Source organism: Phragmites australis, chromosome 2 (assembly GCF_958298935.1).
Source record: "Phragmites australis chromosome 2, lpPhrAust1.1, whole genome shotgun sequence".
Lineage (NCBI taxonomy): Eukaryota > Viridiplantae > Streptophyta > Magnoliopsida > Poales > Poaceae > Phragmites > Phragmites australis.
The window spans coordinates 25,395,145-25,466,715 of NC_084922.1; the positions used below are offsets into that span (position 1 = coordinate 25,395,145).

A 71,571-nucleotide genomic window follows, 5' to 3' on the forward strand; every position below is an offset into this window, starting at 1 on the left:
TAAGAACATGCATTCAAGCAATGTGGTAAGGCTTTGTGCTCTTTATGATTTGTATTATTTATTATTTGCCACTTAATTTGGTTTTTTTAGGTAATGGGCAGCACCCTTTTCATTCATTCATAAGCTTGTTCATTACAGATAATTGTCCTGATCTCATTAGGAGACTCATTAAACGAACAGGACCTAACATCATGTTCTGCTGATTTAGCAAGAACATGAGCTGCCTCATTACATGAACGAAACACATGCATAAAGAAACAAGATACAAACTTTGTAGCCCAACACTTAATTTCATGAACTATGTCTCCAGTAGGAGATCTATCCAAAGCTGAATCCTTCACCTTGTTAATCAGTGATAAACAGTCTGAAGCCACAATAATCTTCTGCGCACCTACACCTTGGGCGAGGATTAAGGCCTGACGGAATGCAAGGGCTTCTGCAATTTCAGGACATTGAACTCGGTCCAAGAGACCACGGCTTGCCACTTGCACTCTCCCCTGGTGATCACGAATCACCACACCAAACCTTGCTCTTTCAGATTGGGTAAAGATCGCTGCATCAATATTTACAATCATTGACCCCTCCGGTGGCGAAGACCATCTTTGAGTTGAGCTCAAGGTCTCACGTCTGGTGGAGTTAGTCAAACTGAAAAGGTGCAGATTGATAAACTCAATATAAGCCTTAATCTTTCCCACAACACGAAAAGGGTGGGACATAACCTCACCATTGCGGCAGCCATTTTTGTTTTCCCATATGTGCCAAATAGCAATTGCCAGGACCATGGAATGAAAATATGAAGCTTCTGCTATCCAGCCCAAGAGCCATTGCCTGATGTGAGTAAAGCCTTTTAAATTCAGGCAAATTCCATAATAATTTTTCAACTCCTTCTAGATTTCCTTCACATATTAACAAAGGAGAAAAAAATGTTCAATATTTTCCTCCCTATTACAAAAGTAGCAGTCATACCTTGTGGGGATTGATCTCACTTGAAGTTGAGTTCCTATAGGAAGGCAATCATGAGCCATTCTCCATAATATCACCTTCATTTTATTAGGACATTGTATTGCTCACAGTTTCTTCCAAATATTCTCCATGCATTTCTGTTCTGATGTAGCTCCTTTGCCTGTAGAACTACGGTCCCTCAAGAACAAATGTGTTCTTGCAAGATTATATGCTGATCTGACTGTATAAACACCTTTGTTGTGTGAGGCCATGAAGCAAAGTCCCTACAGCCTTCAGAACTTAAAGGAATGCTCAGTATTTTGTCCGCTATGTCTTCCTTGAAAAGGTTTTTGATTGCATCTTCATTCCATTGTTGCTCATTTTCTATCATTAAGGAACTCACTTTTTGGTGATTATCACCAAGAGAAGAAGAGAGTAGTGTTCCAGGAGAAACTACAGGAATCCAGTTGTCTCCATATATGTGTATTTGCTTGCCATCTCCTACTCTCCACAAAAGACCTCTCTGCAATAATTGCTTTCCATACATCAAGCTGCGCCATGTGTAAGATGAAGACCTTGGACTTCTTGCTATCCAAAATTCCCCATCTGGGAAATAACTGCCTTTTAGAATACGAGCACATAGAGAATAAGGATCAGTTAAGGAGTGCCAACATTGTTTCCCCAACATGGCTTGATTGAAAATTGTCATGTCTCTAAAGCCCATACCACCTAAATATTTTGGTGAGGATAGCCAGTTCCATGATCTCCAATGTAGTTTCCTTCTACCATCTTCTACCCCCCACCAGAAATTGGAAATGGGTCTCCTCATCTTTTCATACACAATAATAGGTAGTTGAAAACAACTCATCACATATGTAGGGATCGCTTGTACAACTGACTTTAACAGGACTTCTTTCCTTGCTCTTGATAAAGGTATGTCACTCCAACCATTGATTTGCTTCCACAGTCGGTCAGTGAGAAAGTTAAAGCAAGTTGGCGGAGCTCGTCCCACCAAGTTCGGCATGCCAAGGTAAGTAGCCTGTAAAGTATCATCATGGACCCCCAATCTTTTGTTTCACCATTTCCTTTATTTGCTCATCACAATGTGGACCAAAGAAAATAGATGATTTCCGGATATTGATTTTCTGTCCAGATCCATCACAATAGGTTTGAAGAGCAGATTTAACAGTGTCAATGCTCCTGTCATCTCCTCTAGCAAAGAAAACACTATCATCTGCAAATAGAAGATGGGAGATGGAGGGGCCTTTTCTGCCATTTCGAATTCCTTTTAGATCACCAGATGCTTCTTTTTTCTGCAATAAGCAAGACAAGCGTTCAGCACACAATAAAAATAGATAAGGACTTAATGGGTCCCCTGCCGAATACCTCTAGTGGGTTTAAAAGGCTCTGTTAAGTCATCATTGACTTTGACAACATATTTCACCAAAGTAACACATCTCATGATCATATCCACCCAGCTATTATTGAAACCCAATTTCAATAAGACACCTTTGAGATAAAGCCACTCCACCCTATCATAAGCCTTTGTCATGTCAATTTTAAGAGAAAAGAAAGGGTGTTTAGCTTTTTGTTTCCTCATTGTGTGAAGGCATTCATAAGCTATGAGAACATTATTAGTGATTAACCTCCCAGGGACAAAGGCACTCTGCTGTTCAGAGATTACTTCCGGCAAAAAAAAGTTTGAGGCGATTGGCTATAACTTTGGAAGCACTTTTATATATAACATTACAAAGACTTATTAGCCAAAAATTGGAAAAGCATATCAGGAGAGTTTACTTTTGGGATTAAGACGATTACCAAATCACTAAAGCCTTCTGGAATTTTCAATCCCAAGAGAAATCCCTTCACTGCAGCACAAACATCCTCCTCTAATAACTCCCAATGTTTCTGATAAAATAACGTAGGGAAGCCATCAGGTCCAGGGGCCTTGGTGGGACCCATCTGGAATAGTGCAGCTTTGATTTCATCATTTGTATACTCCCGGCAAAGAGTTTCATTCATTTCCTCAGTTACATTAACTGGGATTGCTTCCAAGACTGCATCCATTGATACACAAGATTCATAAGTGAAAAGTTTAACATAAAAATCAAGGACCATCCTTCTAATTCCCACTTGATCTTCACACATTGAGCCATCAGCCTTTCTTAAGTGTTTTATTCTGTTTGTTCTCCTTTTGGCAGATGCTCGGGCATGAAAAAATGAGGTGTTGCGGTTCCCTTCTCGGAGCCACTCAACCCTTGATCGTTAGCGAGCCATGATTTCTTCCCTTTCAAACAGCTCACACAACCTTCTTTCAATTTGTTTTTCCTCCCCCAAACTATTTGCTACTCCTCCATTTCTTCTTAGGTTCGCTAGACACTTTTCAAGTTTTCCAATTTCTTTTTTGACAGATCTAAAGGAAAACTTGCTCCAAGTCTGGATGGAACTAGCAAGTTTGTTCAGCGCAGGCCATGTATTACTCAAAGAGGTAGCACCATCTCTGTGACTCTTCCAATTTTCTTCAATCATTTGGCTATAATCCGGTGCTCTCATCCAAGCTGCTTCGAATTTGAAAGAATGCTGGACTGGGTAACTAACATTCTGTTCTCTTCCTCTTGCTATTGTTACCAAGATTGCAAAGTGATATGAGGAGGTAGTAATGATATTATCAACTGAGCAATCATCAAAACTCTGCATAAATTCCCCATTTGCTACTGCCCGGTCTAGTCTAACTCTGATATTCATACCATCCTCTTATCGGTTAGACCATGTATATTTGGGGCCAAAATACCCCAAGTCCATAAGCCCACAATCATCTAAGCAAGCTCTGAATAGAGACATTTAATTTTCATCCCTGTCCCTAAAACCAATGTGCTCATCTCCAACTAAGGCATCGTTAAAGTTCCCAGCACAGATCCATGGTCCCTTCCAATGAGCTTTCAAAAAATGGAGCCTATCCCAGAAAATGTGCCTTAATTCTCTCCTTGGTTCCTCATACATCAATGTTGTGCGCCACTCAGCCCCATCTTCTGATTTCGTCGTGATGTCAATAAACTGAGTGAAAAAAGCTCTCAAGATAACTGACAGAGAGGAGGACCAAAACAGGGCTAGCCCACCACTCAAACCCTCACTACTCACCGCAAAAGCACCTGAGTAACCCAAAGACCACATGAAATTTCGGGCTCTTGATTCCCTCATCTTCGTCTTGGATAGGAAGAGGAGGGAGGGACGGTATTTACTGACGAGACATTTTAGCTTGCCTACTGTTGCGTCTGTCCCCAGACCACAATAGTTCCAACATAAGAAACTCATTGCATGTGGCGGGGCTGCCCTTTCGCAACCACTGCCTGATTTGCTGATCTTGTAGGTGAGTTGCTAGACTCCTTCTGTTTTTTGTGAGATTCGAAAAGTCCCTCATCTCCAATTAGCATTGGAATCGAAGGTGGGTGGCTTGCACTAGGGTTCTGTCCTCCAATGACGAGAGCAAGATTATCAGTTCCCTGCAACATTTTCTTATTAGGAATCATAACTTGGCTCCTGGGCCTGTAAACTTTCGTTTGCCTCCTCTTCTGTCCAACCACTCGAGCAGTGCTGGGTTGTAGAGAAAAGAGCTCTTTGCTTACATCACTATAATATGCTTTTCCTTTCTGCTTATAGATCCGTCCCTCCTTTTTCAATGGAGAAGTGCCTTCATCCTGCATCTGTATCATATCTAAATCCTTCTCCCCCGTTTTAATCTTTGGAGGTTGCTGAAAATCGCTGTTCTTCTCTCCAAAATGAGAACTTCCGCCACTGGACTGTGAGCTTTGCCCTAACTTTGAAGCAGAAATTTTTTTCTTTCTCTCATCCCTCACACACAGCCTATCAGCATTGTAAGGTAATTTACCATCTTCATCTCGCTCTCCCGGAGTTGGACATTCCATAGAAGAATGACCGATGATGCCGCACGGAAAATAGTAGTGTGGGAGCCTTTCATATTGAACTTCATACCTCTCAAAAGCCTTGTGTTTCTTTGAGTAAGCAATGACCCATCTCATCAGTGGTTTTGTAATTTCCACTGAAACTCATACATGCAAGCAATCACCCAACGCTCTGCCTTGGCCATCAACATCAACCTTCTCCACTTTTCCAATTTTACCTCCCAACAATTCCCCCCAAAACTTACTCATCAACTCAAACCGGGGATCCTTAATTCGTGCCCACACAGAGATTCTATCTAAGGTGACTTTAGAAGGCTTCAAATTTGGGTCAAAGTTCTTGAACAGAACCGCATGTTTCCCTATTGTCCATGGAGCCCCTGCTACCACTCTATCCATGTCTTTCTTTTTTGCAAATTCCACAATAAAGGTGTTATCCCCCACAGATTTTGCTGATAGTCCTCTCGGGTTCCCCCATGCCAGTCTCAAAGCTGCCGTAATAGTTTGGATATGGAGGATATTTGGAGACAATACCTTGCTAATCAATGCCCAGTCTAGGCTCACCAGATGTTCATCATTTTCATCCTCCAGAATCACCACTGAGGCTTCCTCTGAAGTAAGATTGAGGCATCCCAAAAGCTCAGCCACCTTGTCTTTTGTTTCAACTTGGACGTTACCAGACCCGTCCGCCTTCTTTTCCTTCCAATCCGCCGCCCCCATTGCCAGATCGGAGCTAGCATTGCCTGCCTTCATCGCCTTCGTGCCTCCGTTCCTCGGATCCGCCATACGCGCCCCCATTTCAACCGCCAAACACATAGCCAAGGGTGGGTGGCAAAGCCAAGTTTGCCCCTTAGTCACCCTGAACTACAGTTGGAGATCGATCTCGGAGAGCAGGGGGTGTGGTTAGATTTGAGGGGATGGATCTTTGAGCAGGAAGCACACTGAGATGAATTCACAAGGGATCGAATCCACCGAAAGAGAAGCCCCACCTAAGAATCGCCCATCGCCAGAGGAGACAAGAAAGTTCTTTAGTAGGCAACGATGACTCTGCATATCCCACTTGCTTTGGTTGTATTTCCATCAATTACCAAAAAAGGGGAGATTGTAGCGAAAATGATCCTATTAGGTCATGATTATGATTTTGGTGATTAATAATAATATAGTCATTGGGACTAACATGTTTATCAAGAATATATGTTAGTAGGTCTCATGAATGTAATATATCAAGAAGCCACCACAACCGGGATAAAGTTGGAGTGAATTAGAAAAGTCTCAGGAGAATTGACCTCACCGAAAGGTCCATAGTAGAAGAGTTTGCACTCACCGGACCATTGTGCATAGAGATTGACAGCCTCACTGGATAGTCCAGTGCAGAGAAGTTTACACTCACTGGAGCTTTGAGTTTAGAGACTGTTAGCCTCACTAGAAAGTTTGGTACTCTGTGTGAACTCACCGGAGCATTCTTGACAAAGGGGAGAAGGCTAAGGACCACACCGGATAATCCGGTGATCTACACAGGGTAACACCAGAACATTTCTTACAGAGAAGAATGCAAGTGCAGAAGACTAAAGATCAACCCACCGTAAGGTCTAGTGCTTGGCTTGTGTAAATCGGAGTATGATCACAGAGATGAATGCATCAAAGCATTTTACACAGAGAAGAAGTGGCATGGTTTGGCTCAAGATAACTCACTGGAAGGTCCGGTAATGGGTTTGGAGGCACATCAAAATATCCGGTGTCCACAACAGCTTTAAGTGAAGTTCTAACTACTAGTTTTTGAGTTTGTACTCACCGGATGATCCGGTATTAGTACTACTATTCTCACGGGATCCTCCGGTGTTAACAGCTTTTCTGAGCCATTAGAAAAATGGCTAGTTGGTGGGTTTGAGACTATAAATACCTCTCCACTCAGTCATTTGATGTGTGGTATGCTGCTGGAGTCTAGAGGAAGCTCATATAATACACTTGACAAGATATACATTCCATCAAAGTGCTTAAAGTGATCATCCAAGGTAATTAAGCATAAGATTAGAGAGTGTTTAGTGCTTATAATCCTAGAGTGAGTTGTAGTTAGGTGCTGCAACTTGAAGAAGGGATTAAGGAGTGATCCTAGCTTGTACCGAGTGGTATGTCGACGCCTTAAAGTTTTTGTGACTCGTCGGCTTCTTGGGCCTTAGTGGCTCAAGCTTGTTGACTCTCAGACTTGGTGTGGAGCGGTAGCAAGACACATGTACGGGGACATGGAGACCCTTACTTTGGTGGCTCAAGCTCTGAAGTGATCACGATGGCATGTGACCGGAAGAAAGGCTAGTGGTAAGAACTTATCTTGGTGGTTTGGTGGCTCATCTTGCTTGAGACCTTATCTTGGTGACTTGGTAGCTCAAGAGCCGTGACAGGAAGAGACTTGGCGACTGGGAGCATATCCTTTATGGAGCTCCAACATGGACTAGGGGTTGCATTCATGCCATCGATACCATGGGATAAGAATCTCTTGTGCCGAGTTTATCTCTCTACCTTACTTACGTTTCCGCATTCACTTACTTGTAATTTACCTTACTAGAGTAGTTTGCAATCCTCTTAAATGGTAGAGTAGATGCACTAGATTAACCCAGAGCACATTTAAATAGAAATTGAGATATGTTTATCTTGTGAAGTTTTTAAAACCGAATAGTTTCTAAGTGTCCTAATTCACCCCCTCTTAGAACGTCACCGTTCCTCACACACATCCACCCACGAATCGTAATCAGACACAACAACTTTTGGAATGTGGGTCCCTCGACTTGACCCAAGTACCCAAAGGAGATGGGCCCTCAAATAGGGACCAATCAAGATGTGAGGTAGTTCAATGAATTTGTTCAAGATTTTAAAACGTTTAATGATTATAAGATATGGATGTACAATGATCGAGGGCTAGAGTTCTTTTTTGGCGTTGAGGTTTTTTTGAGGGCTGCTGCGGCGTACAAGAAGCTAAAAAGAAACCGTGCCAATCACTATATATGTTATCCATGTGTTGACTGCAAGAATGAGAAGCAGTTTCCAAACATAGAGCAGATCTGTGCACGCTTGATTCGCAGGGGTTTCAAGGATAGCTATACCCGTTGGATTGAGCACTGTGAACTTGAAGATGTTGGGCATGAAGGGAAATCAACAGTCAAAGAAGATAGAGGTAACGATATGACGGCTAACGAAGACTTTGATATATCGATATTTGAAGATACTTTTGTTGAGAATGATGGAGAGGACACTTTTATTAGCAATAATAAAGACACCATAGAACAAATATTACGTCATGGGGAGGGGGACTTCACCAGTGAAAGGCAATATCAAAAGTTCTAGCACATGGTAGAGGACTCTAAAACACCAGTTTACTCGAACTGTAAATATGAGCACAACAAGTTGTATGTGGTGTTGACACTAATGCAAATGAAGGCTAGTAATGGTAGGGCCAATGAGGGCTTCAGTGAATTGTTAGAATTCTTGAGGGAATTGCTTCCAAAGGGATACGTGTTGTCTGAAAACATGTACCATGTCAAGCAGGTTGTCTTTCCGTTGGGATTGGAAGTAGAGAAAATACATATATGTGAAAATGATTGCATGTTGTTCGCAGCGAGGATGTAGACTTGGAAGCGTGTCGCATTTGCAATGCGCCATGGTACAAGCACAACATTGATGATATCGAGAGAGATGGCATGAGGGTGAAGAGAAAGAAGAAAATACCCCTATTAAGGTGGTTTGGTATTTCCCTATAATCCTCCATTTAAAGCGATTGTTTATTAACAGAGCGAATGCCGAGTTAATGCGATGGCACGTCGAACAACACAAGAATGATAAAATACTTAGACACCCTGCTGATGGCATGCATGTATCAGTGCCGATTAGTAAATAAAACAGGTACTGATGCTTCTGCTATATATATATATATATATATATATATCCAACACTTATCCGCTCTCCTCATTTGCTCCATTCAGCCTGACACCACTCCTCCTCCCGACGGGCTGCATCCTCCCTAACCACTGCCTCCTCCCCAACGGTCCTGATCCTCCTCGGCCGCCGCCTCCTCTCCGACGACCGCATCCTCCTCGGCCACCGCTTTCTCCCCGACCACACCTCGACATGCCGGATCCTCCCCGGCCACCGCCTCCTCCCCAACAGCACCTTGATGCGCCGCCTCCTCCCTGGCCACGGCCTCCTCTGGACTTGATCTTGATGCGCTGGTATGTTAGGTTTAAGATAAGAACTTATTGGAGCAATTTAGAAGCTAAAAAATATTCATATCCAGTTGTATTCCCTCTGCAATGATGATGCTCACGCTCATATAAAAATTCTCCTCCTAATTCTTCATTACTTCTAGAACACAATTGTTCATTACCATTGTCACCTATACACAAAACTACCCTTCCATTTCTGCTAGAAGACTTATGAGTTTCTTGACCTGCCTATAGTTCATCATGACTGTTGTAACTAACAACAAAAGAGCTCGTTTTGTGGTTACTCCTTTTGGGCATCCAACGATTACATGAGACAACCAACCATACATCAGAGGTTTTTGCATGTCTAAGTGCGTCCAATCTCTTTGCGGAAACTGAAGCCATCGTTTCTGACTCCTTAGGTTCCTCTGGAGGCATTGCTGGACATTTACTACTTGTTGCCCCATCGCTACTACCTTTGCCAGTTAAGTATTGTATATTTTTTAATTCCTTATCCACATTAAAATTCTTAAGAGATGAACAATACAACTTGTCACCCACAACCTTCGAATTGACAGCAAAAAATCGCTTTTCACATTGCATGGTGTTCCTTCCATCAATTTCATTGAAGTTTTTGGCAAAAGCCGACTTACCCACAAGCTTTCAGCAAAACCACATTTATTTCTCGTTACAACATTCGAATAGCTGGTAGGACACTCATTTTGTTTTCCTTCCAGAGATTCACAATAATCCTTACTAGAGTTGGGCACTTTCAGATTTCTTTCTACTCTCATTGGCAAGACATCGATTTGATTATGGAAAGTTTCCCTACTGCCACCAGAAACCATATGAAGGCTGTGAGAAGCCAAAGTATCAGTAGCAACATGAGGAGTTTCCCTACTCCTTATTCAACCATTTAGAAGCTAAAAAATCATTGAGTTGTGTGGTGCGAATATATAGTCTTGTTTAAACTGTGATACATAGCATATTTGTTAGAAATATGTTTCCATGCACTTCTATTATTTAGTAAAAGGGTCAAGACTTAGATGGAGGATGTAGCAAAAGGGGCAGCAATGCGTGACTTGTAGTTAGGATGTGCACTTCACAGTTAATTTGTTGTTCTTGTTGTATAATTAGAGCAAATGATGTCTTTGGACCCACACTAGCTTACAATCTCATCATAAATTACTCAGATGCAGATGTTTATTGTTCTGAACTTTTAGTTTGAGCCTAGATGTGATTTTAGTATTATATGCTTTAATCAATTAAAACAATTGTTTGGTTTTGCTTATACCAACCACTCTTTTGTTAGGCCTTGGAAGTGAAAAGTGAATCAACAACATTTTCAGAATCAATGGTCATCTCAGAAGTGTGGTAGCACTATGGACACTTTGGGTACAAAGATTAATAGGTAGCAGACTAGTAGCTATAATTTTTTGAAAATCATAAGTCGGTCATGATTCATTTGTGGGTTTCATGGTTTGTGCGTTGTAAGGGTTCACTAGTCAATTTTGTAATATTATTGGTTATGTATTGGTTATGGATAAAAGTATTGGTTATGTAGCCAGAATATACACTACAATTAAATTTTTTTGCATGGATCTTGTATGTGTGAAATACATGCAATGGGCGTATTTGAACTAGTAGTAGCACCAGGTATTGTTTTGTAGGTTACTGAATTGTCCTTTTTATTTACACGTTCTTCTCATAACAGCTTCATTTGAGTCAAATTGGAACACTCGGGTAGTGTGACTGGAAGCTTCAGTTCAAACAGACTAGGCTGCATGCTGGAGTGAGGCACTTGATGAATCAATAGACTCTGAGATGATGAAAACTTAGCAGAAGTAACTTTTATTCATGGCCATTCGAATGTGAGTAGGAGTAGGACTCTGTCAGAGGATTAATCAGTAGGTGCAACATCATATTGATAGCAAACACACCAAATGAGTAGATGCTTATAAAGTTTCTATCTTTTAAGTTTGACAGTAAATATGGAATGAGCCATACACATAGATACATTACCAGCATAATGTAACTTCTATATTCAGAAGGCTATTTGATTTCATATCAAGGATCTTTTATCTGCTTGTCTTATTTCAAATCATGCATGGATGTATCATAACTTGTATTTCAGTTAAGATGATTATGAGAATTTCATGTTTTTAGAATTTTTATCTAGGAATCACATACAAAATCCAATCGTTGTGCATGGCCCCGTCCTATCCCCCTTCGATACAAGGCCCCTCAGATCCAAGTCCAGCCTCAGTACAAGATGAGCCTACAAACACGAAGCCAGACCAGATGGGAGGCGGTAGCCCGAGTGCGTACCTATCAATTTGAGTTGGAGATAGCCGTTGATGCTGTGTAGGGCACAACCAAAGATGATTCTTCGGATGGTCAGGATGATCCTGTTCAGAAAAGAGAGGAGTGGACGAGGTCCCAGTAGGATGCCCGATAGACGTTTCATCATCACCGAGGTCAATTCAGTCGGGGAGCCCACGAGACCATTTTGGAATGATTTCATAGAGCACAGTCTGTCAGAGGAAGCATAACAGCTAAGTGAGGCAAATAAGGTCAAATCCCACAAGATCCTATACCCCACAGAACTGGCTCGCATGGATACGTGAGGAAATACAATGAGTGAGAAAAGATGGAAGAACAAGTAACTCGTAGTGGTGCCATACCTGTGATGACCAACTGGATTGAACGAGCGAAGCACTATATGTACGTGAGAGGGGTGACTTTGTCGGTAGAGGGTAACCTAATCTTCAAAAGTGACAGAGAACATGAAGTGACTCAAAAAATTGCTAATGCCTATGCCCAGTCTTCTAAAGGCTCTTTCAGGCCAAAACGGGAGAAAGACCAGCTAACCTTAGCACTAGGAACCAAGGAGCACCCAGGTCACACCAGAGGCAAGGGTGTGATGCCTTGGAAAGAGGGATTACCAGAAGCCATTGAAAGTTACATGAGTCGAAAGAGAAGGAGAGAAGAATTGGAAGAATTATTGGCTTTAGTACGATAAGAACTTGTACAAGAGTAACAGATGATAGACGCCAAAATCAAAGAAGTATTTCATCAAGGAAACATGCAATAGAAAGCCAAAGATAATGTTGTGAGCCCTGGTGGTCGTCGGAGTAGCTGCGCGTCCACGGGGTTTGCAGAAGAACAATTGGCCTGTTACCTTGTGGACGACATCACATAAAGCAAAGTGTGCAAGCTCTTCATGCCTACCTTGAACATTACCACCACAATGGCTACGTGGTAGGTCGACCAATACGTGGAATGGGCTCTCTTCAATGATCTTGCGATACCGTAGGGATACGCTAAGGTCCATATGGATTCTATGCGAAGGCCATACCATAAGATTGACATGGATTACTCCGAAGAGACGGGTTCCAAGAGGCTCAGATCAAATGTAGGTGGTTTTGTTCTATGGCACAAGCACTATATAGTGTTTGAAGAAGAGACAGACAAGTCATCTGATATGAAGTCGGACCCACCACACAGAAGATCTCCAACTCCTCCATGGTCACCACCACCGCCACTGTCACCAAGAAGATCTCCAACTCCTCCCTCATGCAAGTCACCACCAAGAGAGCCAACTTGTCCCCCTCTGAAGTCAGCACCACTGTCACCAAGAAAATCAACTCCTCCCCCTCCGAAGTTAGTACCATTGCCACCAAGAGAGCCAACTCCTCCCTCTCCAAAGTTGACAACACGTTCACAACCTAAGAATTTGAGTTCATCTCAGAAGTCATGTCATCCTAGAAGCAAAGGCCACCTAAGAAGGTGACAACAACTGAGAAATTGCCTTATGAACAAACTGAAGAGGAAGCCAGAGCGATAGTGAACTCCAGTTTCAAGAAATGGATGCAAAAACTAGAGCCTGAGAAGAAACTACCAATCCATACAAAAACACAGAAGTTTTTCTTAAAGATGGCCACAACTGATCAGTCTAAGCGTAAATCAGACTACGCGCGCATCAAAAGCAAGAAATATTTGAAGAAGTCTTCTATTGAATAGGAAATACAAGAACAGAATTTAGAAAGATTCCTTAAAGATGCCAAAATGATAAGAGAGCAATTTCTAGACGAGTCCTTAGCACCAAAAGCAACTGAGATATGGCAATTTAAGCTGGGCGAACTGTTGGTCGCGCTAGACGTGTGGGACAAACTGACATATCAACTTCAAAAATTCCATACGTGGTACATGAAGGAGTCGATGGAGGGTAGATAAATGTTCGAGGCTAGATACAAGGATCGAGATTTCCTCCATAGAGACAATACTATTTATATATTATTTAAGAAAATGTATCAAGTGTACCAACAAGATGCCCTTGACGTGTCTATCTTGAGGTGTTGAACTCTATAAGTGTCATATACATATAATTCACAGGATATATTTCTATACCATTGGATTGAATATCTTAACTTATTCCTTATGTAGAATGGAGGTACAAAGATGCAGGACGGAGGGCATCCAACATGTGGGATTCATCGACCCACATTATGTAAACCCAACAATGATCGAATCTGATCCAAAACAAACTGAGGATTATGCATTGAAGTGTATTCTGGTGCTACACTTGAAGAAATATATACTTTACCCTACCACTTTGTGTATGTATTTCCCTCCATGAATGTTCTACTTTTTTTGAATAATACATCGTTAGACATTAGGACCAACTAACCTATGGTGACCTATGTGCAGTTATGACTGGATCCTCCTTGTCTTCCAACCAGATATTAGCAAGATCATTGTCTTTGACGCACAAAATAGTCCAAAAGAAACCTACCAACCCATCATTAACTTGCTACAAAGGTAAAACCCGGCCATTTCGTTATATCTCTTGTAATATTTGTTTTGATTGAATATAAGTACTTACGGTAATAATCACATACATGCAGAGTGTACCCACGATATATCAAGAAGAGTGTTAGACACCGGCCATTCATGAAAGAATAGATAATCCGACATGACTTTCCTTGTAGGAAGCATGACCCGAACAATAATTTATGTGCTTTCTATGTAATGGAATTCATGCACGGATTCAACGGAGACATGTCGCTCCAAGTGGCCGATGCTGAGGTAGGGTACATATTGATGACTAATTTTCAGGTCCGATACGTGTTTATAAAGATTGATTTCTTCAATTCTTAAAATTGCAGCTCTTCAAGCTATCCAGAGATCATCTCATGCCTATTGAAATCAACGTACTTCAAGAATAACTTGTCGGGTTCATCAATGATCAAATCATCAGTCCAACCAGTGAGTTCCATGAAATTGGATTGTCTCTCTCATTACCCTCATCCAACAAGAAAAGACAGAGTTGAGACCCTTCGATTAACAAGAAATCTTAAACTCCTTATCCTTGCTGTAATAAAACGTGGCATGTATGCGGTATATGTCTACTGTGATGAGTTCATACATGATGTTCTATGATTTAAAATTTTGTGCTGTGTATATATGCTGCGATCAAACTTGACGTCTCGTGAATTAAATTTATATATGCGTGTATAAATATACCGTACAATATTAGCGGCAACGGCAAAAATTTGAAAATGATCACGGTATTGGCGGCAACCGTCAGATTTTAAAAAATGCGGGAAACACCTATCAGTACTGGTTAGTTAAACAAACCGGCACTGATACTCCACATATCAGTACCGGTTGGTGTGTGCTATTAGTGCCGGTTAGATCCATGAACCGGAATTGATACCGATTTTCAATACCGGTTTCATAATGACTATCAGTACCGAGTGATCAATGACGGTTTAAAACTTATCACTGATAATGATTTTAAATCGCCATTAATAAAGGTTTTTGCTGTAGTGCCAACTTGCAGTAGGCTAGCCTCTGCATATATGAGCTGCTCCGGTGATGATGAGCAGTGTTGAAATAAATAATTTCCAAACCTGTTTATAGAATTACTGTCTTAGTACTGTTGTTAGTTATTTGTTAATATCCATAGTTAGATCCCACGACTTGATTTCACATGCTAATCCCTATAACAAATCACTTAAACATGCATGCCGGTTGCTTAGTAGGGTAGCACTCTCTTGCTATTGCTAAGGCGTCCTCGCAACTCACCGCCCGAACAATTTATCGTAAACTCCTAAACTTTAATCCTAAATAGGAGCTTTTTTAGATAACGGAATATTCAAGGTCCTGGAGAACTTAATCCATTCTGTCTAAATGGATGAAGAAGAAGAAGGGGCCACACAATCTTCTCCGGTCCAACATTCATAGAATTTCTTCTTCGTTCAGCTCGTTCTTCCAGGACAGCAAAAATTTGCAGTAATCGCCATGAGGAGGAGGAATCTGATGGCAGTGCTCATTCACCATGGCGCCCCGCTCAGACCCCGGCGGCCGGCGCAAGAGCAGCAGTAAATGCTAGCGCTTCGCCATGCCGTTGTCAGTCCTGCAGTCGAGGGAGGGCGGTGGACCGGATGAAGCTCGGGCGTGCCGAATCTGCTCACGTGTGTGTGGTGTCGGCCGCCGCCTATCTGCCTACAGGAGAGGTTAGGACGTCGTCCTCCTTCCGCCAACACGTGAACCAATGCAAGAACCCGGCCTGCCACGCGGGCGTGCTCGGGAGCGGATCGGAGCAGTGACGACGCGGCAGAACGGATTGCAGTGGGTGAGGATGGATCGTGCTTGCGTGTTCGTGCGGTGGCAGCGCACGGCAGCCAGGCAGAGAACGAGCGGCGCTATGCGTGCGTCACCCACAGTCACGAGCTGCTGATCGATATTCCATGCTCAAAATTCTCGTACTAATTTATTCTATGCTATTATATTCTGTGCTATCTCATGCAAATTATTTGAGCATTTTTTTCTAAGCTTTATCTGGTCTTCCGTGCTCAAATATTGATAATACCTTATCAGTTTTTATTTGGACGGTTGACCATGCCCAACAATATCCATTATGTCTTCATGAGACAATGTTATTATGTCACCACTGACTCAAGCCAGAAAAATATTAGGAATAAATTATTATATCAAACCAGCAGCCAAAGACTATATATATTAAAAAAATATAAGAAATCAAGAAGCATGAAATCAGTGGTGACCTCACCCCGGGTGCATATAAAGGAAGAAGATATTTCGAAAAATCCTACATATAAAGATTGCCTTATGAAAGAGTTGAATCCTTTAGATGGATCTTATATTGACCGGAAGGTAAATGAAAATTTTGAAGAAATAGCTAATGCATAGAAGAGATTACTTTACAGAGTTTCTTATAGGAGCTAATTCACAAAGCTTCTCATACCATATATTTTAGAAGTGGGACCCTACACACACTAAGGTGGAAAGGACTCTCGGAAGTTGGCTGAAAATTGGATTGCTCTCGCTTTGCTCTCTTGCTTCTCAGTGCCTCTTCCTTCTGGCTATCCTCCTTTTATACCAAAGTCAATAATTTAAACTTTTTGCTGATACTATTTATAGTTATTGTTCACAATTACAGTTCATTATTATTATTGTTATTATTCAGGACCCTTGCTGGTTGGCGTAAGCAACAAATCAGCTGGTTGCTCAATAGTCGTAATAATCATACTCGGTACTTACATATTTCTCTTTAGTTTGTTTCAGAAGTAGCTAAGCTTTTCCTAGAATCCCTTAGCCATGGTTATATAGGGTAAGTTCTTATTGTCTCCCCGGGTAGTTTCACCCGAAGGGAACACTTAACCTTAGGGTACAAGTTTCTCTCAATGCCAGATGCCGGGTTAATCTAAGTACCACCAAGCCAAGACGGTTTCTCCTATAGGGTCCCTAGCTTAAAAACTCGTCTTATATAAACAGACTAAGAAGACTGAGGTTTTCCGTTTCGGGAACTACAGATAGAGAGATTACTTTACAGAGTTCCTTATAGGAGCTAATTCACAAAGCTTCTCATAGTACCAAATATTTTAGAAGTGGGACACTACACACACTAAGGTGGAAAGGGCTCTCGGAAGTAGGCTGAAAATTGGATTGCTCTCGCTTTGCTCTCTTGCTTCTCAATGCCTCTTCCTTCTAGCTATCCTCCTTTTATAGCTAAAGGAGAACATTTATTTATTAGCCTTATAAGCATCATACGACTTCACAGACATCTTTGTAGCTTCACATGCATCATGTTTCCTTACATGCATCTTGTAGTCTCACATGCATGCACGAAGATTCGTTATGTGTGAAGCATCTAGGCCCCTAATTCGTGTTTTGGTAATTAATGACAATATGTCTTTTGTGGACTAACATGTTTAAATGAGTTATGAAAATGTTAGTCACAAAGATGTTACGGAGTTAGAAGATGCATGAGTGAAAAATATGAAGAATGGTTAGCTCAAGGCAAAGGTATAATTGTAGGAGTTTTTTTTTTACCGGTCAATGGAGATTAGAGAAGAGAAATTGACCGGATTGATAGGATAAGTGCCGTACTATAAAGAAGAGTTGATGTGCGTCTACTTGAGGTATCTATAGTGTCAAAATTACTCAAACTTGTATTTCATATAGAGTGAAAAATTTAGTTTGAGAGAACCCATAAAAAACTCATCTTTGGGGTGTTTCTGTGTTCTGGTGGTCTGACCGCCGGAGAGGTCGGTCTGACCGTTGTATAAAGCCTCATTGATGTTGAGCAGAACCCAGTCATGGTTTGACCATCAGAGAGGCCGGTTTGACCATTGTATAAAATCTCATCGATGCTGGGTAGAACCCAGTCCCGGTCTGACCGAAGGATGTGTCGGTCTGACCGCCAATCATATAGAGAGTTTTAGGTCCTCTGGTCTGGCTGGCGGTCTGACCGCTGGCTTGGCCGGTCTGACTGCCCCGGGAACAGAGAGTTTTGGCATTCTGTTCTCTGCTCGTGGTCTGACCGTGAGTGGTCGCTGTTAGATTGCCGGTGTGTGTCAGGGTCATCATGACACTTTCTGTAGCCGTTATAAAAGCGGCGGTCCGACCGACATGTGACCTGCGGTCAGACCGCTAAAGTCGCAGAGCTGTCTTATCAACAGCAACGGCCACATTTTGGAGTGTGAGCTATAAATAGAGACTTGGTTGGTTCAAGGAAGCAAGCAAGCATTTCATTACAACCCATTTGAACTCTTGCCTTCCTTCTCTCACTCTCTTGGATTAGTGATTGCATTCTTGAGAGTGTGAGAGCATCTAGTGCATAACTTTGAAAAGTTTGAGCATTAAGGCACTAGTGATCCTTCAAGCAAGCATCATCGACTTGTTACTCTTGGAGATTGTTGCCTCCTAGACTGCTTGGAGGTTGTTGCACTGTTGAGCCCTTCAAGGAAGATTGTGAAGGAGCCACGTCAGTGATTGTGAGGGTCTCGAGCACGCATTGATTTGGATACTTGAGGTATCGAGTAGTCCTTGTTCTATTCCGGTTTAAGATCAAGTTGTTCATTGTGATCCCTTTCTCTTGTGAGATTTGGATACTTGATATAGAAGCAGTTAGAAGCTTGAACTCACCTCAACGTGGATTAGGAGTGATCGGCAAATCACCAATACCACGGGATAAATTTCTTATGTCATACTTGAGTAATTTATTTTGAACAAATTTACTTTATGCAATTTATCTTTCTAGAATATAATTTGTTTCTTGTCATCTTAGGATTGCAAACCTTGACTTAGCTTTTAGTTGCTTTCATATTGCTCTAGTAATCTTTAATTTATTTCCGCAAGCTTTCTTGATCTATTAGCAATTAGGCTTTTAAACCACCTATTTACCCTCCTCTAGTCAGTATCCTAGATCCTACAATGTGGCCTTTGATTGGCCATCAATAATGATGGTTCCTAGATATTCCCTATTGAATATTCTCATATGAATTTATTCTGTGCTATTATATAGAGAAAATTTCTTATTTGTAATCAGAAGATAAGGTAATTTTCTATTTGTCATCTCACAAAATAAACTTTCTTATTTGCTACTACTTCTAATTTTCATTCCTTCCTCGCCACTATCGTCCATTTGATCCGTAGAAAAGGCACATTTGCCCATGGAAAAGAGGACGACGACTTTGGGCGCGGTCGTCAACGGCTATTCAAAGTTTATTTCTCTTTAGAGGCCGAATCTTAGAATGTGATGTACTAGAAAGTTATAGAAAATTTCTTTATGCTTCCATAGGGTTTTTGAACGCTGAATTTGGATCAATAGATCAGAAGATATGAATTTCTGAATTCGTGTTGTTTGCTGACCATTAGGGGAGCTACATTGTTACATTCGTGACTATGATTATACATAAAAAAGCCAGTATTAATTTTTGTGGTGACCACCAAAGTTGTAGAAATTCTGTGTAGGTAATTTTAGTGTGTTTATTTGTTGTGTTTCTTGTTGTAAAAAAATGGATAGAAAAATAACAAGGTGAGTGGATTGTAGTGGATACTTCCTCCCCAAAAGCAAATATGTTTTTTTATGGGTGAAATAGATGGCAATGGCGAGGAATGAATGATAATTATAAGAGTGAATTGCACAATACCATAAGTACTGTGCCATTTCTAACATAAAACTATAAGCATTGTGCCTAGTAACACAAAACTACAAGTATTGTGCATTAATTTCACACAAAACACGATTTTAATTAGATTTGTCTAAAAAATGGTCTTATATTACTTTAAAACTCCTAAACTTTTTGTATGTGTTTCGTAATCCATATGCAACCCATTTTAATTGGATTCACCCAAAAAAACTTGTGAATTTAAACTAAAATTCTCTAAAAAGGCAACTTTTATAACTCCTAATAATTGTTAGGGCTACAAATAAATCCCAAAAATATGGAAAAATTCACTAATATTTTTCTTATACGATGAAAAATTGAGTTCCTTTGTATTTTTGGATAAATCTAATTAAAATCGAGTTTTGTGTGAAATTAGTGTACAATACTTGCAGTTTTATGTTACTATTCATAATACTTATAATTTTATGTTACAAATACCACAATACTTATAGTTTTGTACAATTAACTCACTCAAATTAGAAGCGGTGACAAATAAACAAAAATTATTTCATGAAATAGTAAATAGATAATCACCTTACCTTTTGATAGCAAATAAGGAATTTTCTGTATTACATGCTTGACTCAATATTCTCAAGTAAATTATTTGAGCGATTTATTATATATATATATAAATATATATATATCGTCCGTCCACTCCAGCCCATGCCGTGCATGCGGTCAGATCACGCAACAGGGCCTGTGTACGTACGTATAGCCTTTGTCATTCCCGAGGCGTGGTAGTGGGATAGTGGGATAGTACAAGTTCTTAACTTGCTCTTCAAATCAAGGATAGCTTGGGTACGAACGGAGACGTGGTAGCGTTTACATGACAAATGATAGATAATCATTCACACCGACAGCCGATATTGATTGCTGAGCAGTGCTACCTTGGATTTTTCAGATATCCCACACGTGATTTGTATAGTTTTGTTTTTATTTCCAAGTTCTGCCACGTCCCATCAACCGAGCACTGCATGCGCACCAACTACGTACCCTCCATGCACTGCATCTGCATGCATCCGTATCCCGTACGTGATCACATCCTAATCTGAGCTTTGTCTATTCTTCTATGAAGGCGTTTGGAATCTGGAAACCAACCCTCGATCACCTGGCAGCAAACCGCGCATGTGGCCTTGGTCTGAATGCCCCCATGTATTCCATGGAAATCGAGAGAAAATTTGGACGCTTTCGATAACGTCAGACAATAAATAAAACAGCACTGTATTCTAAGACTATTTTACTGTTTAGCACGTTACCACAGGACTCAGTAATTTACGGCGAAACAGCACTGTACAAATAACTTGTGCCTCATGCCGTCAAAAAGAGGAAAAAAACACCATTGTTTGCATATGATATTGTTTTCTTCTCCAGCCCTGCGGGAGACCCAGGGGGAAAACGCCAGAAGTCTGAGTCACATAACATTGGGGAGCAATCCAGACACAAAGATAACAGAGCTTAATTGATGTTTCGAATATAGTGACCGGAGGCCCCAATAATTCGACCAATCTCCCGTCCATGGCGCACTCATGCAGCGAGGAAATTCTCGTTCCATGCATGCATCTGCACCTCGCTACTGAATTCTGTCATTGGGACCTTTTGCCACAAATAATTTAATTCAGTAATTCACAGACACCAAACAACACGATACATGTCAGCTCTGGACTCTATCGTCACCGAGATGACATTCCACTCATTGTTCTCCTAGACTACACACGTCTTACAAGATGGAGACAGCGTCAGCTAAATCTAAACAAGTGTACTAGCAAGCTGTCATTTCATTTCACAGAAAGAATTCAAAGAACCAAGCAACTATGACTAACTCTTAAGCCCAACATTATATTAGTAGCGCTTTCCAGAATTCAGCAAAGCTATCGAACCGTTGCATGTACCATGGTGTGTATCTGTTGTTTTCTTTTCATGCTCAGGGTTATACCGACGAAAGATCTGCAGAACGTGATAATTTTAGCGATGCGCACAGGAGAGTCCCAATGGACAACAAAATTGGACAAGTATTTGATGGAAAGAAAATTTTGGATTAGAGTTAGAAAGAGAAGCGTACGAGTCACCTGCAGATGTCTCAGCGGAACTCGTCATGGAAGTATTCTTCGTCATCACTAAGGTAAACACTACCATAGAATGCGTAGGGGTGCTCTATCATCTCTTCCAAAGTTAGCCTCCCATCATGATCTTTGTCTGCCTGCATTTTTTGGATAAAGCAAACATCCATGTCATGTCATCTCCTGGGAAAAGAGGCCACAACATGAATTGAATGCTCATAAAAAGAAGTTGCTAGAATACAATTGTCCTTTTGCCTGACCATATTAGAAGTGCCGAAAGGAAAATCAAATAGCAGCAATTGCTAAAGAAGATAAACAGAATAAAAGAATCAACCATTGGACCGTGCAGTGACAGAGAATCTTATTTCTATACTTATTTTGGAACCATCAGGTCTCATACGAAGCATACGCACACTCTAGTATACTACATTCAGTTATTCATTATCTGGGGGTTTTCTATTATACAGATTTGGGAGAATTTAACCATAAACCTGTTGTGGACAAATTGGAGGAAAAAGCACCAACAGGTAAATCCAACTGGACATTTGGACGATAAACGTTGTACAACTATTGGATCTCCGGAACAAGCCAATGCCTTCTATTGAAGCCCTGAAGGTTTGTAATCTTCTACTTGACTGAAATTCGACCATCATATGGACTATAAAACGCTTCAACAGTACTTCCAAGAAAGATTGAACCACATCCACATCGTGCAAACAGGAACCACATACACAATTTACCAATTATCTATGATTTTTCATATGCACAATCTATAATTGCTGAAGTGGAGATGTAATCAGGGAGAAATGATTTCACAGCTAGGTACGAAGTGGATAGTCTATACCTATTTTGTCTTCTTGTTTGCAAACATATCAAACTTTTTTAATAATCACATCATTTCCATGCAATATTAGGCTTTTGGCAGGACTAGCTCAGGATAAGAAATTAAACTGTTAGCAATGATAAGCGCATGCACTGCTTTGCTTGAAACAGGAAAATTAATTAGGAGTGAATCAACTACGGAAAACTTTTGTTGTATTTGCAGACATGTTTCAGAAGAAAAAAAAAACTCTCATATATGAGCAGGCGGCTCATATTCAGTGATAAAAAAAAAATCGGCCGATTAATCGGTGATCGGCGGTGGACCGTGCAGATTAGGTGGAAAACGGGTTATTAATCGGCAGACCGATTAATCCCAGGGGGGGGGGGGTCCTAAAAAGTTATCCTCTTGCGCTTGCGTTCCCCATCCACCAGACTCCCGAGCCAGCCGCACCTTTCCCCATCCTCCTCTTGCACACCCGCCGCCGCCCCACCTCCCCACTGCCCCCCTCACGACGCCACCGCCCCACCTCCCCACCGCCCGCCTCGGTGATTCCCCACACGACGCCGCCGCCCCACCTGCCCACCACCCCCCTCCAGGCCCGCCGCCGTCGCTGCTTTGTTGTCCTAGTTAACTACAACATCAAGCCATCAAGGTAACACTTTGTTCTAGTTATTTCTTAGCATCTTATACATGTTTACATAAGTACTTTATGCCAACTGATTAATTATTGACCGATTAATTCAGTTAATCCCCGATTAACCGATTAGTCCCTACTCCCCGACCGGTCGATCGGCTACCGACAAACAATTTTTTAACATTGCTCATATTCATACCTGATTGTAAGTGAGCATTGCTGACTCTTTGAAAATACACGTATCGTTCCAGTGATGCAAAGACGATCACCAAACTAACAAATTCGAAAGTAGCCCCAGAAATGAGGCGAGCCTCGTTCTTCTTGACAGAGAGTAGGGCTTCGTTCTTCTTGACGGCGATTATTGATTACTAAGATCTTTTCTTTTTTGCTAGCTTCGTTTTGAGAAGCGGGGAGGTAGTTTTGTTGAATCCGAGCTTTTTCGAGTTGCTCAACTGGCCAAATAGCCGCTGCCATTACAGCTTATAAGTCGGACTCGAGCTAAAAGATAACCTCTTGCCTCTTGGATTTGGAAGTTGGTAAAAACCCACCCAAATTTTCTTCTTATGAAAACTTTACGACCAAAATAGTTGATTCTAGTATCCGGATAAAAAAAAGTATTTTCGCAAATTTTCTCAGAGCGGGCCATGACCTCGACTATGACAGCATCCAAAGCCTTGGGTGAAAGAAAAACCCTTTTCTCTGCTACAAGATCTAGTGCACTGGAACTCATGGTTATAACGCTACATGATATAGTCATAGGCATCCCGACACTCTGTGCCTGGAGGCCTCACTCAACGGATCAAAGACACGCCAGGGGTTCCAAATACTAGAATAAATAATATCCAACAAACCTAAAAAGAACAAGAAAATTCTTATTTGACAAACTTCATGTGCATATAGTACTATTCCTTATGATGCACATAACCCTTGATAACAGTATCCCAATGCACATTGAGCTAGTAAAGCAAAGATCAAAAAGTAACATATACATGGCACCATTGAGCGAAATTCTGGTCTCAGTTAACAATTAAAATGAGTAGCACATACAGGGGAAAATGTGAATCAAACCTCTGAAATAGCATGGGTGGCTTGCTGTCTAGAATAATAGCGTTCCGAAAGATAGAGCTTATCAAGAACTGGTTCCAGTTCATGCTCTGAAATAAACCTACATAAAAAAAGTTTTTCCCCAAATGAATAAAGGGATATGGTGATCACAAATTCTCTAAACGAAATTGCATATAAAACCTTAACTAGAGGTCCACTTGCATACCCATCGTTATCTTTGTCAAGTTTGGAAAACCTCTCCTTTGCAACTGTTATGTTCCCAATATGAGAAATATCTGCATTCTCGTCATCATAACCATGTATATGGTCATGTAGTCCATGAAAGTATTCTTCAAAGTTTAGCTTTCCATCACCATCTTTATCCCTCTGCCTGAGATATGGCATAATGAGTAAGATATTTCAAATGTCAATGCAAAGAAACAGTAAGTGTGCTCTTATAATGCACAGAAGTTAATCAAATGATAAGATTCACATTTAGAAAATCATATAGTGACACAAAATCAATGACTTTCCAGAGACAAGATATAGAGAATATATATGGTCATTCTAAAGGTTCTTTGGTCTCTTAATGGTAGCAACATGCCTCCTAGGGATGCAGCTTAGTTTCCCCACTAAGTAATTTTTCGCTCACAACTTGTGCCTCATGCTTAAGTGTTCACTAGGACCTAGTCCATTCATTGCCATGGGTTCAATAGACAGAAATATTTGGTATGCACAAATGCAAATGTGTATGTAGTATCATAAGTGATTATCTAAAAAAACTGGAACTTTTATCAATGGTCGCCATGACCAGAGTAAGTTCCGCCCTAGCCATTTGTCGTCATGGCCCAAGCCCAGTCCTGGCCAACCTAATCCTAGCGCAAGCCCAACCAAACTGATATGAAGCCTACTCTCAACAAAACAAAATTATTCCAATAGTGTGACTAATTTAATAATTTGGTGTCTGTTGTAATATGATGATGTTGCACATTAGTTGAACTTCTTTAGCATTTAACTTAAAACAAGAGTAAGATGTTGTCAACATCGAAAGGGTTGGAGAGGGTTATCTAGTTTCAACAGTCCCATAAATCCCATGTTTTATTTCCATATGCAGAAATTACTGTTCTTTTCTGCATATGATTTGGTGAGGCTAACAAACTTGCCTAACACGTGATACCAACTAAACACTGCATGCGACATAAGCGAAGCAAGCAGATAAGAGACAATTCAAGGACAAGAATAAATGCTATCGGGATTCTCATTAAACATAACCAAGGTTACTATTTTGTTTAGGTCACTATTCGCCCATCAGTGAAACAAATAGCCCCTTACTTTTTAAGCATTATACCATTTAAGTTCTTACCATCTATCAAGAATTCTCGTTACTAGCAAAGTAGCAAGTACTACTTGTCAACTCTGGAACTATTGCCCTTGTTTCTAATATCAAAATCAGTTCCTGGCCACAGCATGAAACTGCTAGTGCTTAAAGACTAAGATTAAGTTCACATGTATACAGTGCTGATGGCTAGAGGACATGAACAGATACTTTCAGGACTGAAGCTCGATGGACTGACTCGAATTGACCTATGTGCTTTGTACTACTAAAACCCAATATAAAAGCATTTCACGGGGTTCATAGTTATGCTACTGAAATCTTGATGTAAACAATAAACACATGGTACAATAACAGAAATGGCCATAAGGTTGCCGAAGCACACACCTTATTTCTTGTCTGCAGAGCAAATTGATTATTTTGGGATTCTCTGAATCGCTTGGATTAAGGAAACTGAAGAAGTAGCATAACAATGCAGAAGTAGGACGTTAGCAAACAATAAAGAAACATAGAGGAAAATTTGATCTTTGGTACAATTCAAATGGATGCTTACTCATTAAACTCAGCTTTATCGAGGAAACCATCGCTGTTTGCGTCTGAAGCATTGAAGTGCTCCTCCTTCCACCACGAGAACCCCAGCGAATTACCATCTCCTGTAAATCATGAACAAACCAATCAGCTCGCTCCTCTACATTGTTGCCAAGAATTTTCTTTCCCACACATTGCCAAATCCATGGCTTCCTGCACAAACAAAAGCCGAGATTTTTGGCACATCACGTTACCATGTGACTCTTGGTGCAGCGCCTTGAAGACGCCGAAGGAGACGATCCCTTCGCCGTTCTTGTCGTAGAGCTCCATCTCCCTGGCAGAGCGGTGGAGCTGGTCGGCCCTGGCCTGCTCGAGGTTCCACCTGGTGAGCTCGTCGAGGGAGACGAATCCGTCCTGCGGGGCGATGTCGATCTTGGGGAAGAGCCCGCGGATGCGGTCGGCAAGGTTGAAGCGCTCGTCGTCGTTGATGAAGTCCTCCTCCTCCTTGAGGAACTCCTCCCACTCCTTCATGTGGTCGTCCGCCTCGCCGTCGCCGTCGCCTTCGTGGAGGAGGCGGTAGTGCTCCCGCTCCCACTCCTTGTCCTCCAGACGGTGCTCCAGCTCGGCGATGGCCGGGTCGAAGGCATTGTGGTGCTGGTGCTGCCCCCCGTTCCCACCGGAGGCAGCACCGGAGGAGGTGGAGGCGGATGGGGAGCTCTTTGGGTGGAGCTTGAGGCGGCGATGGAGGCTGTGACCCTGGGGCTGGAGGCGGGGGGAATACGAGGCGAGGAGGAGCAGGAGGAGGAACGCGAAAGTTATGTAGAGGAGTAGTACGGCAGCCGGAGACTTCCGCCCCGCCGAGGCCGCCGGCAGCGGCGGCGTCATCGCCGGCGAGGGAGCGGGAGATGAGGCCAGGGGGGCGAGCGAGAGGTGAGTTTGCGGGTCGGAGATTTGGACCCGTTTAACTTGCACTTAGCGGGTGCGGCGAGGGCGAGCACGCAACCGTTTCGCGATGACGCGGAAAGCGCTGTTCGCGCCAATTGTTGCTTGACACGTCGTTAGCTTGGAGCTGAGACGCATCAGGCAGAGATCAGGATGGGTTATTTTTTTCAGTGTGGAAGGAATAATTATTTATGAACAAAAGAACTTTCTTTTAACTTCCATGTTCACAAGCAATAATCCCAACACGGATATTGCTGGCAACCAATATGCAGAAACAACGTTCCATGATAAACATTATCAGAAGAAATGCAGCACTTGTACGAGTGGCAATGCACTGGTGTTGTGCAGAGATACAGGGGTTACTATGTGAGTACTTTAAATATGTTCTTCTGGCACAAAATAGGGTGGTGAAAAATAGCACCTGGCTCAGCTAGTTCCAGATTATATGATGATCTACATGTTGCTCATTTGATTTGGAGGAGCCGGTTGCAATGCACTTGGTGATCCGATACCAATGTGTAAAGTACAATAGAGTACCACTCGGAAGATGAGACGAAATAGGAAAGAGAAGAAGGCACGAAGACAGAGTTTTCTCATTTTTCTTCAATTTGTCTAAATCTTGAGGGCGAGATTCATTCTAAGGGATAGGTTTGTAGCACCCTAATTTTTTAATTTTTACCAATTTATAAAATTTGCTACAATTTACTTTTTGAGCTTAAATGATTTAAAAAGAGAAAATGCTATTTTCATAAAAAGAGAATCTAATTTTGACATAGGCAATATTTGTTTAAGTGTATTCACGCCTATTTTTAGGCATTTAGGTTTCCTTTGTTTTATTTGGTTTTCATTTGTGGCTTTTGGTTTGAATTTGTTGCTTTGGTTTGAATTCAAAAGCTTTGGAAAATGATTAAAAAAAGATTAAAACTCAACTCGGGTCGTCTCCTCTCCGTTCGGCCCACTCCCTCTCGCGTCGACCCGGTCTACGCGCCCGACCTGACCTGTTAGCTGTGTGCTCCCGCCCGCCCGAGAAAACGTCCGGTCGAACCCCGCCTTCGCACCTTGTCGCTGACCAGTGGGGCCCGTCTATCAGCTTCGTCATCCCCGAGCCGGACTCGGATGCGTCGCCACGTCCGAGTCGGATTTCCGCCGCCACCTTGAGCCCTAGCCCTCCCTGAGCCCTCCTATATAAAGGCTATGACCCCCTAGATCTTTCCCCAACCCAATCTCGTCGAATTCCGAGTAAACCGTCGAGATCCACAGCTCCTCGCCACCGCCGCATTGCCACTCGGTGAAGCTCGCCGTCGCGCCACTCTAAAGCTTGTCACCGCCATCCGAAGCCTCCATCAGAACCACATGCTCACATTGAAGCCTCTCCGCTACTCGCCGTCGTCGTTTGGTCACCGGAGCTTTGTCACCGACAAGATCCCATGAGCTCTGCCGCCCTTCTTCGTCGCCGACCGCCTTCTGATGTCTTTTCACCCTCGGTAAGACTTCCATCGCGTTCCCTGTGTGTGTCTAGTCGTGTTCCGCCGCTCGCCGGAACACCTAGATCGCTGGAGTGCCATTCCGGCGAGTTCCCGACGAGTCTGCCGCCGCGGAGCCCTCGGCGCCGCTGTTCCTCAGTCCTCCCCGGCCACCATTCGCCTTGCGTCATTAGATCTAGATTCTACGGCCCAAATTAGATCTAAAACATACCGGTTCACCACCCAATCAAAAGCCGACGCGTGTCCTCTTTAACCCAGAGCCTAGTCAGCCGTCCACGTGTGCGCCACCTCAGCGCCTTTTGCTGATGTGTCAGCCATGTGCCACCCAGTTAGCATGCCACGCAATAAATAAAGTTTTCTAATACAAAAAATAATTCCAAATATTCCTGAAAATTGGTAATTTTGCAATTAAGACCCTGTACTTTTCTGTAATCACAAAAAGAGCCCTATCTTATACACTTAGGTCCTTGAACTTTTCCAAATTTTCAAATAGGTCCCTCTATTTTTACAAAAAGGTCCCTAAAACTTTCTGTTAATTACAATTAAGTCCTTTTCTTAATTAAAATAAGCCATAATCTTGTTTTTAGCATATCTTTTTGTCGTAGCTCCGTTTTAAGCGATTCTTGGATCGTTAGATTCATTTTTCAGAGCTCTATCTTTCTAGATAGGCTTTATCTTGTTGTTCTTTTGTTTTATGTTTTGTTTGCTCAAGTAACCTAAGTAATGACCTGTCGTGGAGCGACAATCCAAAAAGTAATATATCAACCACGAGGTTGATATGGGTAAGACGTGATATACTAGTTAGAGTCTATCCAGTGTGTATTGTGTCAGTACAAAAGGGGACTTCTGGGTAGGAGTTGAACTCGCGTAAATCCTGGCGGTGAAACCTAATGGGTAGACGTATACTGGATTAGTCTCTGGTTAGTCAAAAAATATCATTCGGTGATTTTTTAATGGCATATCACTGGCGTGTGTTAAGTGTTTCGTGAACACGGCAACATGGAATTCACTGAATCGTGGGGAAAGCTGAACAACCTCTGCAGAGTGTAAAAACTGTTATAACAGTCGTGCTCACGGTTATAAGAGACTTGCATCCTCACATAATTAGTGGGTTATGGTTATGAGTTTGGTCATGGTTGGTTACAGTACAGGGAGTACTAGACGGTTGTGGTATGCAAGGTGGGGAGCCTTGTATGCTGAGTGTTGGACTATTTGGGTTACATTCACTTAATAATTTTTTAGTGCTTTTTGAGTCCAAATATGTTTTCATTACTCGCATTTATGCAAATATACCATGTGTTAGCCTATTCTTGATATAAGCCTGCATATCATTACTTTCTCCCACTTGTTGAGTACTCTATGTGCTCACCCTTGCTATCTCCTACAAAACATATACGGCTTAGTGGAAGACTTTAGATATTTCCAAGATGACGACATGGCGTTCTAGGAGCGTGTCTCCTGGTCAATGCCTGTGGAGTGCTTGGTCGTCGATGCTTTCGTCCCGCTACCGTCGTTTAGATGCTGTTGTTTAGCTTTTGAAGTTGTTTAGGTGAAGTCTTTTTTTGTAAGAAGTGAATGATTATAAGTTAAAATATTGCTTTTGTTACTTCACCTATGACGTCCTTATGTGTGTTAAACTCCCTGGGCACACATAAGCCGCACTTAGTTTTGTCCGTTAAAACCGGATCTGACAAGTTATCACCAGGGCTTACCGTCGCGTTCGCCGGAGCCTGGTGTAGAGCTCTTGGCCCCGAGAGGAACCGGTATGCTTGTCAGGACAGATGTCAGGCAGATCTGTAAAACTTCCTCATAATTATTTTTCTTGCCCTTACCTCCCTTAGGATTGTTCTAGCGCTCGGACGTTGCCTTGTCACCCTCGAGCCCAAGTTGATGGCGTTTGATGCCCTGAGTCTTCTACTTGATGAAGAGAAGTGTATCTTCATCCTTAACAGATTCATCGATGATCTTCATGAGCTCCTTGACCGTCTTAGACTCCTGAATGGCGATATCTTCGACACATCTTTGGCTCCTGACCCCCCGGGTGATTGCTTGTATGACGTCATAGTCACTGACCTTGGGGATATTGTTCTGGATATTGCTAAAGCTACAAACTCGTGCAAGGTTTCGTTCTCCTTCTGTTCGTAACAATAGAGATTATTTTTTGTGTCGGGGCGAACGTATGTACCTTGGAGATTAGGTCGGAATACATCGTATTGTTGTTCCCACGAGTAGATTTTTCACATTGATAGGCTGGTTAACCATGTCATGTCTGCCCATTCGAGGGTGGTAGAGAGGTAATTCACCATTACCTTTTTGTCTCCACCAGCCATTTGGATGGTCGTGGTATAGATCTGGAGAAACTCACTGGGTTTGTACTTCCATTATATTTCTCAATCATCCCACGGCGGAACCTCATTGGCCAGCTTAAGTTTTGTAGATCTGGAGAGAAGGCCAGGCATCTATTGATGGCCCTTTGCTTGGTTCCAGCAGCTCTGGGAGTTTTCCCATGGAGATCGGAGATCGGTCCCAATTTGATTGATGCTAAGACATTTCCCGATTAGATCGATGAGGGGTAGATGAAGCTTCTTCAGAAGCCCTCAAGCGCCTTCGCCAGTCGTTGATGATCACATGCAAGCCACTGATCGAAAGACCTTTGACTTGCGAGGTTCGGCGGTGGTTGTTCGCCCTATCGTCATCCTGGGAAGCTTAGTTCCGGGGGTTACTCCTCTCCGAGTCCGATGCGTCTCACGATGGTGGATTGCCTGGTCTATCCCAATTAGCCATGTTTTTTGCCAGGGCCATATGAGAATTCTCGATATGGATGATTGACCTCCTTCGTAAAGTCGATCGCCAAGTTCATCCAATCCTTACCGGCAGGGGTGTGAGGGTCTCTTGTAAAAGAAGAATCCTCTTTAGCGGTTTCAGATTTAAAGTAGCCAGCCCCCTGTTCATGGTTAGGGGATGGTAAGGCCATGACTTCGTTAAGGATCCGAGGAGGTGTGCTCATCTAGAGCTGACCATTGCCCGCACCCAGAGCCAAGGGACCCTATCTATTTGTAGGATCATTGTCACGATTACCCATATTTTCACCCTTGTCTCTGATGGCAAAAACTTCTCAAGAGTAACCTCCACTGGAGGAAATGTCCAGATATGTCATGAATGTTTCATCGAATTACTCCGGGTTGGTGTCTTGACAATCCATGTTATAAGCTGCGGGGCCAACTTGCTACGAATCAGACATTCACAGTTGTCTTGGTAGCCGAGTTGTTCAAACTCGATGTCGTAATATTTGGTTCATTGATCCATAAATTGACTTACCTCATCGCTTGAATCATCGCCGAAAACCACGCGCCTTTCCCATCTCCTCTCCCCACGATCACCTCATCTCCACACCCCATCTCCTCATCTCCTGTCCCTATCTCTATTGTGAATGTAGATTTAGATAGACGTCTCCACTACGCGTGTGAATCTTGTGTGAATATGATTGTGACAATAAGTAGATCTAAATGAATGGCAAAAAACACAAATGTGTTGAAGACGGATTGTGTTTTTGCCATTCATTTAGGCTTACTATTGTCACTGCAAATGTTGATTTAGATATTGTCATTCATTCAAGCTAGATATAGGTATAAAATGCTCTACCACAAACATTTTAGGATGGGTCTTTTGTCTCAAGTTTGAGATCAAACTCAAACTTGAGATGGATCCACATGCTGAAGAGTTTCTGTTAGAGTATTTTTGCACATGCGGAAGGATTATCACTGCCGGTTCAAGACAAGAATCGGCAGCGATACCCACTATCACTGCTGGTTCGTAAGCCGGCAGTGATAATCATGGATTATCACTGCCGGTTCAAAAATAGACAATGATGTCAATTTTGAACTGACTGCGATGACATTTTCTGTAGTAGTGCAAATAGGACCTTATACAGGATCTGCTCCACCGTGGATCCGTAGAGCGGAGTTGAAAACTAGAGCTACAACCCTGCTAAAAATAGTCAAATAGTGGAACAATAAACACCAAGAAGGTAGCATTATTTCCCAAGCTACCCTCATAGGCATCGAATTATTCAAGTCAAATCCCTATTCATTATTAAATATGATTTAAAAGATTTCATATGATTCTCCAAAATAACTGTAGATCAATTCATTGTTGAAATTAATCCAGTTGATCATTGGCTTGCTAGGAAGATGGGTAAAGTTGTTGTAGAACCCCTCATCCAAAAACTTGGTTCTCAGCGAAAGCTTCGGTGACGCCGACGGTATGTTATGTGTAGATTCTTCAACGTCTATTGTCATGATCCCCACAGATGGTGCCAGCTGTCGATGATTTATGAACTGCTAATATAACGAACTTGTTGAAGAAATAGGAGGATTTTTTGAGTAGACAAATCACAAGAGAACACACGAGGGGGGGTTATACAGGTTCGGACCTCCTTAAGTATAATAATCTTACGTCATGTTTATCTTGTATTGATTTGAGCCTGTTACAAGGGGGTATGTGGCTAACCTAGATAGATCAACCTAATTAGAGACTTCCTTGCTCGACTTTGGGTGTCTTCTGGTTTGTTCAAAGGTTTGAACAACTTCTTCGACTTCTATTACCTTGTCCTCCGCATGGCCTCTTGGCTTCGTATATATATGAGTATGACGTACGTCCTCTGGAATCCACCTTCACATTCTTAGAGATAAACCTTCCCTTTTATGAGATGCCTTGGGTACCTACATGTAGTTTCCTTTCATCCAAGGATCCCCTACCTGAAGATAGAGACATGCCTTGAGAATTGCAGGAAACCCTGGGGTATCCAGATATAGTAACTATCCTTTATTCATTGTCATTAACGAGAAGAGAAGAACATCTTTTAGGGACTGGAAAAAACTTTATTGTATCCTCGAGTGCTTAAAAGCTAAGATGCTTTTTGCTCGAAATCTGACCTTAGGTAATCGCGATGAACACCTCGACAAGAAATCCCACTGACACCGACGGAGGGGATGATGTAACACCCAGTTTTAAAGGAACAAAACTGTGGGAAACCGTCCAAATAATATTCTAATTAATCACTAGGAGGATCGTTATTCATAATCACAACCTCGATGATTAACAAGAATATCATCCCGGTAGTCCCAGCACGTGTTTTGTACCCAAGGATTGGAACACATGCCTTCCAACATGTACATCACAGCATAGCTTAATAAAGAGCGAGTAATAAGCATTTATATTACAAGTATTAAGCATGCAACTGCTTTCTACAATTTACAACAAAAACGAGCTAGGAGGAGACAAAACCCCTCAACTTCTAACCACAAAAGAACTACGCAGCAGAAAGTTAAACTTATAACAACAAAAGAGAACGGCGCCACATGCCCTTAGGCACCGTCTCAACACGTCACCTTCAGAATATGATGCACTACTCTTGCCCGCCACCCTGATCGGCAGGTACGAAGTAGCCAAAGACAGCCTCTTCCTCGGCAGCAGCAATACCTGCAACAACTTAAGGGCAGCATCTTGAGTACGAAGGTACTCGCAAGACTTACACAATATGGATATATAATATTCCGACTCCAAGGATTATGCATTGAGCTGTTAGCAAGGATGGTTTATAAGGTTAAGTAAAACATATGTGGTAAGCAACCTAGACATATATGTGTGAGCATCTATACTTAACCAAACATGACATTCTACCCTGCAATAACCAACTGAACATAAATGAAACTGTAATATAAATGTAACATAAGTACTTGAACATATAAGAAAACTAAACCAACTCATCCACCACCATAATAACCGAACCATCAACCACATATCCGAACCATCACCCACAAACAAGAATTCTACGACCGGGTGCAAATGAAACAATAGCATGCTCATGACCGAGAGCGCGGCAGTTCGAACTGTTTATACACCCTGCAGGGGGATACTTCTGGACCCACATGATACAAGGATCATACGGCTTGTGCCACCCGCTAAAGTGCACACAGGAGGTACTCGTGACAACCTATCCCAACCAGCCCCAACCGTGTGGATCGTGCATCGCTTGGCGCGGCGGTACTAGAACTACTCCCGGAGCAAACTAGTACCACTTACAAGCCTGCCCGCTAACACTGTCGATGTTCAGGCCCACAAAGTCATAGCTGCGAAGGTATTCAGCTCACCTTACCATTAGATCGGCATGTGGTGAGTAAGGTAAGTGCTAAAGCCAACTACCCCAACGATCGGCCTTAAACGATGCAAGCAGTCTACGGTGCTCGGGTTCCTCTCTCAAAATGCCCTCAGGACTTTCCTTCATGGCAAACGTCACCCCTAACACCGCCTACATATTGTCTCATACTCACCACTCATCCAACCAACATCCACATAACCATATACGTGAACAAGTAGTAAGCCCTAAGCTCGCGAACAACGGTCGAACCATTGCTCGTCTTCTACCGAGGACATATGCATTGCTAAGCATTTCCATCGACTCTTAGACATTTACCACGTTACCAAGGCTACAAGGATATAGATGAACAGTTCAAGGTAAGAATTATGCAATCAACATAGGTTCTAACCATAAAAATCCGACATGGACTCCCTATACATGCAAAACTATACATAAGCATAGTTTATCAATATTTAGATTTCATTCAATTCGACAAAGGTGCAATATGATAGATGCTTTCCTTGCTGCTCAGGTAACTGCTTATAGTTACCCACGCAACACTCACCGAAATCCAGAAGATCGGAGTTGTCTTCAACCACGGTCGCCTCCCGCTCCGGCTCCTTGGTAGCTAAACAAAAACGCGTGCAATGATGAGCATGAATGAATGCAACAAGGTATGCCACAATGCTTAACAACATGCTAGGAGTATAAGATATGCGAATCAATGCAATACTAAACGATCTAAACGAAAACTGGAAAATAACAGCCATCCAGAGTATCCAGATTGGTTCGGAGTATCTGGGCTCAAACCCTTCGGGTGAACCTTCGGAAGAGGCGCTCAATTGCTGCCTTTTTATTTGACTGGCCTGGAGTATCCGGGTGAATCCGGAATATCCAGGTTCCGAAGTATCTGGGCTATCCTCTGGTGAAGGCTCTCGATTAGCCACTGCTCTAACTTAAACCGGAACCTCCGGGTTGGTTCGGACTATCCGGGATGTGCCGGACACTCCGAGTTAGGTTCCGAACGAAGCTCTTGGCTACACGACCACATAACTACCCAGAGCCTCTAGGTTTGACCGGATTATCGAAGTGATACCGACTTGGGTTCTTCACAATTTTTCCACTCAGGTGATTTGACTCACTTTACAAATATGTGCTACACAAACGTGCATATGCCCTATCAAAAATTTTCTAAACCAAACTCGCACCCTAAACCCTAACCAATTTTGAACACAATTCAACGGACTATTTCTGCTGAACCCGGAGTCTCTGGGTGAGTCCGGAATATTCGGGCCAGCCCAGAAAAGCTGTTCTCGAGTGGATTTTTGGTGGATTCGAGTTGTGATCTTTTTCAAGCCTAAAGGGAACATATTAGGGATAGTACAAGGGTCCTGAAACTTACTTATCAACTATCAACACGACTCTAGAGGTCATTTTCGACCAAAACCCCATTTTTTGCTCCAAAAAGCTCAAGAACGCCAAGAACTTCAAGAACTACTCGATTCTTCCACGAAAACAAAAATGTATTGGATAGATGAGTAGCTCATGAGCTAGATAATGCAATGGTACCACATGCATACCTTGAATCCTCCACTTGAGCTCAGATTTTGGAAGAAAAGAGAGAGTGAGCTTGAGTGGGAGAGTGAGAGGGGGAGATGCTGCTGCTGCAGCTCGGTGAGGATGTGGGGAGTGAGGAGAGGAAAGAGAGAGCAGGTGGGGTGCTGCCCACTTGAGAGAGGGAGTGGGTGAGGTGTGGGGCCCACGTGTTAGAGAAAGGAGTCCATTTTGACCGTGGATTCAATTCTTTTCTCTCCCGAATTTCCTTCTCCCATCCAAATGATTTTAAACGAAGTGCATTAATGTTCCGAATTACCATTACGCAAAATTAAGCATAATGCTTAAGAAACATGATTTTGCTTAAATGTGTGATTAAGAATTTTGGGACGTGACAAACCTCCCCCCCCCCCCCTCAGAAGAATCTCGTCCTGAGATTCGGCACGAGTCGGGGAGAGGACGATGAGGCTAGGAACCACGCTGTGAGAGATATCAAGTGGTGAAGTATGGAACCTAATGCAATACTTTTATTCAACACAATGATAAGCATAGACATGCAAGAGGTCCCAATTGTGCAAAATTTACACGATGTTTACAAGCTCGCAAAGAGCTCAGGATACTCGGAGCAGATTTTATCCTCACGTTCCCAAGTTGCCTCATCCTCGGTGTAGTTGCTCCATTGGACTTTGACGAATTTTATGGAATAACGCCGAGTTTTGCGTTCCACCACATCCAATATCCAGATAGGTCGCTCACAATATGTAAGATCCGACTGCAACTCTTGAGGTGCAACATCAACGACCTCGGTTGGAACTCGAAGGCATTTCTTTAGTTGCGACACGTGGAAGATGTTATGCACGACGGAGAGAGACGGAGGCAAGTCCAGTTGATATGCCATCTCTCCACGTCGAGCAACAATCTGGAATGGTCCCACGTATCGAGGCACTAACTTGCCTCGGACTTCGAATCGGCAAACACTCTTGAGCGGTGAAACCTTGAGGTGCACATGATCTCCAATTGCGAACTCGAGGTCTCAGCGGCAACGATCCGCATAGCTCTTTTGCCGGGATTTAGCCATGAGAAGACTCTTGCGGATATTCAGAACATGATCTTCCACCTCCTTGACCAAATCCAGACCTAGGAAAGCCCATTCGTCGGATTCGGACCAATTTAGTGGCGTTTGGCACCTTCGGCCATATAGAACTTCAAAAGGTGACATCTCCATACTCACCTGGAAACTATTGTTGTATGAGAACTCCGCAAAGGGCAAGCATATGTCCCACCTATTTCCATAAGTGAGAACACAAGCTCGAAGCATGTCTTCCAAAATCTGATTTACCCTCTCGGTTTGGCCGTCGGTCTGAGGATGGTATGCCGTGCTATGAAAGAGCTCGGTTTGCATAGCCTCTTGAAAGCTCCTCCAAAAGTGAGAAGTGAATTATGTGCCTCGATCAGAAATGATCTTTTTCGGAACCGCATGGAGGCAAACAATTCTGGTGAGATACAACTCTGCATATCGAGCAATCTCTCGCTTCATGCGAGTCCACCAAAACCGTGGCTTGAGGTCTTGATACATTTTCGTGCTCCCTGGATGAATGGATAGCAAAGAGTCATGAGCCTCATCAAGAATCTTCTTCCTCAGTGCTTCGTCCCTTGGAACCATTAGTCAGTTCCCAAACCACATAATGCTCTGATCATCTTCAGAAAAACATACGACCTTGCCGATCTTCATCTTCTCCCGGATTCGGGCCATACCCTTATCATCCTTTTGAGCTGCTTTGATATCGTCCAGGAGAGTGGATTTGATCTCCAAATTGGCAAGGAAGCCATCCGGAACCATTTTGAGCCCAAGCCGGCGAAAATCATCACAAAGTGTGGCATTCTCGGGCTCGACTCTAAGGCAATGACAATGAGCCTTCCGGCTTAGTGCATCGGCGACCACATTCACTTTGCCTGGATGATAATGAACCTCCAGTTCGTAATCTTTGATCAACTCGAGCTATCTTCATTGCCTCATGTTCAGATCGGTTTGAGTGAAAATGTACTTCAAACTCTTGTGATTCGTATAGAAACAGCACAAGTTCCCCATCAGATAATGACGCCAGATCTTCAGAATGTACACGACTGCAGCCAACTCTAAGTCATGTGTCAGATAATTCTCCTCGTGGCACTTCAACTGTCGTGAGGCATAAACGACAACCCTGCCTTCTTGCATAAGGACACATCCGAGGCCCATGCGAGAAGCGTCGCAATAGACATTGAAACCCTTGCTCATATCTGGCTGAGTGAGAACTAGAGCAGTCATGAGCAACCTCCTCAAAGTCTGGAAAGTGGGCTCACACTCACTTGACCACTCGAACTTGTTGCCTTGCTTTAGTAACTCGGTCATTGGCTTGGCAACCTTGGAGAAATTCTCGATGAACCGGCGGTAATAGCCTGCAAGTTCGAGAAAACTCTGGATGTCCGTGACATTCTTGGGTTGTACCCATTTAAGCACATCTTGCACCTTGCTTGGGTCAAATGCAACACCATTTTCTGACAGAACATGACCCAGAAAAGCTACCTCCCTGAGCCAGAACTCACACTTGCTGAACTTGGCATAAAGCTGATGATCTCTGAGCCGACCAAGAACAATACGGAGGTGCTCTACATGCTCTGCATCAGTCTTGGAGTATATGAGAATGTCGTCGATGAAAACTACGACAAACTTATCCAATTCCACCATGAACACCGTGTTCATCAAATATATGAAGAATGTCGGTGCATTCGTCAATCTGAAGGACATGACAGTGAATTCACATAGCCCGTAGCGAGTCGAGAAAGCCGTCTTTGGAATATCCTCCGGCCGAACCTTAATCTGATGATAGCCCAGTCTCAAGTTGATCTTTGAGAAGACTTGGGCTCCAGTCAGTTGAACAAACAGAATATCAATCCTAGAGAGAGGATATTTATTCTTGATAGTGACCTCATTCAACGGGAGGTAATCGACACACATCTGCAGAGTGTCATCCTTCTTCTTCACAAAGAGTGCTGAACATCCCAGGGTGAGGAGTTCGGACGAATAAATCCCTTTACAAGCAACTCTTGTAATTGTTTCTTCAACTCAGCTAGCTCCACTAACGACATCTTATACGACTTCTTCAAAATTGGGGCCGCACCGGGCATGAGATCAATCGAGAACTTCACTGCACGGTCGGGCGACATCCCTGGCAATTCATCCGGGTAGATATCTGAGAATTCCCACACCACATGAATACTCAACAGATCTATATTGGGGACAGCCTTCAAAGAAAAAAGACAAGAATTGACACCCTCAAGCTTCAATTCAATTCGGGTACTGGACAGACCATTTAGAGTAATTGTCCGCTGAGCACAATTCATGATAGCCTTATTCTTAGAGAGCCAGTTCATCCCCAATATGATGTCTATCCCCTTCGAGTCCATCACCAACATATTTGCAACAAAGGGCATTTCGTTAATGATCACTGATACTTTGGTCACACACTGGTTAACTAGAACCTTGGCTCCGGGGGCGTCTATAACATACGGCATAGGAGTGGTACTGACTTTCAGCCCATGTCGCCAAACATAACTCATAGCTATGAAGGAGTGAAAAGCTCTAGAATCAAACAGAACAACTGCAGAAATGATGACAGAATTAAAATTCATATTCAACATACCCATCAGTACGTTTTCACCCTTGTGAACTCCTTCAGCGGTGGTGTGACGCGCTCGGCCATGCTTGGCGAGTGCGTAGCCTGAGAGGACTGCGGTGCTTGAAAGTTTTAAAATGCTCAAAGTGGTTCAAACAAGTTTTATATTTAAATTTGAGTATAGGTATACCATACTATTAAGAGGAATGCAACGTAAGCTAATTGTCGTTTCTCAGTGCTCAAGAGTTTCTAACCAAATCCATAGTGAGAGTTCTTTTTAGAAACCTGGAGCGGAAAGTGTGGAAGTGTCTGAATTGGGTTTTGGAGTGTTTCTAGTTTTATCCTATATGTATTAGGTCATGAATTCAGTTGGAATGTGTAGCCCTCTGAATAAGCTTTCCATAGAGTCCAAAACAGTCGAAATCGGACTTCAGGATCAAAAGTTATCGTCGTTTTTCAGAGGTCAGCTGTGCTGAACCCGGATACTCCGGGTTGTCCAGAGACTCCGCCAGAGAGTCTCGGGTTGGGCAGTTTCAGTTGACCTGGATACTCCAGATTATCCCGGATACTCCGGATCAGGCCAGAAAAGTCTCCAACGGCTAGTTTTTTAGAGGTGGGTATTTATACCCCCTCACCGCCCTCCTTTGGGGCTGCTGGAGCGCGAAAAAGAACACTTCTTAGAGCCAAAAGAACTCCTTCCCACTCTATTTTAGTGAGAGATTTGAGAAGAAAAATAAGTTGGGTTGTGAGATTGGAAGATTGAGTGCAAGTAGGCTAAATCCAATCTTGATCACTTGAGTTCATCGGCAAGAAGTTTGTGAAGTATTTGTTACTCTTAGAGGTGAAGCCTCCTCACCGGCTAGGTGTTGCCCGGCGAGCTCCCGTGCTTGTGGTAAGCCGCGGAAAAGTTTGTGAAGACTTCAATTTCGCCTCCGCAAGGGAAGAAATCAACAGTGGAAGCCAAGCTCAAGTGTGACTGAATTTGGAGAGGAAAGTGGTTGAAAGAGACTCGGCTCATTGGAGCTTCCTCAACGGAGACGTAGGATTCACGATGGTGAATCTGAACTTCGGGATATAAATCTTGTGTCTCCTCTCTTGTTCCTTTTCTTTTGAGTTCTTGCTCAATATTTGTGCATATTGCTCGATCTACTTGTTCGTGTGCATTTGATTGTAGGTTCTCCGTGGATCTAATGGAATCATCACTTGGAACACACGACATTACTTGGTTTTAGTTAGAACTTTTTACCCATACTTTATTCAATTTCAAGCCCAGTTCTATACAGAACCTGGAGATTCAGGAACTGTACAACCCGGAGTATCCGGATTAACCCGGATACCCTGATGAACAGTGTTTTCAGCCTTATGAACAGTGTTTTCAGCCTTTTTCAATTAATATTTTCTTGCATATCTTTTGCTAGAATTGAATAATTGTTGTCACCTTAGGATTGTAATTTCCACACTTATTTAGTGTAATTGTGCACTAGTTGAGCCTAGCATATTTAGGTTTTCACTTGTGAAAAATCCGTTAATTTATATTCCGCTGCAAGTTTAGGTCAACGGTAAAAGGGGATAAATTTTTGTAAAAACGCCTATTCACCCCCCCCCCCTTTAGGTGACATCATTATTCTTTCAGGTTGCTACCTTTTTATTTGATTGGCCCGGAGTATCCGGGTGAATCCGGAATATCTGGGTTCCGAAGTATCCAGGCCATCCTCCAGTGAAGGCTCTCGGTTAGCCACTGCTCTAACTTAAACCGGAACCTCCGGGTTGGTCCGGACTATCCAGAATGTGCCAGACACTCCGAGTGAGGTTCCGAACGAAACTCTTGGCTACACGACCACATAACTACCGGGAGTCGCATCGCCACAAATATTTGAGCACGAAAATTGCCCAAATCGGAGCTACGAGCAAAATGTATTGAGCTTTTGAAGTTTCAGAGGCTAATCTGCATATTTTACTTGATTTTTGAGAATAAACTGAAATAATTTTATACTAAAAATTCTATTTATGATGTCATAAAACAAAACCAATTTATTTTTCTATAAGAAAAAAGCATGGAAAATGCCTGTGGACCCGTGGACCACAGCCTTAGGGCTAGTCCGCTGGTCCATGGTGGACCAGTTACACAAATGAAGGGGTACACGATTTGGACCGATGGCTGAAGATCGGACGACCGGGGCGAAGGGGGCTCGAACCGGGCGGTGTAGACAAGGGCGGCGGCCGGCCGACGGTGGTAAGGTGGCGGTTGGTCGACGGTGGCAGGGCGGCCGGTACTTCACCGGAGTATTGCAAACGGCCATGGAACTCCACGGGACAAAGCGCAAAAGGAAGAGGAGCTCACGGGGAATCTTTATTGAGGCTTCACGCCGACAAAGAAGGACCGAGGGTGGCCAGCAACAGAGAGGGGCAGTTGGTGACGCTTGAGCTTGGGCGGACGATGTTTCGACTGCAGGGAGAAGCCGAGAAGCGGCGAGACGTGCTTCCTACGGCAATACGACTCTAAAGGGGAAAGAGCCGAGGTCAATGGCGGCTCTAACATGGAGAAATAGCGCGTCGGTGGAGCTCTTACCGATGATAAAGAAGAAACCGGCGCCGGGGACGAATCCGAGTGGGAAAACTGAGGGGAACGAGTGGAATGGGTGAGGAACATTGTCATGGAGATAATGAGTGGATTAAATACTCGAGAGAGGGAGAGAATTGGACTGATTCAAGGAGATTGGCCGGCGGCCTTGATTTCCTTAAATGCGGTGGTTTCCGCATTTGGGAGGATTAAATGAGGGGAAAACCGTTGGGTTCGAGTGATTGAGGGGCGGGGACTTTAATTGGAGCAAAACGGCTCGGGGAGGCGGGATTTGAACTGGTGGTGGCGGAAACTGGGGGTGGTCCGAGCAGTGGGAGGAAGGAGAAGCGGAGCCTGCTCGGGCGTGGCAGCTCGGCTCCAGCTGGGCCCGCTTGGCGATGAGAGAAGCGGGGAGGGGCGGCTCGGGGCTAAGGCAGGCCAGCTCGGCGTGGCCCATCGCAAGGGAGGGGAGGCAGCCCACTCAGGAGGGAAAAAGAGAGAGGGGAAATGCAGAAGGTGGGCCGGGGAAGGAAAAACGGCCCGAAAGCTTTTCCCAATTTTGCAAAGGTTTTGTCTTTTTAGATTTTGAGCAAAATTTCAAAAGAGATTTTAAACGAGCTACTTCTAGTGAACTTTTTGCAAATCTTTTTCACACATAAAAACCTATTGCAACTATGACAGCATGAATGCATCAACCACAGATATAACTTATGGCAAAATTAAATTTAGAAATTAATTTCTTCTATTGAACAAAATTGCAACTCCTATTTAAAATTCTAGCAAAATTTTAAACTATTGCAAAAATTGAAATTTAGGGTGTTACAGATGAGGTCGTCGGCAAGGCCCCAACTCCCTGCTGAACTCACTGGTGTCGCTACTCAACCACCGACATCTATGATGACGATGAGTTTGGGAGATGCATTGGCTCCTCCCTGAACTTGTCGGTGCCACTCCCCTAGCAACTCCCTCTGGTCAGCTTCACCACCATTGCCAGGGGACGAAGGGGATAAAGCGGTTGACGCCTTGCTGCCTTTAACGGAGAGGCTGCTAGAATCCTCCTCTTCCTCCAACCCAGTTGTTGCCTCTTCTTCCAATATTTCCACCTCCAAGAGGTCCCAGTCCACTTCATCTTGGACTTGGGATGTGTAAAATCCCAAAAATCTGAATAATATCTAAATCAAAAATCAATTTCAAAGAAACCAAATTCAAACATAATTCAAAACCTTTTTCTCTCCCTCCCCCTCCTTGGGCTCATTTTGACCCAACATCTCCTGCAGCACATCTCTTTCTCCCCCCAATTTCCTTTTCTTTCCCCGTGGCCCGGCCCACTCTCTCCTTTCTTTCTCTCTTTCCCCTCTAGCCCGCTAGCCCAGCTGGCCCGTTGTCCCTCTCCATTTCTTCTTCCTCCCGCTCCTGATGCTCGCGCGCACTTTTGAGCTCGCCAGTCACTGGACGTCGCCGCCAAGCTACGACAACGCCACCCACCTAACCCTTGCAACTCGCCTAACTTTTGCTCTGTGCCAACGATGACATCATCGTCTACACCGCCACCTTGCTGCTCCTCTTCCACTAGCACCATGCACAATGGTAGCATCTGAGAACCACGTCGGCTCAAGCACGAGCACGAAGAAAAGGCCACCACCACAGTTGTCGTGTTGCCTTTTCTACCCACGCCGTGAGCGTCCAAAGCCACTACATCACCGCGTCCTATTGCCATTGACAAGCCATTGCGCATCATACCACACGCGAAACACCGCCATTGGATCCCCATCGTCGGCCACTGTAGCCCTCGCCTGGCTATAAAAGCACAGTCGCTCGCTCCTCCGTACCTCATTACCACTCGCCGAGCTCGCTAAGGCAAGCTCCGCCCTCCACTCCCCCCCCCCCCCCTCTCTCACTCACTCACTCACTCATTCACTCTCACTCTCTCACTATTTTTTCCCTCCGACGTCACCTGCTGTCAATCCGTCACCAGAGACCACCACTGGCCAATTAGGCCCGAAGGCGTGCTTCACCCGATCACCCTCCACCTCCCTCGCCCCTCTGCTTAGCCCCTTCCCCTCTCTCCCGAGCCGCCACCAAGCCATCATGGCCATCGGCCTTCACCTCCATCGCTGGCCACTGCCTCCATCGTCGGCCGCTGATGATGCCTCACCCACCAAGCCGAGCATAGAGATCACCTCCTCGCACCTTGTGCATGCTCCTAACACCCTAAAACCCTGCCCAGACTACCCCTCTGCATTTTCCCCTATTGGTCGCTATCATTCCCAACTTCGGTGAGCTACTGGCACTATTCTGGCCGTCGCTTGCCATCAAGATACCTGCAACCAGCTCTATCGTGCCATGCTGGTCCTCTTGGACCGGCTCTCAGTTTGATCTGAGGCTGGGAGCCAGCAGCGGTGAGCTCTCTGGCAGGCCCGCTGCGGACGCCCAAGCTCTACCACCCTAGCAACTGAGGTTGCTCATGCTAACATGTGTCCCTTCATGTCGGCGCCACGTCAACGCCACCTCAGCATTAACCCCACCCCCTTTAACCCAGTCAGCTGCCTCATCAGCGTAGTCCATAGCTTTGGTCCATCGTAGACCATAGACTAGAATCCCTTCGGTCCACAGACCCATGAGCCAAGCCTACAGCACAATAACCATGTTGACCAAGTCAACTTCACTGTTGACTGGGCCCCACCTGTCAGCCTCTCAACCTTTTTCTATTTTCCAAAATATTTATAAAATCTAAAAATCCATTTTTCAGTGAATTCCAAGGACTATTCCCCCTTTTCTTTTTCCGGAATTTATCTTCTGACCAACTTCCGAAGCTCATATCACCTCCGTTTCAACTCCAATTTCAACAATTCTTTCATCGATATTCCTCTAAATTCAAATCATATCCATTACCATAAGTTTCATATTTTTTTAATTTAATTTGTATTTATTTGTTTTGCTAGTATGTACGCGTTTTAGAGACCGGAGAGTTCAAGGAGGAGGAGGAATCGAGAATGCAAGACTTCGAGCAAGACCCCTCGAGGACTTCAACGAAGGAAAGTTTAAATCTGTTTCCCTTATTGATCATATTGAACCTAAGTTTTATCACAAGAACCCGTAGCAACTATTTTTCTACCAAATAATTGCATGAATTATTACTTATCGGTGTAATTTGAATTCTTGATGTAGTTATGTCCTATTTTAGATTAGCCAGCCCAATTGCTTTTGAATTGAATATAACTTTTGTAACCCTAGGACATTCATCTCGGTAATTTTAATTACGCTAAGACAAACACCTTGTTACTAGTATGCTTATAACTGTGTATTTTGTTGTTATTTCATGTTTAATCATGATTAGTTTTGCGAAATGTGCGGAACTCGGTGCTTTGGTGTTGTGTGAGTTATGGGATGGGAAAACTTATCGGATAATGATAACAAAAGAGAACTTGTTAGAGCTAGGGCAAGTCAGGGTACCTGCCGAGAACGCCTTGAGAGTTTAAGTATTGCATGTGTGGCAGGCTTGGTGCGGAGATGTTTGCTTTGGCTCGATTAAGAACTAAGTTGGTGTGATATCTAACCTAGTCTTCACAGTACAACCACTCGATCTTATATGCGACAGGACTTAGTCTAAACCCCACTAGCTAGTCTACCAATCATCCGAAGGCAGGAGTGCAACGGGAGACCAAGGAGCAGGTGCAAATAGGTGCATGCTTGTTGACTCGGTTGGAGGCCTAGTTTGAAGGTCATGAACCCCTGGTTAGCTCTTGTAGGTGACTAGTGGGATGCTGCTGAGGTGGGTAATGGCTTTGTTGAGTCACACTGTCATGATGGTGGTATGTTGCCAAACTCAAGTTGTGGGTAAAGTGTACAACTCTACAAAGGTAAAACTATTTGAATAGATGTGTCCACGGTCACAGACAAACTACGATTCAGTCACAACAACTAGTATGGATTGTGTGTGTTTTCCTTGGAATGTGAGTGGGCAAGATGTGCTTGTTTTCGAAAATAGGTCCGGTAGTAGGCCGTGGATTGCTAGGGACGGAGTGTCCAAAAACATTTAAACTTGGGCTTTGGTGACCTTTCACCATAGCAGAACCCCTCCTTCATTTAATAATGTTATGGTTTTTCACAAACCTGTTTTATTAAAATAAACCCTTGCATCTGTAAACTTGGTTTTTCCACAAAATTAAACTTATAGTCATGCTCTTGTCAATATTGCATGCATGTATTTATACCCCTTGATGTAGGGCAAGGGTTGAGACTTGTTGAGTACGTCTATACTCACCCTTGCTTATGATTTCAAAAGAAGATCTGAATTTCACCAACGCCGATGGTGAGACTGACGAATAAGTCTTGGTCACGTTCGCACCCGAGTTGTCTATAGAGTGGCATGTCCTCATGCTGATCCTGATGTACCCTCTGGTGTTGTGGTCTATGTTGCTCGCGAGCCTTTTCAGAGCCCTTTATGTATTACTAGTTTGGTGAATTTATTTCATCACTCTCTCTATTGTATGACTATAGCATCACATACTGTAAGACTTGTATTTACCAGCAACTGATCTAGGAACTAGTATAGTAAAGTTTCAAGCATCAAAGATGACCCATGGCGCTTCAGGATGACCCTAAGGATGTTGAGGGTTTGTCGCCTTTAACAAGGATGGGTTGTTGCCTTCTCTTCAACCTCCTCATCAGAGGAGACGTCGATAACCTCCACCATCGAACCAGATTCGGTGGGAGACGACGGTGATGTGAGGGGAGAGTACTCGGGGGAAGACAAAGAATATTTTGGAGAAGAAGGTGAGTAGTCAGGCGAAGGAGGTTCCGTGATCGAACTCAGGTATGATGCAGCCAAACTTTGACACCCGAGGGCTTTTATAAGCTAACGGGTCAAGAGACAATATCTCTTCTCCTCCTAAGCATTGATTTTGGATGCGGCCAGATAATGGATCACAGACGCCTAAGTGATGCTTAGTCATCGACGTCACATCTTTTTGGCTGGTTCGCACAGATAAAGAGGCAATCAACTGGTGCAGACATTTTCCCGCCATGTTTTTTAAAGCGTGCGGAGCAGTTGAGAAGACAGAACGATCACTTCACCATACTCATAGTAGAGAATCTCTTTACCACTACGCAAAACTTCCACTACGACGTTTCAACTTACGAGTCTTGCCGATGATAAGTCTTATCTCCCATGTGCTTTTGCAAGGATAGGATGATGTTTTTGGGCTAATCAGAAAGCCTACTCGAATAAAACACCTGCTCGAAAATTCACTTTAGAACTTGGAAGCATTCGAAACCCTAAATAGATGATTTGAGAACCCAGAGAATCTGGTTAGATGTATCATCCTAATCTAGAACCCGAGTCTTACTCGATGACACGGTCAGGTAAAATATTTATCTTTGCTAGCCAAATACCTGACCCGTTGAAGCCTCATTTCACGTACTGATAGGGGCTTGACAATGACTACTAGATAATTACCATATTCGGGCACCCTAGGGTTTCCCGTAATTGTCGGGACATATATCTATCTCCGGGAAATGGATCTCTGGATTAAAAAAAAACTACCCATTGATACCTAGTGCATCTCGTAAATAGGAAAATTTATCTCTAAAAACGTAAATGAAGACTCCAAAAGATAAACGACGCTCCCTATATAAACGGAGTCGGGAGCCCCTGCGAAGGATGAAGGATTACAAGTCGCAGAAATCAGAAGATATCGTAAGCCGAGCAAGAAAGTTGTCGACTAGAATAGATCTATCTAAACTAGCCATGCACTCTTTTATAATAGACTCAGATCAATACAAGCTAAATATAATATTATGTTATTATCCTAATGAAGATCTGAACTTATCTGAAAACCACTCTTTTGATTCGTTTGCTCGGATATCCTCTATGTATTCTACAGATAGATAAGATGACGATTCCCCATTGATCGACACACACCATGCGGAATTGATGCATGCACGCACGCATAGCAAATTAATCTGCAGGCTCCAACCACTCGACGTCTAGCTATGACGACTAAGTGCTACCCCTGGTGCCGTGGTGCGTGCCATCTTGCGGACTTGGAGGTCCCCCACCCCCAGTGAGCACTGTGAGTCATGAAAGAGAACTGAGCCTAGGGGTAGGGGCATTTTTGCAAAAAAATTTAAAAAAATATAAAGCGCTGGGCGGCAGATGGATAAAGGCAACAAACTTTGGATCTTAATGGCATAACAGCGGAAGTGAGCTTATTCAGTAGCAGATCGGGGCACGTAATATGCAAGGTGCTTCGGCACAAGTGCTTAAAGAGAATGTATATACATAATTGATCACATGTATAAAAGCTCTCCTTTACAATGCAAATGGCTGGTTGCTTAAAAGGTCAAACCACCTTCACTACTATATAACAGGGTTTTACTGTGGGTTCCAAACTAGCTTTCACTATCAGTTTAGAACTGACAGTACGCAACGACCAGTGATAGCCATTGCAACCGGCAGTGATAGCCGAATTGCTATCACTGCCGGCTCTTGTCCACCGGCAATGAAGCCTTTTTCCAGAAAAAAAAAGATATGAGCTGGCTCGATTCCGAGCCGGCTCGGTTGCTGCTCCCGCAACCGTTGTGGTGAATCACCGCTATCATCGGAGAGGAAGCCGGCTCCAAGCCCGTGATCCAGCCCCCCCCCCCGCTGCCGCCACCGCCCCCGGCCACCACGCACACAGATCCACAACACACAGCATTAACGCGGCGGCACAAAGGCCACCGCCACATCACACAACACACGGTCCACTTCGAAGGAGGCGAAGAGGTGCACCACCACACAGCAAGCAGAGGAGGAGGCCACGACTACACCGAGAAGGAACAGATGAGTACACATAGAATCCATCGACCAATCAACAGTCCCTTCTTGAATCCTGATGCTATGAATAACGGGAAGAGGAGGAAGAAAAGAAAAGAAGATAAAAAAATCCTATCCATCTCGAAGCGACAATCAGTGATCTCTAGGCTCTAGCCGGTGAAGAGGAACTGCGAGGCCTAGGAGACAACATTGTCCACGCACCTCTACGGCTCGTCCATGAGCTCGGGGCTGAGCCGGACCATAAGCACGCAGAACTCCATCTCGCTGAGCGGGCCATCGAGCATCTCGCGGAAGACATCATCGGACATGCCACCCAGCCCCAGCAGCGGCGCGTTGCGGTGCATGCTGTCGAAGGTGATGAGCTCACGGGTTGGATCCATGAGCAGGCGGAACCCGCTCGCCAACTCCTGCATCAGACCCTCCTCCCCCAGCCGCTCCGCCATCACCGGAAGAGGAGCGCGGCGAGGACGACGACACGAAGGAGGAGGAGAGGAGGAGCAGGTGGTGCTGGATGCGCAGGAGTGGATGATCAGATCGAGATCCACGCCATGGATCTCGATCGAGATCGAGTTTCTTAGAGAGAGAGAGAGGAGGGGATAAGCTAGAACGGAGATTGAGTGGAGGGGATCAAGGAGGAGGAGGATGGCGACCAGCGAGATCTAGAGGATGAGAGAGAGAGAGAGAGAGAGAGAGAGAGAGAGAGAGAGAAGATAAGACTTTGATCCACTCAGCACAGATAAGGCGTGGAGGATCGAGGAAAATATCTTGCGAGCCGAGAGCGTCGGACCCAAGCCAAAATCAGATTAGATAGAAATTTATAGTCCGAACGGTATCACTGCTGGTTTGAATTATGAACCGACATTGATAAGGCTCATCACTGTTGGCTCATGGCCATAAGCCGCATTGATGAGCCTTATATCACTATAGGTTTATAAGCTACGAAGGTTGATTCTTTTTGTATGGCTTACGAACCGGCAATGATACCTTATCACTGTCGGTCCATTAAAAACCGTCAGTGATATGCTTGAATATAAGACTAGTTCTATAAGTACTTGTTCCACGCATTAAACACCTGAACCAAACTTAACATCTCTTTCCTTCCTATAAGCACCGACCTCGTATGAGGTGGGAAAAATAAACCATTTTTTGAGTAAGCACCTCTTTTAAACATTCTCATTGTACATACTCAAAGACTGACTACAAGTATTTAAAAGCAATACATCTCCCAATTCCTACCGGGATAGGCTGATCTACATGTAAACGTGGCAGACTATCTCCTGCACAGCAAGTACAACGTGCTGGCGAATCAGAGTTGCCACATCGCACCCACAGTGCGCATGTTCGCACCGCCTCTGCGCCTATCTCTTCCTCTCCGATCCTTAATTTAGTCTCTTTTCTTTAGGCTTGTTTGGTTTCTGCCTTGGCTCGTATGAGTGGATGTAACATTGGGCAATTTAGTTGCTTGGTTGGTGTTTTCATTCAGACCTAACTCATACAAAATGCTCCTTCGGGCATGGCTCTATGAAAATGGACATAATTTAGGTTTCTCTGGAGCCAGGCTTGCGGGATGTAGGTATACACTCAACTAACAATGGTATTAACGTTGATTAATGAGTATTAACTTATATTAATATAGTTTAAATTGTATCAAGGTTTAATATGATAAATTAAGTAATGTAAAGTGTATTTATACAAAATAAATATCATGTTAACACTTATTTTTTTATTTTAATCTTATACAATATATACTCATACAGTTAATCAAATACAATACAGACAAACCAAATATAATATCTTCTCAGACAGACTGAGCACATACAACCAACCAAATAAATAGTACTATATTCACACAACCTAACTCAAATAAGCCTAGCTCACTAATACAAACTAAGCTAGGGCCATGTAGGAAACCAACCCCCCTAGCAGCCCAGTTGATAGGTGGTTTTAGACATTTTTATTTTTACAATATTTTTATAATTGGACTTCAAATTTCAAACTCGAAATATTGTTTGGAATTAAACTCAATATTCAAACTCAAAATTAAATTTGATACCAGACCAATTTGGAGGGTAGAAATTTCCTTTTATATGAAAATGTACTCTCCCGCTCGCATATTACGATGTTTAGGTATCAACGTGGTCTCTAATATGCAACTTTAACTACTACTTTTATATTTAAATTATAATAAAAAATTAAAATTGCTATATTGTGAAAATATTTTTCACATCAAATCTAGTGGCCCTATGTCCATAGTCATATGATCAATCCAAACAATTTTAATAATCGAGGGCCGAGGTAAGAGAGGTTTGATTGCACGCTTTCTATGTCATACCTTCACGAATGAAGTTATTATAGTAAAAAAAAAGTTAAAAACTCTCACCGGGACTCTCCAGCTAGGCTAAAAGGAAGCAGCCCGGCCCGTGGTAATAAAGTAAATTGAAAAACATTAATTTCCCGAAAGGAAATTGAAAAAAAACAATCGAAAGGTAATTTATTATTTAAATTCTTTATTCTGGAGCTTCCTCCTCCGGGCGAAAAAGAAAAGAAGAGAAAAGAAAACCACGGCCTCGTGGCCTCACCTCCACTTCTTCCCTGCTTCCCATGCGCCGCGTGACCTGAGCCGCCCTCGCCGCCTCCACTCCTCGCGCTCGCGACCCTGCCTTGCCGCCGCCGAATCCTTCGCCGACGCGCGGCTCCGAGCCACCCCGTTGGGATTGTCCGTCTGCCCCGACCGCCCAATCCTCCCACCTCTGCCTGATTGGCCGCTTCTTACTCGGGATCTCGCGGGGCCGGCCGGCGCAAGGTTAGGGCTTCGGGCCCATGGCGTGGCGGCGCGTCCTCACCCAGGTGCGCCTCGCGATCTTTTCTTCTTTCCTGCGCTTTCTTGTTGTAGGAGGATACGGTTTGGGGTTCAAAGCTTCCATATTGGAAGTGGGCGGGATTGGGGATTGCGTGATTTGGGACTCGGGGATGTGACCAGCGCGTGCGTCTGGTCGATATAGTTATCTTGGGAGCTGCCTGTGTGGATGTCTCGGCTGTTGAAACATGTAGGCGATAGGCCTACTGGTTTTGACCTAACAGTGATCCAGTTTACGTTTGAAATAGTTACTATTTTCAGTTAGTGATAGAAAGGATTCCCTTCTTTTAGTATATATAGTGGGTCATCAGATTGGTGTGATAACCTGTATGAGAATTTATAGGAAGCACTAGATTTAAGTCCAGATGTCGTCTACTATGTTGTAGGTATCCTGTGTTTCTTGAAGCTAATCTTGAGGAAGTGATCATAAGAACTGCTGTGCTGAATATTGAGAGATGCTGGAACAGTTGTTGCTTGCAATGTGATAATTTGCTCTGCTATTTTGTCTTGTTCTATTCTTCTTGTTGATGTGTGTGTATTAATGGAAGCTATTTGCTTGAGTTAATGCAGTTTTTTCTTGTCACAGATTGCAAGGCACCGACCGACAAATGCAATCTACAATGAACTAATAGCTTCCTCCCCTATGGGCACTCTTAGAAGTGACATCACTGCAGGTATACTGACTTTGCATAATACGTTGGCGTAGATATCAACTGCCGTCCGTGTCTTTATTATTAGTCTATTAGTATACAAACACTTAATTGTGTGGTACTTGCAACTTTTCAATGTTAACATGCTCAAATATATGATTTTCCATATCATTTGCCATCTAACCTTTCACTTACTAAATGTATCTTCGCCCTTTTATTTTCCATTTATAAAGTAGTTAGTTGTCACTTACGGTGCCTGCCTTGGCCCTCATGACTCATGAGTCTATTATACTACTTTCTTTAATCCAGTGTCACTTTTGCCATTATCCCCGTCTATTACTAAAATTTCTTTCCACCTTGTTGTTTGATATTTGTATTGTTTTGTTCCTCATCGCAGGTGCCAGAATTAGAAACTTACAAGAGAGGTATCAGTCAAGCTATATTGGTAGCCTTGCGCGCCGGGTGCGAGACCTAGACTCACCAAGCGGAACTTCTCTGCTCAAAGAGATTTACAGAAGTGACCCAGAACGTGTTATACAAATATTTGAAAACACTCCTTCATTGCGTTCCAATCCTTCAGCACTTTCTGAGTATGTAAAAGCTCTTGTAAGGGTTGATAGGCTGGATGATAGCACCTTGCTTAAAACATTGCAGAGAGGTACCAAAGTCCTCAAACATCTTATCTATCTCATGACTAATAAATCTTGCATTCTGTTGTGTTGCATGTGAAATGCTGCTAGTACTTTTTTTTAAAATTTAAAAAGCGAATAAGATAACATCGTGCCAAACACATGTATAGTGGTTGCATTGTTGTATTATGCATGCATTCGACCTCCTTGTCTTTAACAAGCTAGTAGACCCTGATGTCTTGTATACTAATTTAATTTATCATCTAGTCTTACAAGTAAATACAGCTTGTTACATTTTTTTACGTGACATATTAAAGCAGTTAACAAATGAATACATAATCTTCTTTCATAGCATGTAGATGTTCCGCCAAAGAAAGCTTCATCCTCTATTTTAGTTTTGATTTACTTTAATGTGTAGTTTTTTATTTGTTTATCACATTCTTGGCCATTGGGTTTTACTACGATGAGTGCCTGTTTATATGTGGGCAAACACATTTGATTATCTGGAGTAAGATTCAGGGAAACCCGTTCTCTGTATAATACTCTCTTTGTGTGCCTGGCTAAACTAATTTGAATCTTCTGCATAAATGAGTTTATAGTTAAAACTTCCTCTAATGAAGCCTGGGCAGCATTTCTTCAGTTAGTAATGATTGGTCTTTGATTAACTTGGCTTCAAACTCCACTTATGCATTATCTATACAGGTGCTGCTGCTTCTGCAAGGGGGGAAGAAAGCTTTGTTAGCGTTCCAGCATTAAATAGTGCTGGTCAAGTGACAAAAGATGGAACTCTTGGCACTGCAAATGCACCTATTCACATGGTTACAGCGGAAACAGGTCAATTTAAGGATCAGCTGTGGCGTACTTTCCGAAGCATTGCACTAACTTTCCTTCTAATTTCCGGCATCGGGGCTCTCATCGAGGATAGAGGAATCAGCAAAGGTTTGATTTTGTGAAAGATTTGTACTCTCTTCTAAATTGAACTTCATTCCAGTAACTATTTATGAAATGAATGCAGGCCTTGGTCTGAATGAAGAGGTTCAACCAAGCATGGAGTCTAGTACGAAATTCAGTGATGTAAAGGGGGTTGATGAAGCCAAATCTGAACTTGAGGAAATAGTTCACTATCTCCGAGACCCCAAGGTAAATCTTTCTTAATCATTAGTATCTAGCAGCTTGGATGTACAGTTTCCTCAATTCAAACAATGATACTTGGTGGTTTAGATGTTACCTTTTTGCGTAATAGACCATTAATACTGAAGAAGGTTCCATTGCCTTAGTGCTCTGAAATTCACCATGCCATGATGTGAAACTATCCTGCAATACATTCATCTGTGAAGCTCTTTATTTTCTTGAGTCATATGTTGCTTTTGGACAAACTCAACTTTATCTACCAATATCTTTGTTGACACGACACTGTTTCTCATATTTCTGAAATTGTTGCTTATACTGTTTGGTCTTGTTGCTTGATTTTGTCAGCTGTGCTCTTCCTCGCATTATTAACTATATGCCAGCTCATCGGTCCTTATGTCAACTGAATAGAACATATTCACAGGATTCGGGGTCAAAGCCGCGTTCCACAACCCTTGACCATCGTCCCAATTTGCGGGTCGAAGACGAACAGGGTCGTCCCATTGCTGGCTGGGTCACCACCCGGTTGCTGCAGGGACACATCCCATGGAACGAGATGTAGTGAGGAACGGGGAGAGGGGCATAGAGAGGTTGCTGTTGCTAAGATGCGGGAGGTGGCCAGCGTCGAAGAGGACTACAGCCACCGGCGGCGGACAGGACTAGCTGGTGTGGGGGCACAACCAAAACAAATTGGGGGTCTCCAGCGATATGAGAGTACCGGAGAGAAGAGGAGGCAAGGGCAACTGATTTTGCTGGCTGCTAGTGCAAGATGCTGCCAGCAGCGATGGATTTGTTGCCGGCGGTGCTGTTTCGTGTGGAAGCAGAGGGAGAAAGCGAGGAGGAAAGAGATGATGGTGACTGCGTGCGTTAGCTGTGCGAACAAAAGAGGCTTAGGGCAAGTACGTTAGGTGGGCTAAATGGGGCTGATGGGCCAACAGATGGCAGCCCATCTCTTCTTTCCTTCTCTTTTCTTTTGTTTTTCTTTTCCAACTTTGTGATAGATATTCTATTTCTGCTTGTGTGTGGCCTATCATAGTTCATCGACCCGTGTTAATTGGTGTCACATTCGGTGTTCTGAACAGACTACTAGAGAACACTACCCCCTTCGACCCATATTTTTGGACACCCTCGAACCACGTCCCAGCTGTCCCTCGACCTTGACCCCCGACCCGTCGACCCGGGTTTCTGGTGACTATAGAATAGACTGACTTTGACTTGTCATTACTTAGTTAATCACTGATATACCCTTTTAATTGCTTTTGTAATGGCATGAGCTCATTGCAATGTTGATAGTTTGTGGAGTACCTCCGTTTTTTTTTCATATATTTTTGTTTTGAGTTGTTAAGCTCATCTTTGCTCTGTAGATAATGCATGAAGTTGTTTCGATTTTTTTCCATATATTTGTTATGATATTCACAAGATGTCCACATGTTTTCAGCGCTTCACACGTCTTGGTGGAAAACTTCCAAAAGGTGTCTTGCTTGTTGGCCCTCCTGGCACTGGGAAAACCATGCTAGCGAGGGCTATTGCTGGTGAAGCTAGTGTTCCTTTCTTCTCATGCAGTGGTAGTGAGTTTGAAGAGATGTTTGTGGGAGTAGGAGCTCGAAGAGTGCGAGACCTTTTTGCTGCAGCCAAAAAACGATCTCCTTGCATAATATTCATTGATGAAATTGATGCAATTGGTGGCAGCAGGAATCCAAAGGATCAACAGTACATGAAGATGACCTTGAACCAGTTGCTTGTTGAGTTAGATGGCTTTAAGCAGAACGAGGGTATAATTGTCATCGCTGCAACCAATTTCCCTGAGTCGTTAGATAAAGCCCTAGTCAGACCTGGGCGCTTTGACCGTCATATTGTTGTTCCCAACCCAGATGTTCAGGGCCGGCGGCAAATTCTAGAGTCCCATATGTCAAAGGTAATTCTTGAGAACTCTTGTTGCTGTGCTATCCAGATTAAATGTATTCTCTTACCCTTTTATGCATGATTGCAGGTCTTGAAGGGTGATGATGTGGACTTGATGATCATTGCCAGGGGAACGCCGGGATTCTCAGGTGCAGACCTTGCTAACTTGGTAAATGTCGCTGCTCTTAAGGCTGCCATGGATGGTGCGAAAGCTGTCACAATGAATGATCTTGAGTATGCGAAGGACCGAATCATGATGGGTAGTGAGCGGAAGTCAGCAGTTATCTCTGATGAATGCAAGAAATTGACGGCATACCATGAGGGAGGGCATGCCCTTGTTGCCATCCACACAGAAGGTGCCCACCCTGTCCACAAAGCTACCATCGTGCCCAGGGGGATGGCCCTTGGAATGGTGGCCCAACTCCCTGAAAAAGATGAGACTAGTGTGTCAAGGAAACAGATGTTGGCAAATTTGGATATCTGCATGGGAGGACGTGTGGCAGAGGAGCTTATATTTGGGGATAGTGAGGTGACATCTGGTGCTTCATCCGACTTCCAGCAGGCAACTGTGATGGCAAGAGCAATGGTTACTAAATATGGTATGAGCAAGCAGGTCGGCCTTGTTTCATACAATTACGAGGATGATGGAAAGAGCATGAGCTCGGAAACAAGACTTCTGATTGAGCAGGAGGTGAAGAATTTCTTGGAGAAAGCATACAATAACGCAAAGACTATTCTCACAAAACACAATAAGGAGCTCCATGCTCTAGCCAATGCACTTCTTGAGCATGAGACCCTCACCGGAGCTCAGATAAAGAATATATTGGCCCAGGTAAATAACAAACAGCAGCAGGAGCATGCTATTGACGCACCACAGAAGACCCCAGCAACATCAGCTTCCCCTGCGTCACCAGCTGCATCAGCGGCAGTGGCAGCAGCTGCAGCCGCTGTGGCAGCGCAGCAAGCTGCAACCAAAGCCAAGGGGGTAGCTGGTATCGGGTCTTAGCATATGGAGCATCAACCGGTTTGCACTGTGTATATTCACCAAACTAGCAGGTTGTTCCAGCAATTGACGGTTGGTGAGGTTCAGGAGGAGTATGCTATACAGCTGCAGAATAGAACATACTGATTGTGTGTAAGCTACTGTTCGTGCCCCTCAAGTGAAAAACAAAAAACATAAAAAAATCGCACATTGTAGAAGGCACATTTAGCCGGTGCTTGAATCAGTTTTGTACCCACATCCCAAACGATTTCTGTTGTTTACATCCTAATAATTGTCGGCATTCAATCCGCCTTATGTACTAACAGAGCATAAAGTGGATGACATTCGGAAATATGGATAAGGTGTCCTGTGCGCTTGAATACAATGTGGCAGCTGCTGAGTCTCTTTCTCTGCCCTCCTACGCTCATTTGTTGTGCTGTATGTCTAGCAAGTTGACAACCATTTTCTGTGGCTCTGGTGTTAACTAACCATGTTATGATCAACAAGGCAACAACAGTTTCTAGATCACGTACATGTGGTGCTGCTGACTTGCAGGCCTTGTATTATCAGTTAACATTCTTATTGTTCAGTCTATGCAAAACAAGCAAAAATTTCTGTAGTCATCTTGAGAGAAACTTCCAAGTTTCAACTTCCTCGTGATCAATTAGAAGGCAAAAACTACGGTTGCAGCTGCTGCAAGTTTCAACTTCCTCATGAAGCACATTTCCTACTGCTGCGAGCTCTGCGCTTTGGCTTTCAGCGCTTCAATAACCGCTGAGAAGTCCTGGTCAGAGAGGCCGAGCGATTTCGCCGCCTTGTACAGCTCGTTCGCAGCTGCAACCGTGGGAATGGACTGGGATACCGATTCTGCCAGGGCCAATGCAAGCCTCAGATCCTGCCATGAGTTGTTGGCTTAGCGTCAGTAACTCAGGATCAGGTCGGGTCAGATGCAAATGCAACTGTTCGTCACTGCTGAATACATGGACAAGCAAGTAGGTGCTACCTTCTGCTGGTGTTTCAGAGGAAAGGCAGTTGGATATGCAACTTTAACCATGGATGGGCCCTTCAGGGAGAACATGGGGGCACTAATTGCACCTTGTGAAATAACCTGGAAGGATTAAAGGATCCTATATTAGATCTTTCTCCATGGTATTCAACTATTTACCACTGCAGCATTGTGGAAATCAGATTGTTTCTGTTTCTTTTACGAGAATTACCTCGACGAGAGTATTTGGGTCTAAGCCGACTTTTTCACTCAGGAGCAACCCTTCTGAGAAGGAGACCATCATGCTGCAGTATTTTGTCAAAAGGGTCGGAAAAAATCAATATAATGTCCAAGTAGGTTACTTGAAATCAGTGCAATGTCAATTAGATTCTTTGTTACCTCCCCATGACCATGTTAACCACGAGCTTCATTGCTGCACCATTGCCAACATCCCCGAGATAAAATCTTGACTGGTTTCAGGTAAGAAAAGCATCAGCACATTTCCTTCATACAACATTTGAGGACGGACTAATTGAACTGAATTGTTTCTAGCAGAAAAGAGATACCAACCTTCCCCATGACATCAAGGAGGGGCGCCACTCTCTTATACAAGGATTCGTCACCTTGGGCAATCGCATTGACAGTTTCAGGTACCAAAAAGAAGGATTTAACCGCTGCTTTTTTGCAAAAACCAAGCACGGAGGCGAACATGCAAGGAGCTTGGTGGCAAAGCTGCCGGTTGCAACCAAGCCCACCGGGGTTTGAACCCCAGTGTCGCAAATCCCCCGTAAAAAGGTCTCCAAAGAAGACCGGGTAAGGGGGGCATGTTCAAAAAAAAAAAAAACAAGCACGAAGGCACAAGTTTACCTGCAGTAAGAAAGATCAGCAGCCCATCTTCTGCCGGTTTTTTCGATCCTGAAACTGGAGCCTACTGAAAAGTTATCAAGTTAGTGTTGGAGCAACAGTGCAGGCATTGGAATTACATTGCTGTTGATACATCGAGATCGACAAGCGAATCAACAGTTCCATACAAGATGAGAAGGACACAAGCAATGGCAGGGACCAGAAACTACCTCAAGGAAAGATGCTCCGGTACTTGTAATACGTTCGCCTATCAACTTAGATGTAGCACCATCAACCGTCGACACATCGACATACCTGCAAGTGACAGGCAAGCAAGATCAGTGATAATGTTATCTAGTCATGCATCCTCATCTGCTCCAGGCTCTCTGATGCTTTTGTCTCAGAGCAAGGTTAGCTACCCTTTGCCTGGGGCCAACCCTTCTGCAGCTCCATTGTCCCCGCATGCAACCTCAGCCTGTGGTAGGTACCGGCACAGGCATGACTAGGTTTGTCATGTGAGTTTTCATGAACAGAGAAAAGTGTATTATGAATTCTGAACGGAAGCATATACCGCGCTCTCCGGATCAGCAAGCATCGCAAATGTCACATCGCAGGACGATGCGACTTCGGCTGGCGAAGGCTCGTACCTGCAGGACGCAGCATTCTCTTGTATCAAGCAAAGTGCTGCACACATCTTTTTGTTGAACAAAGTACTACCCTTTCTCTGTGTCAACATGAACAGCAAGGAACTATCTAGTACTAGTATCACAGCAAATTCATCCAAGCTGTAAAGGAAGGATTTGGTTTCCTGTTGTGTGGAATTTTAGCAAAACAGAGCCTTTCCCAAGAGGGAGTAAAGAGCAAACAACAAGCCAAGGTGGAACATTGGGGAGGAAATGTGCATTGTGAATAATGAACAGCTAGCTCAAGGTTTCCAGCCAGTGAACCGGCATTTGCCGTTGCAGATTCAGTCATCAGGAAATATGTCTCACCAATTTAACTAATCGCAGTGTGATTAGTACGCACGCATGGAGGAAAATCGGTTGCTCGGGTATTTATAATTATGTTGAGAATGGCAGGCGTACTTGGCACCGAGGCTGAGGAGAGGATCGCACTTGCTCTTGGTCCTATTCCACACCGTAACATCGCACCTGCAGGATGCAGAGGAGCAAGAGTAACCAATTGTCATCACTGCACCCATCGTTGCAGCCTCCGGATGAAATCTTAAAAGGCAAGGGAAGTGGTCAATTACCCGGCCTTGACGAGGTTGGATGCCATGGGTGCGCCCATGATCCCGAGCCCCAAGAACCCCACCTTGCCCTGGAACTCCGCTCCACCGGCACCTGCATCCGCATCTGCATCCGCATGAAGCTCCTGCCTGCCGCGGCTGGAGTAGGAGCTACCTCACGTGTGGCAAAAGAAAACCAGACCTTGCCCGGCCGCGCAGGAGACGACGAGGCGGCGGGACAGCGCGGGCGCCGCCCGGGCGAAGAGGAAGGCGGCCGCGGCCATGGCAGGCTGGGGGGATGCCGAGAGGGATAAGGGCGGGAGCCACGTGCGCGCCTTGGTCCCTTGCCGTTGGCAGTCTGCTCTCGGCTCTCGCGCTCGGGGTCTGGGTGCGCAGGCGTCCTGGCCTGGACGGGCGGGCCCCACCGGCGGGTGGTCCGACGGCAGCTTTCCTCCTGTGCCCGGTGATTATTCCATCCCGTCGCGTGGCGTCACTCCCTCCGCAGCCTTGCCTTTCCTCTGATCTGTGATGATGACGACGACGACGATGACGAGGTGAGGTGAAGAACAGGAGATGAGATGTGGCTGACTGCATCGCATGCCCGCTGCTGCTCGTCCGCTTTGGTTGCATGTCATGATGTCACTCATTCGAGTCCGTACGATCCGGCCCTTGATGTTTGCCCGTTTCCTGGGAAAACTAGACATCTGCTACGTGCTTGTCACCTGACTCGCAGCTGTTCGTATTTTTTGAATTAAATTTCGAGAAGAAGAACAATACATACACATGTGAATATGATCAGCAGTGAAAACACAGGGTAGGGTTAAAAAATGAATAGCATGTATCTTAATTATCTAATATTCGTATCTGTTAAAATACGAATATGGATATTCGTATCCATATTCATTTTTAAAATGGATACTAAAATGAATTTATCTGAATTCATTTTCGAGATTTGGATTCAAATGTGGATATCCAAATTGCTTTGAATTCGAATATAGAAATGGATAATATCTGTATCCGCCAACAAGGAACCAAATTTCATTAATGTTTTAGAAATTTCAGAATTGAACGAATTTCAATCAAATTTTAGTGAAATCTAACTAAATTTTAATTTCCAACATGAATTTTGAACAAAATTTCTAAAATTTCAGTAATTCTAAATGTGAACGAATTTTTTACACACTAAAATAAAAGTTCTTGTCGTTAAAGGTGTAGGATATTACATACAATCCGATCGAGTAGATATTCAAATGCGGATTTAGATTCGAACTATTCGATTCGTATTCACATTCAAGGATATTTGAATTTTATTCATATTCGTATTAAAATATGGATAGCAATATGAAAAGTGGATTATTTGATTCGTATCTTATCCGTTTCTATATCTAATAACGTGCTCATGCTATATAGATTACATTTCTAATTTTATTTAGATATATGATTAGACATATGTATATAGATATGTGTGGATGTAAAGGTGACGTACGAGCGTGAGTAGGTGTGTGCATCGTCCTGATCTCGTTCTCGAATGCATCACAACGAACGAACGGCCGCCATTTCTTGACGCATCAGGATAACTATATATGTTTCGGTGCACGGGTAATTTAATTGTTCATGAGATTCCTTCGGTGACTGCATGCCCTGTCGTAACTATATATGTTTCCCGAAGTCTGTGTTTCATAGTTCAAACAAGGCATTTGAGAAAGAAAGAATCGCCCTGATTGAATGATAGCGATTTCTCATGTTATAACCCAGCCGTGTTCCAGACAACATGTGTGCCGATTTCGCTAGGATATTGATGATAAACAAAACAGTTCAAGTATAACTACATTAAAGAATACATACAGTTTATGGTCGTGTCAAATAATTACTCTACGAAATATATAACATTCAGCATTTTTACTTGGATCAAATTTCTAGATCTCTTTGATTACTTATTTATCTGTTGTGACATCGAATATCTCTTTGTTAGTACTACCACTTAAAAAAAAAGGGTAGTGTGATGGCAATCTCTACGGTTCATCTAAGTTGTATACAGACTAAAGAATGCTACCAACTCTGTGGGCCCCACCGCACAGGTGTCCTCCACGTAGGTGCAAGTGGATTTATTGCGGTAAAAAACTGCTGCTGGATCCACCCTGAAGGACGTTGGCATTTCTCTAATATATAATGCGGATTAATCTCGACTAGTTAAGAAATGGGAGGAGCTTGTTTGTATCGTACATGTTGGGGGAATACCTAACAATCAGAGCTCCCCTTTACCCACATGACCTCCACCATTTATATTTATTTATACCATTAAAGTATACCTTAGGATCTTCAAATAGACATCGTACAAGTTCGTTCGTTTCAGTTTCCTTCCCTGTATGACACGAGGGAAAAATAAATCCAGTGTTAAATCCAGGTGAAAAGAAGGTATGAAACACCATCGATCTTGTGGAGGTTCGTTGCTCATGATGAACAAGCCTCATGAACGCTCAAATTAGGAGGGTGGTGGGCGGAATTGCGCAGAACCAACTCATGTGTGGGAGGAGGGAGACGACGACGACAAGGGCCCTTCCTTGGTGATTTCCAGCATTTTCTTTCTATTTTCCCCTGCCCGTTTGCAGTGTGGACTACAAGTGGTGTGGCAGTGGTACCACAAGAAAGAAACGGCTACCGCTGTTTAATAGAGTATTCCACTATTGTTAATTCTCATAAAGCAGCGGCAGATCTTGAGGAGGGCGGGAAGGATCAAGCCCTCTAACAATTGGCACTCGGTGAATGGAAAGAAATTCTATAAAATTTTAACAGAAAGATTTTCATGAGACTCAGATTTATGCTGTCTTTTCTCTAATATAACGGTTGGCATGTGCATAAGAGAGAAAAATGAGAACATGTATCATGTTAGAAGAGAAGGTCTTTTGAAATATCTGGTTCTATAGAATTTCTTTCATCAGTGAATTAGGGGGAGAAAGAAGATCGGCCCTCCCGCATGACTTCGCTGTGTCGAAGGAATCGATAGAGTTTGCACATGCATGGATTAACAAAACTTCACATCTTCCTCGTCCAAACCCAGACGTTGTGCCATTTGACTGACTCCGCTCCGGCATGTATGGGAGGCGGGTCTTTTGATTTGTTTACTGCAGCTTGCCCACCACCTGTGTTGTGTACTACTCCTAGATTAAGTACATTTCCTAAAATTTTCCACCTATTGTTCTTCCTAATTTGTTAGCAAGTGAAACGAAATTTGAGCTGTCGCCCATAAGATAAGTTTATACTAATATGTTTATCTCTGCAAGTAAGCACTTGAATTTCATATTCGCAAAAAAAAAGTACTTGAACTTCATTAGTTCAGAGCTCCATGGAACCAATGGAGGAATATTTTAACACTTCCGTCTTCCATGCCGCGCATTCATGTTCCTCGACAAGAGCAGCAAACTGTGCTTTGGCAATGGCCGGAATAAGGATTGCAGAGTATTAAAACTATATTTCGGCGAGTATGACAAACAGATACGACAAAAGCGTAATTTGCACTTACCACCAGTACACACAACAGTAGCTTGAGGTACAATTTATTAAACACAAAGTAAAAAATGAATACACACGATATATTTCATGTTAGATTTCCTCTAAAATTTATATGAATCGAGCGAGCAGCTCAATCAAAGTCAGTAGTATATTTCATAGTACCATTCACCTAAAACAAATGGCGATTTTCCCACGGAGTTGAAACAATAATATTAGTTCCTTTCTTTTCCATTGTTCCATATAGGCCCTAAATCTGGAAACACACACTACAACGAAACTGGGTGCTAGATACGCTCTCGTTACTAGGCTTTTGATAGCGTACGTACAGCTTGGATAGTGGCTCTTGTAGACACGGTTGTTAACACATTTTCAGAAAACGCATCAAAGCTAGTTCATCCACGACTGTTTTGTTTCCTCTTCTCACGTCACAATTGTCTAGATGCGCTTCTAGATACGTTTCCACCACGTCTCAAGCAATAGCTGTAAAGGCCTTCAGAACCAGCAACCTCCTCTACCTCCCAATCAATATAAATGTATCTATAAAACGTGTATATATTACTAGATACATAATATAAATGTATTTATAAAAACGTCTATATCGGTAGAGATGCTATGTAAATTTATCTTCAAAAGCGTCTCTACGTTACGGTTACACGCAACAAAATGTTGCTATACAATATGTCTATAATCTATGTTAGTAGATGTGTAATATAAATATATCCATTAAAATATATCTATACGTGTAGACATGCATCAAAGCGTGTCTATGAAGCGTCTCATATCTCCACTACCCATCTCCGGACAAGCTTTATCGACACTTATCTTCCACTAGGGCCCTGTTTGATAATAGTTTAATTCTGTAAGCTTGTGTGAGAAGCTGGAAACTAAAACAATCGTTTGGCTTATTCGCTGGTTTATAATTTTTCTGATAAACAGTTTTTTATAAAATAAATTAAAAACTAATAAACTGACTAAAGAAGGTTTTTTCTAAAAAGCTGGTAGGCTAAGAAGCTAAAAAATAAACCCATAAATTAACCACTTTTCTCAGAAATAATAAGCAGTTTTTTTAAATAAAATACGTTTTAGAAAAAACTGATAAATTTGAGTCGTACCAAATAGGACCTAGAGATAAAATAAACATACAACAGAGCCAGATCGCATATTACCGTTATGACATGTGCGCTTAGCAATTTCCCTTGCACCCATACCCACCCACTAGAGCCAATTAATTCTCCCATGCGCGCCGCGCGTCTTCTGTTGTCAGCTCAGCTCATCCATCCATCGCCAGGCGGGGCGGCTCTCACTCTAGAAATTGTACTGCCACTAGCAGCAGCGTCACACACTGTTCCATCTCTCTCTCTCCTCCGCGCTCGTTAGCTAGCTAGTGGCGTCCCTTTCTCTCTCCTCTCACTCTCGCTCATCCCCCACCACGAAAGAGAGACCACTCCCCGACACACGTCCTATCCCCTCGCCACGCGGACTCCCCCTTTCTCGCGCGTCCCGCTTCCACGTGGGCCCGCGCGTCAGCCTCCAGCGGAGAGTTGGGAGCCGCGGAAAGCGACCCGGAAATCCACCACCCTCGAACTAAAAGGGTGGAAATCTAGCCTAGCATTAGCTGGAAAATCGATCCCACCGACACGCGCGGATGGAATCAAACTAAACCAGACTAAACCAAACCAAACCAAACCAAATTCAAATCCAAATCCAAATCCAGATCCAAATCCAAGCAGCTACCCCAGGCTTGTACTGCTTGTAGAGCACAGATCACTGTGAATAATTGTGATTAATTATTCCAGCTACTGTCTTGCTGACAGTGTGGTGTGGACTAGTAAGTAAGTACGTAGTCCTCTGATGTGTGCAGGGATTAGACCCGGAATAGCAAAATTCAAGTGTTGAATTGCAGTATCATGAATTTAGCAGATTGGAAAATTTTGGAGGATGGATGGAAAAGGAGAAGGCGAAATGGAAACCATATAAACTATACTCCAATAAATCCACATACACTTCTACTGCTGTGAAGAGAAGAAGCGAGAAGAAAGTTGAAAGGAAATTTCTCTCTACCCCATCCCACCCCACCCGCCCAAATCCACCTCCCCATCAAAACGTCCAAATCCAGATCTTGACCCGGAGCTTACACTTTGCGTCCGTCGTCGTCATCTTCCCGCCGCCGGAGGAGGTCCGGATGACCGACCGCGGTGACCGCACACGCCCACGGACCGGCGCCGGCGCGGCGGCGACCTCGACGATCGGCTCCGGGGCGGGGGCGGGTGCGGGCTTGGCGACCCCGGCGGAGAACCCCGCGCAGAGGACGCGGACGTTGATGCGCTTCGACTTGAACCGCCCGATCTGGAACCCCACCTTCGAGTCCATCTCCGCGGACATGGCGTGGGACTTCTTGGATCTGAGCGCGTTGGCCACGACGGGGTCGACCGTGGCGGCGGAGGCCGACGCGGCGGCGCGGATGACGGTCGTGTTGCCCGCCGGGTGGAGGAACCCCGGGACGACGCCGTCGCCGATGTCCGCGCCGTCCGCACCGAACGACGCCGCGATGTCGCCGTACGCGAACGCGATCTTGTCGTTGGGGTTGCGCGCCGTCACGGTGAACTCGATGCGGGAGGTGACGGCGTCGGAGTCGGAGACGTTGAGCGTCGCCAGCCGCAGCGAGGTGACGGCGAAGGTAGGCAGCTGCGGGTGGTACATCACGTAGAACACCCCCGCCGCGATGGCGCCCAGGAACACCAGCCCCACCAGCACCAGCGTCAGCCACAGGCAGCACACGCAGCACCACCCGCGCGCGCTCCGCCGGGGCCGCCGCGGCGGCGGGCGCGACTGCGCGGGCTTGGGGCGGTACATCGGCGGCGGCGGCACGCGGCCGGGCACCATGGGAGGAGGCGCGGGCCGGGGCGGCCCGCCGACGCCGTTAGCGGCGCCGTTGGTGGCGCGCACGGGGACCGGCTTGGAGACCGGCGCGTACGCCCGGTCGCCCATTGCTTCAGCTTCGCTTCTCGGCTGCTTGGTGGGGAAGGAGGAATGAAGGGGACGACCGGATGAGGAGTAAAGGAGCTTGCTGGGACTGAGGTGGAAACAACGCGGAGAAGAGGGCCGCAATTAGTTGGGGGCATTTATATATGCTTTCTTTTCTGTGTGCTTCTTTCATTTTTCTTTTCTCGCTGTTCTAGGCCTCTAGCGGCTACTTATCACTTCACCCATCACTGTGTTCAACGGTTTTCTTTCATGAGCTAAAATTCTTTTACGATGGGATTTTCGTTCTTTTCAGCGCTCCAACGAATTCCTTTACGGTTTCCATCGTGAAGAGATTCTCAGAGTCATTCCCTCCAGCACAGGATTCTCTCTCCTTTTCCTTCGCGATTCCTCTCGAAGGGAAGCTGTTGGAGATGAGAGGAAATAAAGAGAATGAAAATGGAGAAAAGAATCGGAAAGGGAACGAAATGAAGGGAATATTGTTGGGGACAGTCTTAGCTTCTGTTACGGTCACTCTGCTTTTGGTCTTTTTAAGCGATGAGGTGAGGTTTTTGCACTTTTGCTGGCATTTCATCTTTCGTTTCTCCTTGCTTTTTTGATTGTTTTACCCTTTTATTTGTGCTTCTTTAAATCTATGAGTGCACTCGTGGGGTCAGAAAAATATTTTAGTTTGTTGGGTTTGAATTGTAACACTCTGGATACATGTGTGGTGGCTAGATTTCTCACAAAGTTCTAAATAATAAAATGACATAAGGTTCGGATGGTTTTTTTTTCGCATTTATGGTATGATATATGGATGGTTAGAATGATAATTTTTTGTGAGTTTTACGTGGTAATAAAGTAGTGACGCACGTTGCCAACGCGATAATATGAGAAACTAAGGAAGACATTGATAATTTATTGGTAATATGGATGACGTCCATATAAACATCCTTTTTATTTGAAATAAAAGATTATGAAAAGACGTAAAGTCTTGATAACTTAGAAAGTAAAATTATAATCACCTAGGCAATAATAAATGAGTGAGGTGGTCGTGTGATCGATGACGCCAAAAAGAAGATAACGTGAGCATAGCGAAGGAAATTAGGCTTTGACGTGCACATCTTATACCTGATTTATTAAAGCGAACTGCCTATACTTTTCTTTTCAGTAAAAGAATAGGTGCGGCATTTTTTTTCCACCATTTCTTCTAACGGGAAAAGCATGATTTCCACTTCACACAACCTTTTCAAGAATAAAAGAAAATTTAAGCAATCATCAGTGTCAGAGTATTGAGTAAAAGAGCATTCTAACTAACGGGTCACACGTGGGATATGGCATTCGGCGAAGGATATTTTTTAACCCTGACCTATCACGCGATCAGTCCTTATCTCGCACAACCAGCGCGATGCTTGCGCGACCAACCTCCTTGCGATTTAATGTGATCCCACGATCAACTCTTGTTGATCGTGGGGCATCCATATCTAACCTGACTAGTCACATTTATTAATATCTACTTAAGTATTTTCCTTCTTGAGGCTCCTCCTCCAGCGAACAAAATCGTGGTCATAGTAGATGGGCAGTGCCCCGTTCCGTACCATTAATTGCTACGGAGTGGGGTGTTGCAGACCGACTTAGCATCATGCAACAGATAGGACAGGGTCTACAGAACGACTATACAAGTAGACGAGTTTGTAGGCAGACTCACGAAAGGCTGGGACGAAACGACTTGGTAGGTGAGCTTGCGGCGCATAGCGAGGGGACAGGTAGGGCTATCGAGGTAAAATAAGAGTGAATGCATCTAAGAGGATGGGACGGGCCCTGCAGTACCACCGGCGCAAGGTGCGGCGCGCATACTCCGCGCAATGATGGTCTGAGAAAAGTACATCTAGCTAGGTATGGATCAGCGGAAAAGGGTCCACTTGTAAGTTTTTCTTCTCTTGTATATAAATAGGAGAACATGTCTACGAAAGGAGGATTCATCGGTAACCAGTTTACAAACACTGATAACAAAATACATAGGACGTAAGGCTGTTATCCTTCAAGAGGCATGAACTTGGATAACCCTTATGTTCTTGAATTCATCACAAACACATGCACACCGCATGTGTTGTTCATGCGCCCATCAACCAGTACACCTCGGAATTATTGTCAGGGACTAACCCTCAACAGTTGGCGCGCCAGGTAAGGGGTGTTTTTTTGCATTTCGGGAAGTATTGGAGATTAGATTGGGCTACCTATGGCAGGATCCATGACAACCGCTGAGTCTCATTCCGAGGACCCTTGTCACCACGAGGTGTTCGTCATGGGGTACGACCCAGATGAGCCCGGTCTGCTCTAGCTATGGGACATCAAATCGGATTCCGAAGGCTCCGAGACTCAATAGAAAATTTGCATGACAGTTCATACAATAGGGGCAGCGGATGCTCCCATGTTCTGGGTGTCGGCAATGATCCCCAGGCCATGTGCCCAGAGGGGAACCAAACCGGTGCTAGACACAGGGACGTTGTGGCATAACCCTAACCACCAAAGTGTCGCCTGGAAGAGCCACCGCAGAGGACGCAGTCCTTAGAAGCGTTGTCACCAAGGTCGTCACGCCGAACAAATTCTCGAGGCTCCCCCCCCCCTCACGACTTCGTGCTCGGCAACTCGATTATGAGACCATGATGCCTGCATAGAATCTGCATACCGTATGAATGTTTCTTAGCCACCCACCGGTAGCAGTATCGAAGGGTTCACCAGTAGCGTCATGGTCGTGTGACCTCGCCCTCTTGCCCGATGTCAAATTGTGGCGGCAAACACCATGTCCGTCGCTAGGACTGGTGAAGGTCGCAATCGCTAAGAATCGTGACAGGCCCCATGACAAAAAATATCCCGTCCTCCCTCGGTAACGGGGAGCGCTCGGATACCCCCGTCGTGTCGGGATAGAAAACCATCTAACATGTGAGACTCTCTGCGCCAACGCAACCTCTGCGGTGTGATCCAGCGCCAGTGGCTACTCGAGCAGGAGGACCCACGCCCATTGAGAGCAGAAAAAGGGAAAACATCCCTACCACTCGCCTCCCCCGTATAGGGAGGCGTCAGATTCCTCCATCCCATCTCCATGTTTGAGTGACCGTCATCTCTCTCCCTGAGCACGCGCTATCGCCCATCAGCGGGTGACTCCTGTTATGGAACGGAGTGCAATGCCCTATCAACCCAGCTGTGAGAGGTGTGCTAGCCGGACAAGTTCCAACCGGTCATAGCCGAAAAGTACGATGGTTCGATCAACCTTGAGGAGTTCCTATAGATCTACACCACTATGGTGCAGATCGCGGGAGGCCACGGGAAAGTCATGGCCAACTACTTCCCTACCTGCTTGACCAGTTCAGTCCGATCCTGGCTTATAAACCTCCCCCGTGAGTCGGTTCGCTCCTGGGAGGATCTGTGCGACTAATTTGTTGCTAACTTCTAGGGGATATATACCCGATCCGGGGTCGAGGATGACCTGTACCATGTCAGGTAGCAATAAGATGAGTCATTGCGAGACTTCATGTGGTGCTTCACCGAGCATCGAAATACCATTCCAAGGATCATGAGTGAAATCGTGGTCATATGATTCAAGAGAGGGGCTAGAGACCCAAAGATGGTCGAGAAGCCACTACCAAGCTCTTCGAGCTCGCGGACAAGTGTACAAAGGCTACCGAGGCCCGAGAGTGTTAGATTGATGCCAGGTCACGAATGAATTCTGACCAGCCTGCCTCCTCTAAAGGGGTTGGCCAGAAGGAGAAAAGGAAGAGCAAATGCAAGGAAGGACCGTCTGACATCATGGTGGTCGAGCAGACTGGCCAACCGCGCCAACATTTTGAGAAAAAGGAGGGGAAGAAGGGCCATGACTACTGTCCAATCCACCACACAGATGCCCATGACCTGACTAAGTGTAAGGTCATACGGGGCATCGTCGACAAGGAGCTTAGAGAGCATAAATACAGGCATGACAAGGATGGTGAGGATGGGGCCAACCTCAACCAGTCGGCACTAAGGTACTAGTAGGCCGATCACATGGTCCACCACATCTTCAGGGGCGCCGCGACATATTTCTCGAACAGGGAATACAAGTCGGTGGTCCGGGAGGTGTGGACGACCACGCTGGGCCCAAGCCCGCGTCTGAAGTGGTCGGAGGTGCCCTTTACCTTCAGTCAGGCTGACCACTTTACGAGTATCAAGCGATCTAGTCACTACCCTATTGTGATCGAACCCACCGTTCAGAATATCCGACTTGATCGTGTGCTGATCGATGGAGAGAGCTCCATCAATCTCCCTTTCACCAATGCGCTGGACGCCGTGCAAATCCCATGGAGGGCATTGAAACTGTCTCCCTCCTTCTTTGGGATTACCCCGAGCTCTTCGGCTAAGCCCTTGGGGCAGGTCGAGCTATCTATCACCTTCGGCTCGCCAAGTAACTTTAGGACCAAAAAGGTCCTGCTTGATGTGACGAACATAGGGACCGCTTATAACGTGATCCTGAAGCGACCAACAATGCCCCAGTTCATGGCCGTCGCCCACTACATGTTTCAGGCAATCAAGATCCTTGGTCCAACCGAGGCCATCACTATCTTTGGCAACACAAAGATGGCCACGCACTGTGACAAGAGGAGCCTTGACATGGTTGAGCTAACTCCCGGTTCACAGCCAGAGAACGTTACGCCTAGTGTTCGCCCGGTGAAGGTTCGCGTCGCCACCAGCCAGGACAAGCGGCTCAAGGTAGTATGCCTTGACGACTCCGACCCAACCAGGATGGTCTAGATAGGGGCCAATC

The 71,571-nt window shown here is 44.1% G+C and overlaps 4 protein-coding genes across 5 annotated transcripts; 1 reads left to right on the top strand and 3 right to left on the bottom strand.

The window, feature by feature from the left end:
• Window positions 1-20,962: 20,962 nt before the first annotated feature.
• LOC133905074 (uncharacterized) lies at window positions 20,963-26,919 on the bottom strand. Of its 2 annotated transcripts, none has more exons than XM_062346790.1 (7): window positions 26,201-26,919; window positions 25,972-26,071; window positions 25,806-25,871; window positions 24,312-24,476; window positions 24,110-24,206; window positions 21,587-21,724; window positions 20,963-21,471 (listed from the first exon to the last, which is right to left on the bottom strand). In XM_062346790.1, the coding sequence occupies exons 1-6, from the start codon at window positions 26,829-26,831 to the stop codon at window positions 21,605-21,607; spliced, it is 1,179 nt and encodes a 392-aa protein (XP_062202774.1). In that variant the 5' UTR covers window positions 26,832-26,919; the 3' UTR covers window positions 20,963-21,471; window positions 21,587-21,604. The 2 variants fall into 2 exon arrangements, with proteins under 2 accessions (XP_062202774.1, XP_062202769.1); XM_062346785.1 differs by having other exon boundaries at window positions 21,594-21,724; window positions 26,201-26,918.
• Window positions 26,920-51,642: 24,723 nt separating this feature from the next.
• Window positions 51,643-57,663, top strand: LOC133905099 (ATP-dependent zinc metalloprotease FTSH 5, mitochondrial-like). Its single transcript, XM_062346811.1, has 7 exons — window positions 51,643-51,945; window positions 52,542-52,629; window positions 53,003-53,263; window positions 53,937-54,173; window positions 54,250-54,374; window positions 55,801-56,277; window positions 56,353-57,663. The coding sequence occupies exons 1-7, from the start codon at window positions 51,919-51,921 to the stop codon at window positions 57,268-57,270; spliced, it is 2,133 nt and encodes a 710-aa protein (XP_062202795.1). The 5' UTR covers window positions 51,643-51,918; the 3' UTR covers window positions 57,271-57,663.
• A 117-nt stretch (window positions 57,664-57,780) lies between these two features.
• LOC133905107 (glyoxylate/succinic semialdehyde reductase 2, chloroplastic-like) lies at window positions 57,781-60,890 on the bottom strand. Its single transcript, XM_062346823.1, has 12 exons — window positions 60,505-60,890; window positions 60,327-60,423; window positions 60,160-60,225; window positions 59,646-59,721; window positions 59,494-59,549; window positions 59,305-59,389; window positions 59,099-59,159; window positions 58,802-58,854; window positions 58,631-58,701; window positions 58,464-58,536; window positions 58,250-58,354; window positions 57,781-58,141 (listed from the first exon to the last, which is right to left on the bottom strand). Exons 1-12 carry the CDS (start codon window positions 60,584-60,586, stop codon window positions 57,974-57,976), a joined length of 993 nt encoding a protein of 330 aa, XP_062202807.1. The 5' UTR covers window positions 60,587-60,890; the 3' UTR covers window positions 57,781-57,973.
• A 4,810-nt stretch (window positions 60,891-65,700) lies between these two features.
• Window positions 65,701-66,968, bottom strand: LOC133905117 (NDR1/HIN1-like protein 13). The gene has a single exon (XM_062346833.1). The coding sequence runs from the start codon at window positions 66,798-66,800 to the stop codon at window positions 65,910-65,912; it is 891 nt and encodes a 296-aa protein (XP_062202817.1). The 5' UTR covers window positions 66,801-66,968; the 3' UTR covers window positions 65,701-65,909.
• Window positions 66,969-71,571: the final 4,603 nt, after the last annotated feature.

Coding starts and splice junctions, on each gene's coding strand:
- LOC133905074 (XM_062346790.1), bottom strand. CDS start 26,831: ATGACGCCGCCGCTGCCGGCGGCCTCGGCGGGGCGGAAGTCTCCGGCT. Junction 25,872..25,971: donor GATAAAGCTGAGTTTAATGA/GTAAGCATCCAT, acceptor CTACTTCTTCAG/TTTCCTTAATCCAAGCGATT. Junction 24,477..25,805: donor CTCTGCAGACAAGAAATAAG/GTGTGTGCTTCG, acceptor GCCATATCTCAG/GCAGAGGGATAAAGATGGTG.
- LOC133905099 (XM_062346811.1), top strand. CDS start 51,919: ATGGCGTGGCGGCGCGTCCTCACCCAG. Junction 53,264..53,936: donor GCTTAAAACATTGCAGAGAG/GTACCAAAGTCC, acceptor TTATCTATACAG/GTGCTGCTGCTTCTGCAAGG. Junction 54,174..54,249: donor GGATAGAGGAATCAGCAAAG/GTTTGATTTTGT, acceptor AAATGAATGCAG/GCCTTGGTCTGAATGAAGAG.
- LOC133905107 (XM_062346823.1), bottom strand. CDS start 60,586: ATGGCCGCGGCCGCCTTCCTCTTCGCCCGGGCGGCGCCCGCGCTGTCC. Junction 59,722..60,159: donor CTCCTCAGCCTCGGTGCCAA/GTACGCCTGCCA, acceptor TGCGTCCTGCAG/GTACGAGCCTTCGCCAGCCG. Junction 58,142..58,249: donor CTCTGAAACACCAGCAGAAG/GTAGCACCTACT, acceptor AACTCATGGCAG/GATCTGAGGCTTGCATTGGC.
- LOC133905117 (XM_062346833.1), bottom strand. CDS start 66,800: ATGGGCGACCGGGCGTACGCGCCGGTCTCCAAGCCGGTCCCCGTGCGC.